At 46.5% G+C, this 60639-nt stretch overlaps 1 protein-coding gene across 5 annotated transcripts; it reads right to left on the bottom strand.

Moving 5' to 3' along the window:
• Nucleotides 1-828: 828 nt before the first annotated feature.
• On the bottom strand, nt 829-59572 carry Ctr1A (Copper transporter 1A). 5 transcript variants are annotated; one of them, XM_070529235.1, is made up of 6 exons: nt 31565-31757; nt 26971-27214; nt 26012-26075; nt 21315-21483; nt 18411-18468; nt 829-861 (listed from the first exon to the last, which is right to left on the bottom strand). In XM_070529235.1, exons 2-6 carry the CDS (start codon nt 27202-27204, stop codon nt 844-846), a joined length of 543 nt encoding a protein of 180 aa, XP_070385336.1. In that variant the 5' UTR covers nt 27205-27214; nt 31565-31757; the 3' UTR covers nt 829-843. The 5 variants fall into 5 exon arrangements, with proteins under 5 accessions (XP_070385336.1, XP_065292843.1, XP_065292842.1 ...); XM_065436771.1 differs by lacking the exon at nt 829-861 and adding an exon at nt 14993-16954; XM_065436770.1 differs by lacking the exons at nt 829-861; nt 31565-31757 and adding an exon at nt 59552-59572 and having other exon boundaries at nt 14993-18468.
• Between the last annotated feature and the right edge of the window lie 1067 nt (nt 59573-60639).

Raw genomic sequence — 60639 nt, 5'->3', positions numbered from 1 at the left:
CCAAGGGGCCTGATTTTTTTTATTAGTCATCTCATGAGAACTGAATCATGAGAAGTGTCACTTCCACCAAGGCAAACACAACTGCAGCGTATCTGTAGCCTGAGTACACTCAACTGTCATATTATGCTTCGATCAAGCAGTTCAATTGAGTGTGCAGGCATTGCTGAGCTTATTAAGCGTTAGGGGCAGGTAAAGGGAAAATCAGACATCCACCCATTCGTGCTACAAAGGAAACCTGAACGGGTTCCTCGAAAGAAAAGCCTCAAAGTTGAAGAAAAATTCGTCCTGGTCCGGTACTCGAACCCGGGGCCACCGCCTTTCCGGGGCAGCCGCTCCACCATCTGAGCTAACCAGGCGGCTAGCAGATGGAAGGGCGAAGTCGAATTTGTCGACAACACGAAGCAAAGGCAAGAGTTTGACGTAATAGTTCTGCGGAAACCCGCAAGGTGGAGATAAGTAATTAAACAAGGGTAAATCAGACATCCACCCCTTCGTTGCAATTGATGAAACCGTAGGTGTTCTTATCCAACAATTTGAGCTACCGTAGACCCGTGCCGTAGACAAAACGTGTCCTTCCATGGTGCTGTTTTGACACGCTTGCAAAGCCTCATTGGCCAGGGATGATAGGCGCCATATCTTTTAAAATTACTAAAGGGCTCTTGTAAACAACTTGCAGAAAATATTTATTAGACTGTTATTAGACAAGCAACCGCTGTACTTTGTTTACAACTGCCGAGGCACCGGCACGACCAAGCTTGGGCCGCTCCTGCCGCCAAGACTCGGGTGACCGTATCCGGCAACCTGAACCCAAGCAGAACCACACAGCGTGAAGTGCTGAGCGACTCACGCAAGCCAGAACACCTGCAGCCACCGCACAGTACGCCTCGTAAACAGCAAAATAAATAGCTCTAAAAGATATGGAGAATTTGCAAAAATATGTAAGTCAGCTGCTCGGCAAGACTCTTTCTTGACCAAAAACTTCAGTCTACTGACTACAACAATTTCTAGTGCGATCCTCCAGGAAGGAAGCGCGAGCACAAAACCACGGCCGGCCAGGAAATCTGGAGTCGGAGAGCAGGCAGCCCTGCACGGGTGTTACAGCCTTTGACGCAGCAGTAGCGCCGTCCCCACGCTATTTTTTCCTGGGCAGTTTTCGATGTCTTGCACATTTGCCATCGTAAAGCAGCGGTATGAGAACGTTTACCCGCAGGGTGGTGGCGCACGCGTTTCAGAAGTTTCAAATCACACGCGGTCATAACAACAACACGTGCGCCACTACGCCGTCGACTGAAGTTTGATCAGTACCAGAGTTGCGCTTTCGACGCTACAGGTGGCGGGGCCGTCGCCGGGAAACTCCACTGTCAGGAGCGTATATAAGCGTGTTCTTTAACAGTATCAAACAGTTGGTATATAGTTTGCGCGAAGTACGTCCGCGTCTTGTTCCTTATGTTCGTCAGTGTAACACTAAGCGCAATATAATCATGAAGAGCTTCTCATTTCTGGCACTTGACCCGCCTTAATTTTTTTTTGTTCATCGCTTTTTTTTCGGCGTTACGCACTTTCGCTGACGGCGTCGCGCGCGAGCTGTTGTTTCGTTCGCGCAGCGCACGATTTTGCGCGCTGTGCACAAGGAAACATGCATAGCGGTATAATTCAGTGCTACACGAATACTGTGGCATAACAAGCGGATCGCAGAGCGTGATCACGCGTTGGAACGCGGTAGAAAATGGCATAGTTTCGGTACTTCGGCTGTCCCTTAAATAGCTGCGTTGACTACCTGGCTGGTCATCCTTGGATCGTACATGTGCCTGCGCGGCACTGACTACCCTGCTGGTCTCGGCACGCACTCCGCTGAAACCACCCCCAAGCTGCCCTCTACGCAGTCCGGATTCCTGCCATAAAAGCCGTCCCGGCGAGTGCATCACTGTTGTAGCAGCAGCGGTTGCATTCTCAAGCACGCATCTAAGCAAACTTCCTTGGTTTCACAGGCTATCTGCATCGGCTGTCCCTTAAATAGCTGCGTTGACTACCTGGCTGGTCATCCTTGGATCGTACATGTGCCTGCGCGGCACTGACTACCCTGCTGGTCTCGGCACGCACTCCGCTGAAACCAGCCCCAAGCTGCCCTCTACGCAGTCTGGATTCCTGCCAAAAAAGCCGTCCCGGCGAGAGCATCACATTTGTAGCAGCAGCGGTTGCATTCTCAAGAACGCACCTAAGCAAACTTCCTTGGTTTCACAGGTCGGTTGCTTTTATTACTCTCGATATATTTCTAGAATTTCTCAATTCCTGCAACTGCTGCTGCTACTGTTGTTGCTGCTATCATTTTTCTCTGCCTCTGTGCTCACATTGTGTTCACTATTTAGCCATTCTCGTAATGCCGACAAATGCTGAACTTGGTAAGCGAATGGACGAGCTATAGAAGCTATATTCAAACATCGGTTGAATGAATTAGTCGACCGGCTTGTTATTAGCATACAAACTAGGCTTCAGGACACAGGCTTAGACGTCAGTGCGATGAGAACTGAAGTTGGTTGCATGGATGACAGCCTAAAGCTTTTAAACGAAGTAGTCGAGTCAACCCGATCTCAACAGCTTGAGTTATCTGCGGCAAACCGTGCTCTGAAGGCAGAAAACGAGGCCCTTCAAAGGAAAGTCGCTGACCTTGAGCAATACTCAAGATTAAATAACTTGGAAATAAAGGGGGTGCCCTGTACCCAGGGGGAGGATTGTACCGCAATCCTGACTGCCATCGGCAACAAAATCAACTGCACAGTCTCTGCCACAGATGTCGACACAGTTCATCGCGTACCAGCAAAGTCTGGTCAAAAGAATATAATCGTGCGGTTTTACTCTCGAGCAAAAAAAAGAAAAAAAACTGAATTCATGAAGAAGGCGCAGAAGGCCCGATTGAATACACGAAGTATAGGGTTTTCAGGAGAGCACTCGCACGCGATATTCGTCAATGAGCATCTGTCGCCAGAAAATAAGCGTTTGTTCTCCAGGACGCTTGCCTTAAAGAAGGAAAAAGGTTGGCAGTTCATCTGGACGGAAAATTGTCAGATCAAAGTGCGGAAATCTCCGGATAGTCGGGTATTTCGCATCGCTTCTGATCTATCTATCATTACCTAACTTTGCATAAGCCTTCCAACTTTCAATCTTTAAGTTGTGTCCAATGGCTACGTACTTTTTACCTGAAGAACTTGAGGCTTATTTTTTATCGCACTGCCGTTCACTAATCCATTTCAATGTGCGAAGTCTGCAAGAAAACATGGATGGCATCACAAATTTTTTATCATCTACCCGTCATAATTTCTCTGTTATTTGCGTTAGTGAAACCTGGCTCTCCGCATCCCACAATAACTTGTATTGCTTTCCTTCGTACTCATCCGAATACTGCAACTACTACACTACTTAATGATTATATTAGCTGCCTAAATGGTTTTGGATATGAAAACCCAATTACTCTTCCAACTCGTTGTCCCACGGATAAACAGGGCACGCTTATCGACCACATAATATCCAATCTTCTTACTAACCCTGACTGTGGTGTTGTCGAAGCTTCAGTAACCGATCATTACCCAAAATTCGTGCGTTTAACTTCTACTGCTCGCACTACCGATGCAAGCTTCACCAGAAAGAAGTTTAATTCGTCAAGTTTTATTGAATTAATTGCCTCTTCAGACTGGTCCCCAGTAATGGTATGTGATAACCCTGAAACTGCCTATAATACTTTCTCACAAATAATTTCTAAAGCTATTTCAGATTCCACTGTACTAATGAATTGTAAAAAAATGTTTTCAACTCCTCGTAACCTATGGTTATCCACGTTTGCTAAATTGCTTAAGGAAAAAAAGATAACCTTTACAGAAAAACAAAAAACAGCCATTTAACACAGCACTTCACGAAAGGTATAATAAATATTCTAACTTACTAGGAAAACTACTCAAACAGGCTAAAACGACGTATTATGAAAATGAAATTAGGTCTGCAGGTAATGATGTCAGAAAGCAATGGAAAGTATTTACCTCTTTTTTAGGTCGATCGAATCACAATTCCGAAATAACTATGATACAATCGGGGGATCTTCTCCTTGATAATCCCTTGGACATTGAAAACTCCTTCATTAATTCCTTCTGTGCAGATAATGAAGAGTGTGAAGATTCATTGACCGAGACTTACCCCCGTGTGCCCCATAGTTTTTTCCTTCATCCCGCAACACCTGAAGACAGTCACAGTCATTTCCAGTCTAAAAAATACAGGGCCTGGTCTCGATAACTTCAGCCCATCTCTCATAAAAATGATAGCATACCTAATATCTGAAATATTCTGTCACATAGTGAACCTTATCTTTAAAACAGGAATCTATCCAAGTTCTTTGAAGAAAGCCAAAGTAATCCCTGTTTTCAAGAAGGGAGATAAGCGTCTAACATCTAACTATCGCCCTATTGCTATACTTTTTTTCTTCAGTAAAATTATCGAAAAACCAATCGCAACACGCTTATCAAGCTATTTATCAAAATTTTGTGTCCTATCACCAAATCAATGTGGGTTTCGGGAAGGTTACTCAACTAATTTGGCATTAATATTTCTAAAAGAAAGAATAAAAAAAAAGCGGTAAGGTTTATATATAACACTTACGGGCGAGCATCAGTCCGTGACCTCCTCAAAAAAAGCGGTTTACCCTCTATTCCTAACAGAAATCGCATATGTCGCTTAAACTTTTTCTATCAATTAATTAATAATAATTTCAAAGTTGACACCTCCAATATCCTTACCTATTCCTCAGGGTACCAAACTAGAAATCATCATTCTCTTTCTATAACACCATTAAATCCGCGAGTTAATTGTTTTAAATATTATTTTTTTCCAAGGACCATCACTGATTGGAATAACCTCACGGATGATGTTGTCAGACAGACATCATTACATTCACTTCAACAGCATCTGAATTGATTGTTGTTAATTGACCTTGTCGCTGTATTCTCTTGTTGAATTTCTATGTGCAATTTTGTTTTCTTTGTGTCTGTAATTCTGTATCTTAACACAATGTTTCCCACCTGCTATGATCTTGTGTGCAAGATCGCAGTATTCATAAATAAATAAATAAATAAATAAAACAGACAAGATTCGGCAGGCAATTGACACTGGAAATTTTCTTGGTGCATTATTTATTTACCTTTCTAAAGCATTCGATTCACTTGCTCATAACATCCTTTTTGCTAAATTAGACTCTATTGGTGTAACCGGCCCGGCATTGCAATTACTACGTAACTATTTGAAAGATAGAGAATATACTGTATCAATCTCTAGCACTTACTCGCACCCTAAAACAACTAGCATTGGTGTATCACAAGGATCTATATTAGGACCTCTTTTGTTTTTAATAATATATTAGTGACCTCCCAAAGTACCTAAAGTCCTCCGACTGTATCCTTTACGCCGACGACACTACCATCTTCTCCTCAGACAAAACTCTTGATTCATTGATGTGTAAGCTTAATCACGACGGGGCTAATATTGTAACCTGGTGCCAACTAAACAGACTACACATTAATATTGCCAAATCAAACTTCGTCATCTTCTCAGCTAAACAAAAGCATATCTCAGTGTATCCATCGCTAACCTTTGCTTACAGTGCACTTTATCCTACTGATAGTGTACTGTTTCTTGGCGTCATATTAGATAAACACCTAAAATTTGACGAGCATGTTTTAGCCTTAACAAGGAAGGCAGCATATGGAATTACAGTAATAATTAAAGTTCGCAATTTCTTTAATATGAAGACACTCATCTCCCTCTACTACGCTTTTATTCACACAAATATTAATTATTGCATATCATCATGGGGAAACACGTGTCCCACACATTTTTCTCCACTTAAGCATACCCAAAATCAAGCCATTCGCATCATCACACGTAACAGCTACACATCGGAAGCATCTCCATTGCTCAGATCTAACAGCATTTTATCGTTACAGAAACAAAATAAATACTCACTTGGAATACTTGTTTATAAATCTGTTAACGGAAAGCTCCCATTCCCTATAATTACTAACAGCCAGTATTCATATCTCACGTCTACCCATTTCGCTTCCACCAACAGCTATTTACTACCAAAACCTAGAACTAATTATGGTAAATTTACCAATAATTTTTCAGCCACACTACTTTGGAACTCATTACCGTGTCATATTAAGATATTCTCACATTTTTACATATTCAAATCAAACCTTCGTAAATTTTTGCACTCAATATAACAATTTGATCATTATCATTATATTAATAAATGCTTTGTACCGTTAAATATTTTACAGCGTAAGCTAGTGACTAACTTAATATGGTGTTTTTTGTGTTTGCATATAGCTGCTTTGTATTTACATATCCTACTCATTTGTAATGGGAGGTCCCCTGTACAGTCTGTTGACTATGGGACCTCCCTCTGCATGTATGTATAAGCTCCATTTGTAACCTTATTATTATGCACAATAAAGAACTCTCAACAACCTGGGCACGTGACTGCACGACCATGGGAACAAGCACACGAAGCGGAAGTACATCTCTCTTGCTTCGGTGCAAAGTCACAAAACACGCAGACACTCCGTTTGTGTGTTTCATTATTTCTCTGAATTTCAATTCGTCAATTCAAGCAGCAGATCGCACAGACAACAGATGTCTTGAATCATTCTCGAAGTCACGTGTCACCACGAGCGACGTCACACTGCGCACACGATTACGTAGGTGCAGGGGCCTGATTACGTCACCGTCCGGCTGGAAGCGCGGCGGCCGCGAGTGAAGAGGAAAACGACGTTTGGATTGAAATTTCAGATCACTCCGTAGCGATGCAATACTTTGCAGACACGATTGATATCGCGTAATGTGTGCTCTGCACTCGTCAGCTCCAAATAGCCAGACCTGGTGAGGGGCCCTTTAAGAGGTGTGGGGTGGTGGATACAAAGACGGGGGGGGGGGGGGGGGGGGTAGTACGTGCATAAAAGGCTTGAAGAACGAAATTGACGGATAATTACGGACATAGGGAGAGCATCTCATCACTGCCTGCTGATCGCTCAACACCAGACAGCCGTGGCCAGTCGCCTTACCAAGGCTCACTTACCCCGTCATAACATATGCTGCTTGCTGCGGAGAGCCCATCCTAACCAAATGTCTTGGCAATTTTCAGAATAGATGGGTGTCAGGAGACACGACACTATCAAATTTCTCGGAGCTACTGGCCCTTATTGTTCTGCGAACTGCAGATGCCGCAATTTTCACACGAGGTTTCTAAACAGGAAGTAGCCCTGCTTTGGACTTTGCCTCATCAATTCCCGAGTGTGACCAAATAACAGTATGCGTCGTGTGATGACTGCAATACCATGATCGCAAGTTACTTCCAAACATCTCTTCAAACACAAGTCGAACAGCAGCTCACCAAAAGTGAGTGAAACTTGCATCATATGATACTATCGAAGTTCTAGTGCAAAGTTTCGTTCCTTTATATTTAAAGCTAGAATAACATAGCATTCCCACAATGACGAAAGCTTGATTGAGTGATAGGCGAATTCCAAAATAGTACCTGTCCTCTTCTGTACGTAGCCATATGGCTGTACCACTCGCTAGATCATCTGGCTGTAAAACAACGGTTACCTCCAGTTACCTGGGCTGCAACAAATATCGCCTGCAAACAAGACATGATAGTGCACTGTCTTGTTTTTGTTTGGCCCCATTTTTAGCGCTGTTTGTTTTTCCAAGTGATCTACCAGCTAGGTCATCGACATACAAAATTTGTTTTATTTTAATATCATTTTTAAATATAGCATAAGCATGATAGCATAATTTGATGCGAAGTGGCTGAGCGCCTTAGCACTGAAAGACTTTTGCCAGAAATCGAGCAAAGTGTTGTTTCGGCAACGCAAAAACGGTCTTGTCCGGGGAGTGCCAAGAGTTTCTCTTTGCGTTGTGTACAGCCTCCCCACACACACGTATATATATAGTTGTGGCTGAGGAAATCGTGCTGGCCCCAGTAGTAAAATGAAGAAAAAGAGTATGCCATACTCATGTGTGTTGAATTAGCGCATACTCAGGTGTTGAATTAGCACATTATATTTCATTGACGTTTCGGCTGGCAGCCTTTGTCAAAGGGCTGATTTGATGACAAAGGCTAGTCCACCAGCTGAAACGTCAGTGAAATATACTGTGATAATTCAACATACGCCAAACTCTTTTTCTTCATTATATATATATATATATATATATATATATATATATATATATATATATATATAGAGAGAGAGAGAGAGAGAGAGAGAGAGAGAGAGAGAGAGAGGGAGGTGAAGGGGGAGTGGTAGTTGTCGGTGGCGAGTCCCCCGACCCCCAAAATAAATTTTTTGCTACGCCACTGGTGTGTACCTATGTCGAGGCATTCCTGCCTTTTTCATCTGGCATACATTGAGATGATCCTTCTTCGGCGTTCTGCCTTCCTCTGCCTGAAGGCCTACCTGTGGCGTGGCTGCCCTCCTCATCTGAGACTATCTATACAAGGTGCAGCTTCACGGCAAATGTATGTACTAGCACAGCTGCAAACCTCAAAGTTTCTCTGTTAGTATAGACAGACAGACAAATTACTTTATTTGCAACGTCCTGAGAAGCTCTGCCCTAGGGCAGAGCTGCGGGCCCCTCCCACGTGGGGAGTGGTAGGCTGAGCTTAACCGCCGCATCGTGGGCTCTCTGCAGAGCTCAAGTTTGCCGTGAAAGTTCTGAGCTCTGGATGGCACAGCTCCATTCTTCTTCCGTGATGCGACTGGGTCCCTGTAACGAGGGGCATCGCCAGAGCGTGCGTTCGAGATTGCGTACAGCCCCACAGTCGGTGCAAGTAGAGCTGAAAGCCTCTGGAGTGATCGTATGAAAAAAGGCCAGGTTGGGATAGGACGTAGTCTGAAGCATGCGTAAAGTGGATGCCAGAGGTCTAGCCAGTTTGCTATGGGGGGGGGGGGGGGGAGGATAAGCCCTCCTACCCAGGTGACAGTGCTTAGTGATAAGTAGTGAGTGTCCTGAAACTTGAGAACCCTGGAGTCTGAGCTCGCCCCTGCTCCCGTGCAGTGGGTTAGTGCGCGGGCTTGGGAGGGGGCGATGTCATTGAGATTGGGCAAGGAGTCAAGCTGGGGGTCGAGGTGCGCCAGAAACCACGCGATGCTATCTGGAGAGATTATGTTGTTCTTGAGAATCTTGTGAGCCTCCTTGGCGATGGAACCTGAAACGAAAGCCCTGACCGTCCATCTCGAATCAGTGAAGATTTGTGATCTGCTGTTATCTTGGAATGCTTTGCAACTGCGACCTGCTCCACTGTGGATGCTGTTGAGCTCTTCAGGGTAGCCACATTCCCTACCTGTCCGTTGTGATCAATGAGGGCAATGGCAAAATTAGACTACTGTCCATGTTGGGCTGCATCAACAAAACATGCCGAGTAGGGATCGTCTTTGGTACTCTTGAGGAGGGCGAGGGCTCTTGCCCTGCATCTGCCTACGTTGTGCTGAGGACGAACATTACGGGGAAATGGTGCGACTCGTATGTTGTTCCTTTGATCTTCTAAAATTTTATATTTCCGTTTTCCAAGAACTGACAAGATCTTCTTTCCAGCCAGGGTACAGGGTAGACGGGCCAGTTGGGCCGACTCCTGGCCGTCATTATCTCGTCCAATGTGTTGTGCACTCCTGGTTGCATAAGGAGTCCGTGCTTGCCCGTAATGGAATGCCTAATACTCTTTTGATACTCTTTCTGATGAGCATGTTTAATTTTTTTTCTTTTCGGAGTTATACAATATTGTTCTTGGCTGCCGCGTAATCTATATGACTCATAGGGTAGGAGTGGAATAACCTCGCGAGGTTGGCTTTCTGAAGGCCTCCAAGCCTATTCGAGACTGTTGACGAGCCTGATCATGTTATCGGTCTTGGCTGTGAGTTTGTTGAGCGTCGATTGTTGCTGCCATTGAATTTGATGAACATGCCGAGGACCCGAATGGTGTCTACTCTGGGGATGGTACAGCCGCTTTTAGTGTAGAGTTTGATGTCTATTTTAGACAACGGTTTCCAGCCTCTAGGTTTGGGACCTCTCCTCACTGGCCTGTAGAGGAGGAGCTCAGACTTGTTCGGGGAGCATCTAAGCCCCATATTTTCCAGGTACATCTCTATCTACAGCCTCCTGTAAGCCTAATTCAACATCTCCTTCGCTTCCTCCAGTGCACCAGATTGTGATGTCATCAGCGTAGAGTGTATGGTCGATTCCTTCTATGTTGGAGAGCCTTTGCGATAGTTTCTTCATGGCATTATTAAAAAGCAGTGGTGAAACTACCGCTGTGGTGTGCCTCTGGGGTCCAAACAAATTGTCGGACTTGAGGTCTGCTTTTCTTTATTGTTTTCATCCCATCTTATACACTGACCCTCTGTGAACTTACTTGTGGTAGACGACTAGCTTAAAAGACCACTGAAGAGAAACACTAAATCAGTTTAGAGAGATACTGATGAAGTATGCTGTCAAAACTATTCTTCGTTGATTTCCCCACAGTGGTATTGTCTCGACACTACAGCATCTGACTGCAAAATTAGCATACTGAGTGTCAAATTTAATTATGAATATAACGGCACAGAAAATTTAAATTCTGGGGTTTTACGGTGCCAAAACCATGACCTTGGGGCACGCCGTAGCGGGAGACTGAATTAATTTTTATCGCGTGGGATTTCTTTAATGTGCACTTAAACCTGAGCACATGAGCATTTTTTTCATTTCTCCTCCATCGAAAATGCGGCCACCGTGGCCAGGATTGAACCTGCGACCTGGAGCTCAGCTAGCTGTGCAACAGTTGAAACAGAAGCGATCGAGAAAAATCAAACAAGATGAAGTTGCCTTGGAGTACAATTGTCTTCAATTAAGTTTCAGACATAACTAAACATATTCCCCATTTGCAAAATTTAAAATGTTAACAAATATTCATTTGTTGGCTCCATGTGTTCGTCAAAATTTGGTCCGCCAAAGTGCATAAACCTGTGGAAGGGGCATTTACGTACAGCTAGCATAGCGTGTTTATTAATGTTATAAGCTTATACAGTTGAACCCGGCTATATCGAACTCACGAAAAAACGCCTATCAGTTCGGTTTAGAGCATAATTCGATATGTCTGCTAAATAATTGGGTGTCATAAAAGCACATACCATTTATAAAATCACTTAATTAGCTTAGTTTTGCATGAAATAGTCCTGCATTTTCTTCTGCTTGGGCAATTTCGCTGCCTGTGACGCACGCACTTCTCCACATTGTCAAAGGAGTCGGAGCAGCTGAGGCCGCAACCTTCTGCATTCGCGCAGAAGCACCAGACTACTGCGAGCGCACCAATCATTTCGGAGGACGTGGGCAAAGGACCGTCGTTGCTTTCCTCATTGTGCCCAATTTCACTTCTGCTCGGTACGATGTCGGCAATGTAGTCTTCGTTTTCGGGCTCTCCCATGGTTGCGACACCATCATTTGCACTCACAAACTCGTCCACCATTGATTCGTCAACAGCTTCCAGAAATTCTGACAGCTCGCTCCGAACTTTGGCAACACCGGCAACGGCTTCGTTGCATTAATCATAGTTTACAGTCATCACCGAGCACGCGGAAGCCGGCACGGCTGAAGCAATTTCGGATGAACCACTCGTACACGGCCGTGCGTATGCGTCGGGCGCCACGGGCACCGGGTCGCGAGTTTGGCCGCTTTAGCCCCAATCTCCCACTTATTCTTCAAGATCGTGCTGAGAGTGCTCCTCGGAATCTTGCACGCTGCGGGGACATCTGACTTGTCACCGCGTTCGACCCGATTTATGATTTCGAGCTTCATGACGAAAGGCAAATTCTGCCATTTCATCATGGCAACAATGCGGGAGAAGGCCCGCAAGACGCACACACAATGAACCAGAAAAGCAGCGAGACAACTCGCTCTTTCGCCATCTTGCACGACGAGGGCACAAAAGCCTCTGCTTGGCTGTCTGAGCAAGCGTTGTGGGTGGGCCAGGATAATTTTTTGCAAGGGGGTGTCAACGGCTCGCTCAACGCAGCGCGGTCACGGTAGGGAGAGCGGTAAGATGGAGCCGCGTCGCCGGGTTTCCCTTCCACCGCGAGGGAAAGCCAACTTCTGGGGGCATTTTTTTGCCACCTGACGTTCGATATATCGGGAATCGCTGCTATTTTTGTTCGATGTAAGTGGAATTTTTGCTATATATACTCATTGTAACTATACCTTGTCCAGAAATTGTTCGATATATGGAATAATTCGATGTAAACGGGTTCGATATAGTCGGGTTCGACTGTACCTGAACATTGAAGACGCTGTATCTAGACTTGCTCTGCAGTATGTGTTGGTGGAAAATACATGTATAACGCCGAAGTCGTCGGAAAGCAAAGGACATGAGCGTACGCAATACTCCCATGAGTCATAAAGCTCTATGCATCCCTCTGCACGTGCATCGCATAGATTGCTGCATCAAAAACAGAAATGGAAAAATGACCAGCATCTTGTGCACTGCGTGGTTAAATAGATGACCACAGCCGGGGAAGAATGTAAGAAAAAAATCACCGACGATTAAGATAGTTCCTAATGTGAAATATGAGTGCAGCTCTATACGCGTTTTCATTTCACAATATATTGAGGCAATGAACTAGAGAGACATGTAGCAGATTCGGCAATCGGCGAAAATTTAATCTCATTGGTCTCCGCCATTCGCGGCTCGCGTCTTTCATCTACCGCTTCGTGTTTACCCTTTCATCTTTCGCTGTCGTGCTAGTACTACTGTCGTGCTACTAGAAAAACGCGCGCCACGAAAGCTGCCTCGCGGTAGCTTTTTCGTGCCGCCACTGCTCACGGCAGGATCGGGCCATTAGGCCATTAGTGGCCACTGCCGATTCCCTGGTCTCTCGTCACACAAGACATCGGTGGCATGCGGCATTAGCACCTGAAGATGCTGCTGCTTGGCTGGCTCGGGCAGCACGTACTGCTATGGTACATTACTCGCTGCACAAAATTAAAAGGACCGCTCAGCAGCATTCAATTGGACATTAATGCTTTCGCATTCACAACTCGTAAAAAGTGCTTAGGTGTCCTCAGATTTTTTCAATTCATCCAAATTTTTAAACGATTGCCTTCAGCAGTGCAATCTTGCCTCTTCCGACTTAATTACTTGAAGAAGTTGGTGTTACACTTGCCTGACAAGTAACAATGTCAATTACCAAATTCACACTAACTTTATAATTGATTACGTCCATGTAATTTTCATTCCAAAAAAACACTATGTGCACGACTGTTCACAACTTAGTGAAAAGCCTGCTGTGCAGACACATCTGAACACGATGTGTACGATGGGCTATATTGGCTATATCCCACAGCAAATGGTAGTACCTAGCACACCGTGGCAATACTGTTATCATGCAAACGGCTCAAGTGCATTACACAGCAAGTTTTACAGCTCAACAATTTGCAAGACTACGTACACAATGCATGACGTCGAGGACCTATCTGTGCAGCATTAATAGCAGATTGCAGCATCAGATTGTTCAACATGATATGCTACATTACGCAAACTGAACAGAGGTTTTAATTATAATTTTATATATCAAAATGTTTTGCGATTTCCTGTGAATGTGACACAGTTGCACTTTCACCTCTTTATGTTTCAGCAGAACAGACCTGTCTGCTGGTTCTGCTGCCCTTGTATTGCAATGTCGCTGGTATATCTTCAATTGGAAAACCAAATCTAGAAAGCAATTAAACTTCCTTATCTGCCTCAACGACTAAGCCCCAAAAATTGCCCAAAGCTGAACTTAGGGATGTTGGGGCTGTTGAACACAGCCCAGTACAAAGAAGGAAGTCCTTTGACAAGCACTAAAAAAGTTTGTCTGGTGGCAAGAGTGACTGAAAAATGAAAAAAAAAAAGAAGCTGTATTCTCAGAAGAGAACAGAGAGAGACCAGTTATCGATCTGAATGAACATCGCTGTACAATTAAAAGGGTAGCAAAGCATATCTGGTCAACATGGTGTTTGAGCACTCAAAGCTGTGCAAGGTACAACTTCATGTAAAGAAAGGCTAAAGCTATAGAAGGTAGGATGGTGCTAAAAGGTGTAACATATACACAGTTCCTCATTGTTGCCTTCAACTATATTTCAGTTCATAGGTGCTGGCATTTTGGGATGTAATATGAACATTTTCGCACCTTTGCAAGCAGTAGAGTCAAGTGAACCAATTTTTAAAAATCCCATGGTACCCCCCCCCCCTAGCTTTTCAGATACAAATCATCCACGAGTTGGTAAAGACCTTTAATTTCAAACTCGAAAAGTGATTCAGTGACCTTATGTGATAAAGAATGTGTATCCTTTGACGATAACCAAGGGTGCATTGACTTGACAACGTACTGTTCATTCCTACATGACTGAATTCTTGTAGTCTTGCTATTTATTAAATAACTGCAATAAAATGATTATGCAAAGTGCAAAGTGTGGATATCCTTGAGTTTCTACCAAATAAGAATTGCGTACTGTCATCATCAATTTATCTCTTCTTATTTTATTGCCCACTAGACACCCAGCTGACTTCTCAACAGTGTTTGTGCTCTGCAGATTGGTTGACTGAGTGATGTGGCTTGACATCCCAAAGCAACACACTGACTATCAGAGATGCTCAAGTGGTAGGCTGAAAATTAATTTTGTTTGCCTTGGTACTCTTTTGTGCAAACTATAGCTTGGTACACTATCACTTTTGAAGTGCAACTTTGAACTAGCACCCCAAATCAATGTTACTTGGCACATATCAGACTCTGGTACATGTTATTTCGTTTTGAGTGTGTGTGTGTGTGTGTAAGGGAAGGTGAGGGCATCCCACCGATTGATGCCAATTTCACAAACGACTGTGGTGCGAGTTCAATGAAAATATTTCATTTTGTCAGGGTGAAATCTGTTCAATAAAAAGAACAGAGCAGCCAACAAAACATGTTTTAATTCATCCCATCCACCAATTAATTCAATATCTTATCACTCTAGGAGGAACCCTGGTTCTGTCAAAATCTGATAATATAGTTTACAAATAAACAATGAGTAGCAGATTCACAGTACACATTGCATGTCAGTGGAATAGTACTCACATTCTAAACATACCAAGGAAAAGCAGGTACTAAAAGAAATCTTTGCTCACCAAACAAGCAATACTTGTCATGATACCTTGGACTTACTGATGACTTTGTACTCTCACAGCGGTGTGCCTTGAGTGCATTTGGAAACTGCCTGTGTGTGCAAACATGCATGCATGCGCATACACATGCACAAATTTCATGGCCTGAAAACCAATACTGCACAATGTCCCCACTACAGTGAAAAATGAGCCAATCAATGTCATACCAATTTTACCCACTGTTTCTTCCATCAATGCTGCTGGCAGAAACCAAACTTTGAATGTCTGAATGGCTACATTTGATGCTATTTGCACTACAAAAATATATCTTTTAAAATAAATCATGCAGGTTTTAGGAGCCAAAACCACAATCTGGTTATGAGGCATGCTGTAGAGAAGACTGGATTATTTTGACCGCCTAGGTAGAGTGTACTAGAAGCTTTTTTGAGTGGTGCAACCACACTTCTCTGCCTCACTTGTTTTGTGTTGCCAGTAGCGACGGTGCTGCAGCTGCGAACTATTGACGGTGCATAGCGGTAAAGCATGTTGTGCGCTGAAACACGATCGGTCTGGAACGCATCTCGCATCAGACTAGAGGCATGCTCCTGACTGGCCGTGGGCAGAGCTCCAGTTTGCTAGGTGCAGTCAATAGCTGGCAACAACGACAATGCTGTTGCTATGAGCAGCACTTTGTGCGACAGGCGCAATAAGGTGAGGCATGCGTCAGTTGGTGCACTGCCCATTATTCTAGTTCCCTGTAACTTGAAGTTCTTTAACACTGCACTCAATGCATGGCCCACAGGTGTATTTGCATTTTGCCCCATTGAAATGCGGCCGCTGCAGCTATAAAAATATAAATGTAAATGATCGGCATCATGTTAAAGAACACACTTAATATACTCAAACTGGCAGTGCTTGTAAATGTTTGAATACCTTACACACTCAATGAAAGGTAACAAGTGAGACAGCAATGATACAATGCAAAGAGCTTTCCAGTTTTGACGTCAAAATAATTGACAATATCATGTTTAAATTCTTGTTTGTACTTTATAAAGCAGTAAGATTTATTTGCCTTTTTCTTACTACTAGCAATTGTGAAGCCCATTTTTGCAAGATAATTCTACTCACAATCTAAGACAGCCTACATATTCATAGTGAGTACTTGCTAAACATATCCCCTTCAAATTATAATGCACACTTTTTTGAAAGCCATAAACTTGAATAAAATAAAAGTTCCACACCTAGTATATGCTCAAAGACACACAGCTGCTGGCCAAGGCCACCAAGTAAGGACCCTCTATGATAACTCAGCACACTCCCTCTGCTGCCAAGCTAAATAATGAGGTGCAACACACAGAAAAATCAACACCTAATTGAAAAAGGATGGGGAACCAATGTTATACACGAGCAAAAACAGTGGTCCTTGCAGGTGATATCACAGTTTCATATGTACAAACATTTAGTTCAAAGTGTACCAGCACTTGAAATTAGGCAGGTTGGTCACTAAAGACAACACACATTTTTGCTCATCACTGGAGCAATTGCAGCTGCCCTATCAGGCTAAGAGCTAAGTGCTTTGGCTACACCTCTGAGCAGTTCCTGAATACATGATCACAACATAAGAAAACATGGTTGCAAACAGCATGGCATGAACACATCAACTCTAGCCTTATGTCTTTCGTGAACATGCCTTCGCTATGCCACCAGTAATTGTCAAAAAACAATGATGTGAATTCACCTCTTGCTCTGCGGCAGTTGGATGTGAAACAAGCCCTGTGAAAAGTGAGCAAACTTCATGCACTCTGCCTACACATGTAAATGAAAATATGCAAAGGAACATGCCTTTACACTATGCCTTTACACTCACATTGAAGCTAGATAAAAGCCCCAGAGTGCTCCTAAAACTTCAAGCTATTCTCCCGTAGCAACAATTATAAAAGTGAGGGAATTTGGTCTGGTTAAAGCACACAATATAAGCTCAGCTATAACGTCTGGCAGTTTCAAGATATAAACAAAGGAGCTAAATAAGAGCACTAGCTTTATATGAATCTCAACAGAGGCAAACAAACAATCACACAATAACCACTTAACATTAAAAAGGTCATCGTATATTTGGTCAACATTCACATGATGACAGGTTAGGCATCATCTAACTTTATCCCGATTCACTATATGCAACAGAAAACAGTCGCGATGTTGAAGCTTAACCTAAAATCTTGTACAGTAACAGCATTATGTAGAAAAGCAAGGTTTCGAATTGACATAACAATGATATGGGGCTACCAAAACCTTCATGCTTAATGTCTAGTTCACTAGAACAAGTGTTTAGCAAGAAGGTGGGGACAGTCCCAACGTCACAGAATAGTGCTGAGACGAGAGAATGTTCACCCAGCGTGATATAAATCTCAAGTGGCATTGATGAAAGTACAACCTACCCATACCTAAAAGAACGACCAAAAATAGAATCAACAAAGAACATGATGCTTTAGAAAGTTGTACGTGCCAAGCTTATTAGAAAAAACGCATCCTAAACACAGTAATCAGAGCAGCCATATTAAAGTTCAATGGCAGTTTATAAGAAAACAAGCTAAATGCTAAATGATGATACACAATTAACTGAACTGTCTTTATCATGAGTTACTGCCTACAGCCTTGCTGGTCTATGGAACGTAACAAGCCAACTGGCTTGCAAATACTGTGTAATGGCATTGCTGCAGCCAATTGCTTTAGTACCTTTTCTGCAGCTATAGCCGTTAAGCACATGTGATAACAAAAGGATTGAACCATAAAACAACCCTGCACACTGTAGTGAAGTAAGTGTAAGGCTAGTAGCCCCCTTCCATATGTATTCTGTGCCCACCATAGGAGTAATCATAAGCTGTAAGATGATGTGGCCTGCCACCCTGGTTAACATACTGCAATGCTCATAGTTCATTAGAATCACGGGAAAACAAAGGATTACACAAACAATGGCCTCTAAAAAGTTTCCCAAACAGTTGACTACATAAAGTAATACGTGCATACAAGGCTGCATCACATATGCATTACATTGGGCTTACTGTCAGTCAGGAGTAGAACATAACGGTTAGTGACAATGGTCTGTCACATCCACAACAGTGGCTTTTTTCCAGCCGAAGATGAAGTAGCCAAATCCAGCACCAAGTACAACACCTAAACATAGCCAGACATTGTACGTCATGAAAATCAGCATAAGAAAGTAGCTAATCACCATCTGAACCATATGCAGGAATGTCTGTAGCAAGTGTGGCCAGCTCACTATCCGGTTCCTGTAAAAACAAATTTCGGAAAACAGAAACAATTAGAACTTTCACACACACTTTGCATAATGCTAACTTATAGCCTAACAGCTCTGCATTTTGGGTCATCAGAATCCTTTATTTAAAAAACAAAAACACCATGAAAGGGAAACATAGTTTAATGATTACAATAGCATACAATGTATTTTTTCTAACCTTTCAGATGTAGCAGTAAGAAAGAAGTGAAATCACTCACAATTAAGTTCTAAACTGCTTTATAACAGTTCTAAGCAGATAAATATAGAAAAACAACACTTTACAGTCATAGTCAACATGTGTTTCCAATTCTACAACCATAAGACTAACACAATGAAAGGGTAAAAAAAGTGTGTTGCTCAAAAAATGTTTACATGTAACTACACTATACAAAATGCACCACTAGTGAGCTTTACTTGATGTACTAGGAAGTGTTGGATCTGGAGGACAATCTCACCGCTGTCTCTCAGATATTGGACCTTGCCGTTGAGTGTGGGAGTTGGCCAAGGTTGAGGAGGACTTTGAGATGAAAACCGGAGGTTTATTTACATTATTTACAGTAAAGATACAATGAAATTAACAGTCATACAGTCATTGCTGGCCGGCAGCAACTCGGACACTGCGGCCCATGGCAAGAAGCCCGAAAGAGATGAATGAAGGAATGCTTGCTTGCTGCTCCCGGTCTCTGGCTTTTAACAACCCTTCGGTGTCTCGAGGTCACGTCCTGTTCGGCCAATCGTCGAGCCCGCACAGGTGTTGTCATTTTCGGCCAATGGTAGGCGCCCGTGCGAGTGTAAGTCACATTCGGCTCAGAGGGTCGCTCCATGGGCTTCACTTGTACGAGGGATTACTTGTCTCCAGTATTGCCTTCCTGGTCTGCAACTGCCGTCACAAAGGCGGATAGGAAGGTTGCTCTCAGGGCTTCACGGTGCATTACAGCCGTCGTTGCCTCCGGGTTTCCAAGCGCTCAGCGGGGGGAGGCGGTTTGTTCTCAAGCGACCTTTCAGAGCCGCAAAGCATCTTTGCTCGGCACCTAGGTTACCTGGAACCGTGCCAGGCTCCCGTTTCATTTTCAGGAAGAGTCAAGCAGTGGGACAAGAGCTCCACATAAAGGCACACGAGGTGGGGGACGCCAACTTGTTTGGACGTGCTGCGCCTTGGGAACGTGGTAGATGTGCTTCTGCGCTCCTTAATTAGGTGTAGATGTGACGGCGATTCGAAGTGGTCCGGTGAACTTGAAGGAGGCTCAGGAAAAGGTCCCGTATCTAACAGAAGTCACTGGCAGCAAAACGACTGCCAAGGCATGAGTTGACTGCCAAGGAAGAAGTAGATTGTTAAGGGCACAACAAGACAACGTACCTTTTCAGTGCTGTGCTTTTAAGTGCCATGTAGAGTGGGACAAAAAAGTTTTCATGACAATTGATAGAAAACGAACCCTGCTGGCAGCAACAGCAACGAATTGAGGATGAGTGGGGCAGACCAAGACAATGAAGAACAGCAAACAGATAAATGTAGGTTAACAGCACACACTGCTAGGCTAGTCTGTTCTTGTGCTTCACCTGTCGTCCTTGTGAAAAAGAAAGATGGTGCCTGGCATTTTTGCGTCGATTATCGCCACTTAAACAAGATCACGTGAAAAGACGACTACAAGTCTGCAAGCAGTCTGAGGCATCGATGATGCCTCAGACTGCTTGCACAGAGCTAAATACTTCTCGTCCATCAATCTTTGATCCAGCTACTGGCAGATTTCAGTTGATGAAATGGACCGCAAGAAGACAGCCTTCATCACGTCGGATGGCTTATATCAGTTCAAAGTCATGCCTTTTGGCCTATGCAATGCTCCTGCGATATTTGAACGTATGCTGGACTATCTTATATTTTTGTCACTTCACTGGATATTTGTCCAGTGAAGCACAATAAGAACAACAGTTTTACTTACTGTCGTATGGGTGTGGTTTATAAAGTTCCATAAAGTTCCCCTTAGATGTGGCCGGTTCTACGTAGGGCAAACGAGGCGCGGTGTATCAATCAGAGGATAATGGAACATAAAAGGTCGTTAACTGGTGGATCGCCGTCTAATTTTTCTCTTCATTGCCAAGATTGTAACTGCACGCCAGAGTTAGATGAATGCACAATATTGTACAGGTACAAGAATGAAGATACGCGTCTTATGGTAGAGGCATGGCATATCTATAATAGTGGAAGTGCGTGTGTGTCAACCTTCGATTACTTTACATAAGGAAGAGATTAAGTGCCTTAATAGCTATCTTTCACGTAGACCGGCAAATGTACCCGACTGACACGTGCTTATACCATTCCAGAGCTTGCGCAGATTAGTTTTGCGTTTTCTTTCTTTTTGCGCCTCGGTGCTCCATTCAGTTCATAGTCGGCGTTCATGTTGTCCACTTCTCTTGTGTCCTGTCTGCACGCCTCAACTTTTTTGCATAATGAATCCTTACCAACTAGCTCAGCTTTCTGTCGTTCTAAACTGGTTAGCTCAAATGGTAGAACAGCTGCCCCGGAAAGATGATCCCGGGTTCGAGTCCCGGACCAGGACAAATTTTTCTTCAACTGCAAGGCTTTTAGAGGAACCTGTACAAGTTTCTTTTGTAGGAATTGCTACGATTGGGTGGATGTCTCATTTCCCCTTTATTAATTACTTCACTCCACCTTGCAGGTTTCTGCAAAACTATTATGTTGAGCAGGCTTTTTTTCTTTTCACAAGGAATGATTCCTAAATTTGGGACAATGCTAACCTCCTAGGATAATGCAACTCTATTATACATTCTACCAATCTTGTAAGCACACCTGCCATGCTTAAAATGTATTGGTCTACATACTTGACTATTTGATGAACCTCTGTCAGAGTGTGGCCATCCCGGCCTGTCACAGCCACAGATGAATAGCTCATGCTGGAGAAATGCAGCCTGAAGAGATGCTCCCGGAAATACTTGAGAGCTTCATACAAGGCAGCCATAAAAAACACTCCCACTACAGAGCCAACCATTCCTGAAAATGTTATACAAGGACTATTATACTTTGCTCCTGCTTCAAACTGCATAGAATACACAATTTAAACGAGATAATCAAAACACCTTCTAAATCTTCGACATTTCAGAAGTGTTCTCATTCGTAATGAATTTAAAAATGAAAGGTAATGAGTACAACCATACCATTACAAGTTTTAAATAATCAGAAGTGTTTTCATTCATAATGGATTTAAATACAGAAGGTAATGTAGTACAACCATACCATTGAATTTTTTCAACTAAAGGTGCCTGGTGATTTAAATGCTATCCCTCTACCATTTACCAACACTATTTTTGCTGCAAAGTATTTAAAAGCAGAAAGAAAGAAAGGCTAACCTTATGAATAAGTGCTGCAGACTGTAGAAACAGCAAGTTAGAAATTATTCGTTTCATGGAACACAAAGTTTAAAATAGTTTTAGTTATGCCCAAAGGTGTTTTGCTCTGCAGAAAGGCACAGAAATTAATATGTCAATGCTTGATATTAAGGTACAACACTGAGTGAATCAGCAAACGAAACCACTAAATCACTAACTGCATTTCATTAGCCAAACAGCTGTTCTAATCACAATCAGGGTGTCTACCAAGTTGACATTTCCAAATTCCCTGAGTTTTCCAGGTTTTCCCTGAGTGATGCAGAACTATGTTTTATGTCAAGACGGGCTGAAAACATATCGCCTGATTCTGTCACTCTCGAGTAAGCACATGAAAAAAATAAAAAAAGCGACTTCATCCAATTTGAATACTAAGGAGTGGTGTTTATTCAAAAAGAGAATAGAAGGCAGGGGGTTAGTAAAATGCACAGCAAATAAAGTGCCTTCGAAAAAAATTGCAAATGAAGTCAGACATTCACAAATACGAATAAAAAGGAGATACACATAGAGGCAAATATATTCCAATATGAGCTATTTCTATCAACTGATAGCAAGCTCAGTGGTATGAGGCCCGAACTCTGTCACAATTGATATTCTCTCTAAGTCAACCTCAACTGTCCTGACGTACTCTCAGCCCAAGCACGACGCCTGAGTGTTGTGTTTCACTGCTTTAACGAGTTTATTTTGGTTTGGATGAGGGACGCCTGCATCTCGGTATCAGCCAAAACTTTGTTTTTTGAGCTCAAGCTCCTTAAAAATGGCGACAGCAAGCTTCCATTCCCGTTTATTTCTCAATGCGTACATCATTTCTGTTCTTGCCCTCCTTCTGCCACTCGTTCGCCTCAAGGACCATTTGAAGCATCTTGGTCAGTTGCACAGTCCACGGCCGATTTTTAGAACTCCCTAGGGTTTGCGAAAATGTTCGAAAAATCGGCCAGTTGGAAAAAAAAATAAATTCGTGCCATTTACTGCCCTTAGGGGCTCAAACCGCCACAGGCACGTTCGAAAACGCTCTGAAGGCATGTCGGTACACATATTAGGCATATCGGCGCACGTACTGTGACAGGAAATACCGGGTGCACGTGTGTATATTTAAGGAATACATACTGTTTTCAGTGGCAATAGCCCCTTCCCACGCTTGTTATGCTTCACTGCAATACTTTTGCGTATACTTCACCATGTAACATTTCTGTACAGAGGCGAAGCTAACTTTCGGGAACCGGCATTATGCAACGCGCCGTGTTTTATAAGTTTCTAAGCCAATAGCGAGGAACCCAAAGGCGGAGTCTGTGCCATTGCTGACAGCAGCTAATTCTTTCAATAAATAACTCGGCACCCAACGGCAAGAAGCTTCATAGCGAACGTCGAATCAGCTAAGCCTAGCGTTGCCGCAGTGATGGCCAACGTTTATAGATATATCTATAAACGTTGGTGGTGGCAACGGCTGCCAGCTTACTGCCAGCGGATCCGTGTGCGAGAGTGCCGGTTCGAGGTGGCGGAGTAATCAAAACGGCGGCGGTGGTGCCTTTGATTATTGCCGTTTCGGACCTGCGGTCAGGGCAAAACGTCCGGAAAATCGGACGGCGAAGAGTTCTTGCGTCCGAAATTTCACACGTTCTGATACGTTGAATCTATGGGGTCCGTGGCGGTGCCGCGAAGCCGTCCAAATTATCGGGAATCCGGAAAGTCGGTCGTTGAGTGCACACTGGCAACTCCTCCAGCCGACGACAGGGCATCAAAGACGATTCATTCATTACGATTCCGGTCTGTTGCTCGAGCCAGCATTACCGCGACTTTCGACCTTTTCAATAAAATGGCCGCTAATTTTCCCTGATGAGGCCTAAATTCCCTGAGTTCTCCCTGACTTTTTTCCAGACTACTCAAAATCACTGAGAATTCCCGGTTTTCCCGGTTGGTTGACACCCTGCACAATGATGCTTGCAAGCTACCAATGATCAAGAATAGTACTTTAACAACTAATGCTGCACTGCATAAGGCATAACCAAGGGCAGATTAATGAAAACAAACAAGCATCAACAGACCAACAACAAACCATGAAAAGAAAAGTTGTGAAAAATCACACAAGCTTGTCAGTTTTCGCGGAATTCTTTACATAAAAACTAAGGGCTGCACTTTCATAAAAATTTCCCACAATTATTTCACAGAGCCTTTACAGCATGAACCATACTGCTATTTGAATTTGTAGCATGACTTTACTGCATTCGAGGCATTTTCGCTAAACAGGATTAGTCTATCGATGCCAATGATGAAGTATTTGTGCTAGACAAACGAGACACCTTGATGCGAAACAATCTTTTTTTTTTGCCTGAATCAAAATACATTATGTACCTTAATTCGTAAATATGCATAATCATAACAATTTGGGGCACACAAATAGTGATTTTTGAGATCAAATGAAATATGAATCATATATGAATTGAATAGAGCCAGGAGTGAATCGAATCATTTTAAAAATCGAATAGGTTTTGAAGAGTTTTCAAAATAACGAACAGCCGTTATCAGAATTAATATAAGATGATGTTCACATCCTAGTATCCTTTAAGTTAGCAAGCTCCTGTTGTTACATGGTATGTTATGGTGCGTTATTAAAATTACAAATGGAGCATTATGTGCAAACAAGTAGTTTCTTCATGCGTAGGACTCTACAGAGAGTATGAATGATCACAGTATAGCCTATAAAATACGGCTACCTAAGCGACATAGCCTACTCCACTACTCCAAGTTTTCATGTTTAATTTCTTTACTATGCTTGCGGGGATGAAAATGTATCATACATTTTGCTCCAATGTTATGTTTAATTGGGTGCAGTTGACTTTTTGAAATATTGAAAAAGTACTAGAGAAAAATATTCACATTTACAAATGGTGACCATCTGATACAAAGCCTGATTCGAATAGTACACTATTCGATTCATTATTCGCAAGTTTCGAATATTCGCACATCCCTAATAACAATATTTTTAAAGGATGAAAATCGAGTTATAACAGGATATTTTTGTACCTTGGCTGATGTCATACTTCAATATACAATTCTGTAAAGGTTTCCCATTGCTAAAGCGGTCTTGTCATTGTAAGCAGTATCATTATAGGTGGACAGCACTGTATTCAATAAACACAGCATGTTCTGAAGCAACACTATTTTACACCTACGGTTGTAAGTGTGTGAAGATTAATTCACCTGAGTATTAAGAGAAAAAGTTATACAGGGAATTGCTGCCACTTACATGCAATAAAGGTTGGCCTGCCAAATGTGTTCTCACACTACATGCCTCAGCCAGTCTCACCGAGGCATTTTTACCAAAATACACCAACAACAAGTCTCACTCGTTTGAGGATTTTATTTCATCTTATAAATGCCACAGACGAGTGGCAGCCATTTTCTAATGTTGGTTTGAGTGTTCCACTACAAGATGGCACAATCTTCACAGAAAATTTATGTTTCTGGCTCGCAACAATGCAGTAGAAGTCAGACATTTCTGGGTTTTAAGAATGGTCTTACGCAGTACCGGTGGCTGTGGCGACGTCGGGCATCTTTTTCTGCCCTGCAAGTGTGATTTTTTAAATCGATCTTCCATCTCGTGTTCAGTGTTGCAAGTTAGTTCTGACAAGAGTGAGGAGGAATTTGAGCCGCTGTCAGCCTCTTGCACATGGATGTGGTTCAACAGAAGCACTTTGCTCCTTGCACTGCCATGAATTCCTTTTATCACCTCACCAGGAATGATGCATCACATGGAGAACAACGAAAACATGCTTGAATTCTTCTAGCTGTTCTTAAGCGAAGAAACCACTAAGACTTTCGATGGTAAAACAGTGGAAGAAATGAGGATGGATTAGCAACAATTTATACTAAGCAAATTTCTGAAATCATAGTGTTTTCCAGGTACACTGCACGCCCACGAATTTGCTCCCATACCACAAGTACATTTCTGCTTATTTTTAGAAACAGGGAAATTCACTGAATATTTCGAGGTTTGTAATGTTTTAATCATGCTGAATATGCAAGCAATGTGTTAGAACTAAGAACTCAACCGATAGAATTGACTGTCACCTGAAAGGAATAACAGTGTAATAGCACTGTGCTTATTGCCCAGCATTACTTTCATTAATAATAAGTACCTGCAACAGAAGAGACAGCCCAGTCTTTGAAGAGTATGGTCTCAGTGAATCCCGTGTGGAAGTACTGAATACATGGAAAGAAAAGGTATGTACAAAAGACAAATGATAGAAATTCAATTTGGAGATCAACCTTAAGCAAAGAAGAATTCATAGCATCATCCACAAATGGCCCTTCAAATGGTGTCAACCCCAACTACCCCGAACGAAACAAACAGCTTTTGCTAAGATATTGCAGGCGACATTTTAACATTTTTGCTCTTTCTCTTCATTCACATAACGCAGGATATTGACTATACAGCAGTGTGAGAATTGCAGGTGAATTGCAATAACGTAACAATTTAACCAAATATGTACTGTAATAAAAGTTTCGGATTGCTCTACCTTGTTTCAAGTGAAAGCTGTGTGGGAGTTCAATGCTAAGGGCCTCGCTCAGGTTCAGCCACCATGTCACAAATCTTAGGCCGGTCCCAGTTGCGCTGGTGGGCCATTCTCTCAATGAAGGATTAGAGCATAATAAAGTAGTTTGCAGAATCTCTGCTAAAATTTGCAAAAAAAATTTTTATTTCAAAGGTGGCAGCCAAGAGCATTGGTTGGGAATAATGAAATATGTATGCATTCCTAAAACATAAGAGCTTAATTGGGAAGGAGCTCATCAAAATGGATCCCTTCAGCCTGAATGTCTTGTTATATCAGCTGCTTTACGCCGCCAGAAATCATTATCTTAAAAAGTAAACACACCATGACCATGACACAAGACATAAGACTGTATGTTTAGGCGAGTTTACGGCCCTGTTCACACATTCTTTAGCAAGTAGCCTAAAGTGCTTGCACTAACTCAGTCAAAGAACTGTACATAACCATATAAAGAATTCTATCACATACACTACTTAAGCAATGACAAAAGAAACTACGAGTGCTAAAAATTTATAGACAGTGCATACCTAGTCTCTTGAACTCACCATTGCCATATGCATGTCCATACTTCCATGTGAGGAACCGTGCCCATGGTTATGTGAGGAACCATCATGTGGTGCATGGTCTGTAGGAGTGCTCATTGTGACTGCAGCCAAAGCAGCTGTTAAGACTGTTTGCAGAGGCCCCGATGTGTGGGGGCTTGGAGTAGTGAAGTTTGATTGTAAGGCACCATGACTATGGTGGCTTGAGTGCACATGATGGTCACCACTGTGGCTCATTGTTCTGCCTCTGCGGAATCCATGGTTACGTGGAAGAAACAAAATTGACATTTTAATTGACATACATGCTGCCATAAAAAACACAAGGTGCTTAATGCCCCACCTCTCCTTTGAGCAACCAAAATCATTCTAAAAAATTTTTACTTGACTATGCCGATTGCAGCACCCAAAGCAACACAACTTTGGCAAAGCAACAGCAAAAAAGTGCCTTCATAGTGTAATGAGCCACATATTTACAGCTGAATTATTAATGCAATGGAATCACTTTTAAAATAGCTGCATTTGTATAATTACCATGAAAGAAACATACAGTGTACATTGTTTTACGTGTCTACTTCTTTCTTCACTTCCAATGCAACAGTACAATAATTCACAATGATACAATGCTAAAGCCTAAATTTTCCACACTTAATGTGCTTACAAATTATATGGCTGATTACCACTTCTTTTATTATGCAAGTTAACGCTCATTGCAAGTGACCATAAGGACAGGTACGTTGGCTAGTCATCCCATTCGGAAAGATAGAAGGAGTACAAAACATAGACAAGGGATAGGACAATCCAGCACTGACTTGTGAGAAAAGAAACGCAAATAAAGGACTGGTATCAAGGCTCCTCTAACAAATATCAAATAAAGGTCATTAATTGAAAGCAGCAAGAGGCTGATCAGAGAAGCATGTTAGTGTGTAGGCAAATGCAGCAATGGTCACACAAGAGCACACCCCAATCGTACTAAAAGTTTGAACTTCTTGCTGTTGGTTTCAGTAAGTGAAGGCACAATTCAATTTTTTGTGATCTGTGAGTACCACAAAAAATCAAAACAGACTTGGCATAAAAAAAAAAGGCCACTGACGCTAAGGTCAGTGAATCATTAAAGCATACAGTGCATCAGTTTGGCATCAATGCCCCTGCTAACAAAGGTATTAGGATTATTGATATGAAATAAAGAATTCGAAGCCATATTGAAATTATAAGCTTGGGCTTTTTTAAATCTGCATTACTGAATTAACCTTTTCACTAATGAAAAAAATGTAGGCAAGCAAATCAGTAACTGTTTTTAAATATTTCAGGAGCTCGCAGAAAAAAAATTGGTGACACAAAAAGCATCTTGAAGCCAAAAAGTCATGTCCACAAATATGGACACAAGTTGCTGAAACATCTCATTTTCTTGTTTTTTTTTAACAGTCACCTCAGCCAAACCATGGCACTCTCCTTTTGAAGCAGAGTGAACCATGATGCAGGCTGATAAATCATGTGATTTGAATGTCTTGTAGTGTTTCGCTGACACATACTTGGCATTAGAGAAAGTATCCATAAATGTGGACACTGGTAGTGAACAGGAATATTTGACAGAACATTTGTGGCCACATATTCTTTTAATGGCTGCCTCTGCCGAAATATGGTGCCCTACTTTGGAAGCTAAGCAAACAAATGCCCAGGCTGAGAAAGGTATGCGATTTTAACGCCTCACAACTTTTCGTTCAGGTAACTTGGCTTTAGAAGAAGTGTCCAGGGCCGCTATTTTGTAGCGAAGCCTTATGCCTTATTCTATGCTATTCTTATCATCCACCACACACGGGCGCCTGATCCCATTGATAATGTGAGCAGACCGTCGCTCTGACCACTGGCCTAGCGCGAAAAGCCTGTAAAAGCATAGAATCGGAAATGGCATCGCTACAAAATACCGGCCCAGAACTGTGGACACTGGTAGCAAGGAGGTTAAGTAGACTGTGAAGTATCCTGGCAGCATTTTGTGTAATGCTTTCTGTATTCTTTACTACTGTTGAGCTGAAATTCAGTGTAGTGCTGTTTTCTACTCTGTCTCTCATGTCTGGAGTGCCAACACTTACATCTGGTTTATCATTACACTAATTCTTGTCACCTTGCTTCCATACTGCACTTATAGTGTCAGGCACAGGATAACCATTAGAGAACCACAAATGCATATTAGTGTAACATTATGCCTTTGTGTAATTTACAATATGCAGCCTTAAAGTAGCATACAAATAATTAGACATTCAATCGCTGCTTTCAGGGCTGGGTGCCTGGAAGAAGATACTACATACACGATAGGGTTTTAGCTCTGCTTTCCACTGCCTACCGAATTATTCATCCCATTGTGGCATGAATCAACGTTTGACACTGGTATAGACAACATCAAATGGCTTGCTTTTCACCAATTATTCCACCCCATCCATTGAAACCAATTGTTTACCTGTTTCAAGTTCAGGACAGACAGAACAAAACAAAACAAAAAAACAAGTAAATGTAATGAAGTCACAGCTGCAAGGACTAAAATTAAGTTAAGTTCTAGAGTTTTACATGCCAAAACCATGATACGATTATGAGGCACACTGTAGTAGGGGATTCAGGTTTAATTTGGACCACCTAGGGTTCTTTAACATGCACCTAATGCGCAATACATGGGTGTTCTTGTTTTTCACCCGCATCAGTATGCAAGGAATGTGACATGGATCTTGCTGCTCAAGCTTTCTGTATCACTGTTGATTTTGCTGTGTTTGAAGGGGCCATAACGTCAGAGTCGGAGTAATATATATCTTATTCATTTTGCAAACACCTGAATTTATTATTAATACATGCTTTAGTTTATACTATTTTCACCGACAAAACGATTGCATGTTCAATCATATCTAGAACAATTGTTGAATATGAGCAAACTACATTTTAACTTAAAGATATATAGTCAGATAAAAAGTATTACATTAGGTTAATGCTGGAAATGATCAGTTCAAAGCAAAAAACCTGCAACCGAACTTTTTACTTTTTGCATGAATGCAGAAACTTCTGCATGTTCCACATGCAACTAACTTCAGCTGCTATATTTGGATGTATATAGCACTCCTTTTTGAAGTGTTCCAGCTGAAAATTGTGATATTGTGAAATCAACGTGTTGAAAGCCCATCTACTGCATTCGTTAAACAGCTTGGGGAAAACTTTTTTTCCTTTAATTCAGCGAAATCTGTCCAGCCATTTGCACAAGGGCAGAAATAACAAGGATTGCACAAAAAATGCAACATCACTTTTGAAGTATGACACGTACTGGGCTTTACCCATCAAAAGAGGAAATAGGACTTTCATGATATGTGCAAATGTGTTGCATTGATTACAACTCTTCAGAGCTCTATTACACATGGGGCCTGCAAGGAAAAGTACTTATTTGGCTCATCTGGTGTGCGTCTTGTTTACAGTAAAATGAACAAGTCAAAGGAACAATTAACAAAACGTAATGTGCATAAATAAACAAGGTGATGTTGTTAGCTGACATTGCGACACCGGTATGCAAGTTGCAACTTTCACAACTTGGAGTTGCAACTAGTTTTATTTAAAAAGTGGCAATGCAAACTACTCAACTAGTGAACAACCGCCTAAGTTTCGGCGCGGGACAAATTTGTAAAAGCTCGCGCGCTGAATTAGGTTGGGGTCAAGTATCTATTCGTATTGCAGCCATTTCATGTCTCAAGCTTGTAACGGCAATTCAATACAAATGAAAAAAACGGAATTCTCGGTACCGGATGAAAACGTAAATTGACTAGCGACATACGTCCGAGAGAATCTAATTTGAGAACGTTTCCTACAGAACGTTAGTACGCGTCGCCAGAAGAGTTGGAGAGTATTTGGTTTGACAAACTTGGTCGAACAAACTAAAGCCGCCCCTCCCGATATGCGCACCTGCAACCATTTTTTTTCTTTTTCTGCCATGTCAACAACCGATTTCCCCACAACGCACATACAATGATATAAGCGCCACGAAGGTCACAAGTTGGTCAGAATTGTAATTAAAGGAATTTATCATCCTAACGCCTACTGCTGGCCACAGAAATATATCGAAGCTTAATTATCCATGGAGCACACGTTCAGAGCTTCATGATCTTGAATAGTAGCGCGAAGTGACACAGACGGAGACTAGAAGCAGACAGGACGAGACAGCATCTGTCTGTGTCACTTCATGCTGCAAGATCATGTTACCGTACCAACTCGCCCAACTTTCTATCCTTTAGCGTTCACAGTTTCACATGAACGTACATTGATCGAATGTTGAGCCCGTTGCCCGTTACGCCGGTCAGCCCGCACACGCAAATGGGGATGACAATCGGACCTGTTGAGTCTTTTCTTTTTTAATATAATTCCCGTTTAAGATCCAATCTGAAATACAGCGGCTTTTTGGAAAGGCAGCATTGCACAAAACAATAGGCGCACCTGTACATTTGTAAAAGATACTGCGGAAGTAACTGAGTAACAACTCAGTTACTCACAGTTGATGCACTTATGACGGCATGTGTGTGCGCAAACAGGGAAATACAAAACGGGGCACGAAACCAAAGGTCGCCGAAGGACTCACCTTAATGCACTTTCTGTAGATTAGCAGTGCCTGGCTTGAAACAACTTACGTAGCGAGCGAAAAGTGCAGCCAAAGTAAACACGAGGAAGCGCAATAAGCAACACTAAGCACAATACGGTATCATACACATTTACAGCGCTCACAGACAATTATACGTGTCCAACAACAGCGACATCTTTAGACGGCCAAGGTCATTAAAATAGTATCACAAACTCAATCGTTCTTCAATCTGACTGCAGATGGCGCAAAAGTAGTTTGCGACAGCTACGACACCGCATACTATAGCGCGAAACGTGATCCAAACTAGAATGTACTAGAATATAGTAGTGTACTTTAATCTAAACACATGCATAGCGCTCGGAAGCAGCTTTGGCGGATAAATTCGTGCATGGAGGAAAGAAAATCTAGCACTCGTGGTATAGAAGCGCTGCGTGCTTGAGTGGTGTAGCAGGGTGTAGAATGACGGTAGTGGTGCGTTTTGACTGGCGCCTAATTCGAAATGCTCACGTTTCGCTTTTCGGACGGACGGAAAAAACGTTAATGGGAAAAGGACCTGCGAGGTTGCCAGCCCGGGCTCAGGGCACCCGGGCATTATGTGCGGTGAGGCATAGCCTTTCCACCGCTGCCCGGGCCCGCTGGATAGCCCAAAGTTGGTCGTGTAGTTCCGAGCTAGTCAGAGCGCTTAGCCATCGCTCCTCGAGAAGGTCCGGTTCTATGTTGTCCTCTACATATATTGATCTGATCTCTGCGTATTTCCATAAGATGTGTGCCATGCCTACATGTTCGTGCTTGCAGAGCTTGCAGCTCGCGTCTGGGTATTGTATTGAATTTACTGCTTAAGTGTACTGGGTTTCGGAACGTTCTGGTTTGCAACCTTCTCCAATCTGTTTCTTGAGACCTGTCGAGTTGTTTGTGGGGTTGTGGGTATGCTTCTTTTTGTTTCGTGTAGTGTGTCAGTATGTCGTGGTACGTGACCAGTCTGTCTCCGTCATCTTTTATCGCTTCTTTGTCGTCCTCGCCTCCGCCGCAATCCTTCCCCCTTCCCCGGGGGTTGCGGGGTGTTGGGCCTTCACTATGTTGTGCCGCGGTGGGTTAGTTTTCGCGCGGCTCGGTGGGTCTTCTCGTTGAGGTTAGGAGGGGCATTCGTGGTTACTTCTCCCATATGTGCTGGGATCCCTTCGAGGTATTTGGGTGTTATTTCGAAAGCACTACTGGCGTAGCTGTTACGGGTATGGAAGGGACTAGTCATTTGGTGATTTGTTAGAGCACACGAACATATGATAGCACAATGTTCCCATTTCCCGAAGCGAGGGCATAGAGATTAAACCTTCGTGCAGAATTTGGCGTAGCCTGTAAACTCCTAATCTTTCCGTGTAATTATGCATGACGTCTTGTCGTTGTCTGTGTGCGGTACAAGCGTGCCCATCATGCTAACCTGCTGCTACATTTATGCATAAGCATGTCAGCTCGCAAGGTTCCACACAACACAGCCATGCAAAACTGCCTATATATGATAAGCTACCCGCCGTGGTTGCTTAGTGGCCTGGATGCGCTGCCACCTCACGTACACGATTTCTATGCACAACTGGCTCAGAGCGGAGCGAGACAAGCTCAACGTTCTCATCCACAAAGTAGTCAAGAGGGCTCTTGAGCTACCCATCAGGACCCATACCGAGGATCTCTTGAAGCTGGGGGTACATAACACCGCCGAGGAGATTGCCGAAGCCCAAGAACGCGCGCAACTCAGTCGCCTGACCACCACAGCGGCAGGTAAACGCATCCTCGAAGAGCTTGGTCACCACCCTGCGGAATTCCCGATGGTCAGTACCCCGATACCTAGGTGCATTCGAGACCAGTTCGTAGTGGCCCCTGTGCCCCGAAACGTCCATCCCGTCCACAACGAGGGCAGACGAAAGGCCAGAGCAGCAGCCATCCTCAAACAGATCAAGAAACACGACATTAGAGCAAGCTTCGTCGACGCCGCGGAGTACAATGACGGGAATACCTTTGCCGTCGTTGTGGTCGACTCGAGCGCAAAAATTTCCAATAGCGCCTCGATTCGCACTTCAGACCCCGGAGTCGCCGAGCAAGTCGCTATCGCCCTCGCCCTGCTTGACGGTCGTGGGTCCGAAATCTATAGTGATTCGAAAACGGCAGTTAGGGCTTTTCAGAAGGGTTTCATCGCCAAGGAAGCTGTTCGTCTTCTTAGCGGCTCGAGTCCACATGCTCTCACAAACCATTCAATTCACTGGTTTCCCGCTCACGTAGGATCGGTCGAGGGTGTTCCCCGAACCTCAATGAGTCTGCTCACGAGGCTGCGCGTGACCTCACCGATCGCGCTTCCTCTATAAGGAACACTGACTCCTCTCTACGGTCACAGGGACACTCCCGCTACTCACAACGAGATTATTAAATATTTCTACATGTCCAGAAGGATTCCCCCCTCCCCTCACCCCAAGCTGAACAGGGCGCAAGCCGTTTCGCTTAGGCTTCTACAGACCAGCACATATCCGTGTCTGTCCGCTCTCCACGAGGCTTACCCCGACGTGTATCGCGACGATGCCTGCCCGTCCTGCGGCCAGACTTCCACTCTACCTCACATGCTCTGGCAGTGCGGGTCGACATACCCCAAGTTCATCAAGGAGGAGTGGGACTCGCTTCTGCGTAGCCCCGCTCTAGAAAAGCAAATCCTGGCCGTCCGGCGTGCCCGCGATCGGGCCGGTGGGCTAGACCTGCCGGTCCCGACATGGGAGCTAGCCGGGTGCGCGACGAGTTCGCGTCCTCGCCGGACCACTCACCGGACCTCGCCGGACTCACTCACTCACTCACTCACTCACTCACTCACTCACTCACTCACTCACTCACTCACTCACTCACTCACTCACTCACTCACTCACTCACTCACTCACTCACTCACTCACTCACTCACTCACTCACTCACTCACTCACTCACTCACTCACTCACTCACGAGGTCACGGGATCGAATCTCGGCTGCGGTGGCCGCATTCCGATGGGGCAAAATGCAACAAAGCCCGTGCACCGTGCATTGGGTACACATTAAAAAACCCCAGGTGATCAAAATAATCCGGAAGGTCTACAGCGTGCCTCATAATCAGGTTGTGGTTTTCGCACGTAAAGCCCCAGAATAATTTTTTTTGTCGGTAAGCTCAAAATAAATATCTTACATCAGCAGATATTGAAATCAGCCTGCCAGCACAACTTCGTTACCCCGAAACTACCAAAAAAAAGGAAAGAAAGAAAATCGGTCATTTCAATCAGCCTTGCGTACAAGCCCGTGGTATAAGCACGAGGATGTATTAGCTGCAGTGTTGGAAGAGCTAAAATACAAGCAGTCATTTGCTGTGTTAGAGAAAATATATGGGGCTAACTAAATGCCAATGGTAACGCGCCAAAAATAAAAGGGAAGTGAAGTGCGTCATGAACAGTGAATGCATGTGGCAATATATTGCTATACCTGGAAGAATGAGTTGTTAGTCAGCCCTGTTATTCGCTACTCTCTGTTTTATGACATTGGCACTTGTAATTTTTTTCTTGCAAATAATTATCTCGTGCCCACGCCAATCCACCTTTTTTCATTTCCCTGTGCTGCCCTCTGCCGCACAGACTTTTGGGTTAGTTGGTTTCATACATGTTACTTTGGCTATATGGCCACAATAATTCATCCGCACGCTGTTGGAAATGTCTTGGAAGGACTGATTATTTGTATGCGCGTGCCAGTGTTGAGTGTGCATCGGTTTCGCGTTTCTTGGATCGCGATGAATTATTGTGGCTTCTACAGGGCACAATGTCGTTTCTGGAAGCTATGTAGCACTCACTGACTATACTGGGTGAAAAGCCCTGAGCGCGCTCAATCGTGCTAACAGAGCGGTCGATAAAGGCATGGTCACAAGCTGCCGCGACTTCTGTCTGAATGCCGACGCGGCAGCCGTGGAATTTGTTGCAGCTAATTTCTGCACGTGCATCTTACTTCTTCATTACTTGTGCATCTTAATTTTCTATACATTTCGCATGTTCGCTTCAAGAAACATTATAGCGCAGCTTTCCGCGTCTGCGTGATTACCAGTTTACAAGAGCGCGCTGCATAAATTGTTTACATCGACATGCACGGCCGCCACTCGTCGTCGGTTTCAAATGTGGTAGAAACAGCGAATCGCTGATATATAATAAGGTCAAAACGTTGTAAAGCGTACATATTTGCGCACATAAGTATATATATATATAAGACGAGTCGATATGAGAGGCCGGGTCCCTTCAACCTGAACCTGGCACGCCAACCAGAATGGGTAACAGCGTAAGCAGGGATATCCTGCCCTGGCCAAACAATGGTCAAGGGGTTGACTCACTTATTGCTCCAGGAACAACCTATGGAGAATCTGGGCAGTACGTGACCACAGCATTCTAGCCACAGAAGTCCAACTGGTGGCCATATATACTTCCCGAGAACGTGCAATTAAAATAACGAACTGGGACGCTTTCCGGCGCAACAGAACCAAACTTCAACAACACGACGCGCCATCTCTACACGAGTGGACACAAGAGCTACAAGCAGATTTTAAAGCGGCCACTAAGCAACTTACTGCAACAACGGAGACACCGGATGTGGACAGACATCTGCTCCATCTCTGGAAAGCTCGAAGAGGCCTAACCAAACGATGGAAGAGGTAGCGGCACAACCGTAGGCTGAAACAAAGAATCGCCCGGATCACAGCAGTAGCTGAAGAATACGCCACCAGCCTCACTAATAACAATTGGCACAACCTCTGCGACCGCCTTAATGGCACACAAAGTACTTCCAAAACGTGGTCCCTCCTCAGAGCAATACTCAAAACGCACACAACCAACACCATCCGCACTATCATCCACAAAGAACAAATGGATGATGACGCTCTCCTCCAAACACTGTAACAGAGATACATTGATACAGGTCACCGACCGGAGTACAAAGACTATCCACACGAGGAAGAAACCCAATTCGACGGCGATATTGCAGAGGCAGAAGTAAGGGCAGCCCTACACGGCATAAGACGTAACACGGCGCCCGGAGCAGACAGCATTCACTATGCACTACTACGCAACCTCGACGATCAGGCCGTACGGCAACTCACTGCACACTACAACGACAATTGGAAAAACGGAACGCTTCCACAGGAATGGTGACACACCGATATTACCTTATTCCGAAACCCGGGAAACCATTGTCGCTTCAAAATCTCAAACCCATTGCCCTGACTTCGTGTATCGGCAAACTCTTCGAGCACGTAGTTCTAACGTGTCTCCAGCCTCACGTCGAAGCGAACCAATTCTTCCCCATTACCTTATTCGGCTATCGACCAGGTCTGTCTGCGCAGGACATACTCCTAAAACTTAAGGAGGATGTTGTGGATGGTCCGAGTGAAGCTCAAACAAGAGCCATTCTGGCGTTGGACCTCAAGGGGGCCTTCGACAATGTCTCACACGACCTCATTCTAAACAATCTTGCATCCTCCCGATGCGGAAAACGCATCTATGATTATGTCCGAGCCTTTCTTTCTGACCGCACAGCCACCATCGGCCTAGGTGATATTCGGTCAGATATCATAAAACTTTCGGGCGGAGGGACTCCCCAGAGTTTGGTTCTCTCCCCCACCCTGTTCAACGTGGCGATGGCAAAGCTACCACCGCTCCTCGACAAATTTCCGATCGTGCAGCACGCCCTGTACGCCGATGATGTAACAATCTGGGTGACCACAAGGTCGGACGGCGCAATTCAAGACGCACTACAGGAAGCAGTAAATATAGTACAACAGTATGCAGCAGCAGGAGGACTCACCTGCGCAGCTGAGAAGTCGGAGCTTCTGCTGGTATTCAAAAAACGCAATAAGGCCGATATTCCACCAGTCATCACATTGCATCTCAATGGCAACGTTATTCCAAGGGTAGACAGACTACGTGTACTAGGCCTTCACATACAACATAACGGGAAGGCCACACATACCCTACACATACTCCGCGAACAAATCACCCAAGTAACGCACGTGATAGAGCGAATTACAAACCGCCGACAAGGACTCCAAGAAAAAGATGTACTCCGGATCGTGCAAGCCCTCAAAATTAGCAGATTAACCTACCACCTCCCCTATCATAACCTGACGACTCAGACCCACGATGCACCAGGTGGACACGTACCCTCCTCCGTGCAGTACTGAAGGCAGCGTTGGGACTACCTCAACATGCGTCCATGCAGCTCCGACTACGACTTGGAGTGCACAACACCATCCACGAACTTGTCGAGTGTCATCTTAACAGCCAATTGCAACGTCTCCAACGAACAATGCAAGGGTGCATCATTCTATCCCGGCTAGGATACCAAACAACAAGAAAACCACAACAGGAAGACCGCACACTTCTTGCGTTTAGCATTCGCAACAATATTCACGTGGCCCCGATTCCCCGGAACATGCACCCTGACCGTCATAAAGGCCGAAGAAAGGCAAGAGCACAAGCCCTGGCTCGACTTATTGGCGATGACACATCGAACACACCGGTCCTATATACACCGACGTTGGGCCGCTGCACACAGAGGCGTGCCCTATGTCTAGTAATAGATAGTACAGACATTCTGAGGGCTTCGGCCACGCTCAACACTGCGGACAGTGGCACGGCGGAAGAGGCTGCTATCGCCCTAGCCATCGAACACGCTTCAACCATACCGGCACCGGATGGACCCATCACAGTGGTCACTGATTCACAGACACCTGCAGGACTTTGGCACAAGGGAGGGTGACCCCCTACACACACCGCATCCTTACATAATTAGACCCCACAGCGTTACAAAGGGTGCGTATCGTCTGGACACCATGGACATACCTCTCTCCATGGTAATGAACACGCTATATATAGTGCGGTAGCCCGAGAGCTCGCTAACCGGGCGCCATTGGAAGAGCTGTGCAACCCAGACGCCGCACCGATAGAACCACTGAACTACACTGAAGCTCTACAACATTACAAAGGTAGCAGGAGACACTCCCCCCACCACTACATAATTCCTTTAACCGAGAAGACGCCCTCGCGTGGCGACAGCTTCAAACTAATAATTTCCCTACCTCTTTTATCATCTCCTCTTCCATCCCACACAATATCCCTCACACTGTCCCTACTGTGGAGCAAAGCCCACAGTATATCATTGCACATAGGAGTGCCCACACCCTCCGGGTTACTCCCCTATTCCTTCACCTTCGCCTTCCTCCTGGGAGACTGCGCTGACCAGCTTAAACACGCAAGAGCAGCGATGGCTGATCCGGCGGGCACGCAGAGTGGAGGGCTCCACCCTACGAGGAAGTCACCCCATCTCATTACAAATAAATGCCCTCTCTCTCTCTCTTCGGCTAGGCTAAATTTGAGACCTTGAGATACCGCAACAATCACCGCTAGAATACTGATGCTCGCTAAAGCGCCTTAATTTCTTCCCTTTGCTGCTTTTCACGAATTGATAAACAGCAGTAGTGAGCGAAACAGCGAAAACCTGTGAAGCAAAACTTGCTATCGTGGCAGCTCATGAACGAGTATATTCACTTAAAATGCTTTGAAGACGATATCCCTTTGCAATTTCCTATTGAATGAACATATCGGCTTGCATGTGGGATGAGTCATCTATAGTCCAAAACTGTTTCAAAATCGAACGCATTTTCGTAACCTATGAAAGCCATTGACAAAGATAGGTCCTCCTACACAAACGTTGGCCAGCCTTTCTGAAGCACCTTATCCTTGTTTATAAACTTTTACCACATATAGAGAAGATGGTGATACTGAGCGACACAATGCTGAATATATATGCCTAAATCCAGCCTGTTCTATATGGGTTGATTGAACTCAAGCGTTGCCTTAATTCTATTGAGCAATGCTTTGAGATTCCTGTGGAAAGACTGTTGAGTCATTTGCCCTTGAAGTGGTTTACGTGAATTATGCTCGTCGCTATGGTGCAGAGAATGCCGATTTTAAGAATGAAGCGGAATCGCAGAAGAATTGAGAAGATGAAGAAGAAAAGATTTATTTGGTGGAGAGAACAGGCGTCGCCGAGTTCAATGACAGTCCGAGAACCTCGAGCACCACGCCAGACCTTGCTGTCGCTAGCAATGCTGAATTCGCCTTTCAGGCGAAAACTGCGCATTTTAGAGCGCAGCTGTAGTCGAGATACATGTGCGGAAACCTGACCGGCGCGCCGCACCGGTCTCCCCTAGAGTTACTGTATATGCTACTGGTAGCATATACAGTAACTCTAGTCTCCCCTTGCGAACTGCCGCCGAGCTGCCGGAGGGGACACACGGGAGCACGGAGGAAGGAAAATACTAGGGGGGAGCGTCACGTGACAATTTTGAAACCTAGCCATAAAAAAATTTAGAGGAATGGGATGATGGCAAATAGGCCCTCACGTCGCTTTGGTTGCGTCTGCTGCGGGGGTTTTGGAATATGCGCACATAGTCGGCGAGGAAAGCACACGCCGAGGTTGAATGGAGGAATTCAAGTGAGTGAAGCAGTCAAGTCTGTGTTATGTCAGTCAGGTAAAGCACCGAACCACCACGCGGCTCACAGCTTATAAGCAAGCAGCAGACAGGCGAGCGAACGAAGGCGTCGGCATTATGATCAACCCGCGACGACCACCTCAAGGAGGACTGGTCGCATTTCGGGGCGGTTTCAGGGAAACGAGGAAACTTTCACCCTGCAAACGTACGAAGGCAACCAAGCCGCCCTTCCGATGGCGATTCGTCGCGTTTGGGGCCATCTTCCATGGGTAAAAATATGATTTATTTCGCCCCTGAAAACATGTGCAGGCGCTCAAACGAGCGTCCAGGGTGCGCAGCGACTGCTTTCCCGTGTGACAAAAATTCGTCCCATCTTGTGCCCAACGATCGACTGGCGAGCAGGGCGCCACGACCATACTTGAGGCTGTGCCGGCCCACTGTTATGGAAGACGGTCCCAGTCGACGCTGTCGTTCTGCTCAATGCCCTGTGCCTCTCAACATTCCGGTGAGAACTCAATAGCCGCGTCTCAACAGCAGGCCGACACACTTTTAAGGATGGCTTTGAAGACCGCTCTCCGCCTGCCGATGAGCACATCGACTGAAAAATTATTGGCGCTAGGGTTGCACAACACCCTCAGCGAACTGGCAGAAGCCCATTACGTCTCGCAACAACAGAGACTTGCGCGGACTCGCACGGGCCGGCAGGTCCTACAAACCTTGGGGTTCCCAGAAATAACAACACGAACCCAAGAAACCTGTTCCATACCTCGTCACGTCCAGGACAGGTTTCACGTTGCCCCGATACCGCGCAACATGGACCCTAACCTACACTCCGGCAGGAGGAGAGCAAGGGCCCAGTACATGGAGAAAGCGTTCAGATTCAATACCACGTCCCGTTTTACGGACGCTGCCATGTATGGCGCGAACAAGAAGGGCGCAGTTGCAGTGGCATGCGACTACCGAGGCCACGTAACCTCCGCTGCATCGACCCGCCCCTGCACGATTACGGAAGCCGAGGAGCTGGACATCGCGTTAGCCATCCGCGAGGGCCTACACGCAAACCAACCACGGACGATCCTCATGGATTCCCAGCAGGCCTGCCGCAACTTCCTACAGGGAAGAATTGGAATACCTGCTGCACAAGTACTAGCCGGAATACTCAAGGAGGACCCTGAGGACTTCACCATCCAAACCATCATCTGGATACCGGGCCACACAGGCATCACGGGCAACCTGCATGCCGACAGAGCAGCTCATAGGATTCGTACATAACCGAGCACTCAACACGCCGGCTGCGGAAGACCTGGACCCTGTCGACCTCGAGTATTCAGCAATCGTGAACTACCACAGAGGGCGTCGTTTGCTATATCCACCACCTCATCGAAATCTAAACACAGAAGATGCCGCTGTCTGGCGTAGGCTCCAGACAGGCACTTACACGAACTTACACATATTACATAGGATACACCCCACAGCCTACAGGGACGAATGCCCATGGTGTGGGGCCACACCAACCCTATACCACATTACGTGGTAGTGCGCACTACACAACATAGAACACCCAGACACGAACACCACGCGGGAGCAATGGGAGGCACTGCTGTCCAGCTCGGCCCTCGACGACCAGCTCAAGCTGATAAAGAGAGCTGAGAAGATGGCAAGAGCCAGCGGAGCCGTGGACTAAGGGCCCCGACCATTAGCTGTTTTTTTTATTATTATTTTAATAAAGTTTATCTATCTATCTATCTATCTATCTATCTATCTATCTATCTATCTATCTATCTATCTATCTATCTATCTATCTATCTATCTATCTATCTATCTATCTATCTATCTATCTATCTATCTATCTATCTATCTATCTATCTATCTATCTATCTATCTATCTATCTATCTATCTATCTATCTATCTATCTATCTATCTATCTATCTATCTATCTATCTATCTATCTATCTATCTATCTATCTATCTATCTATCTATCTATCTATCTATCTATCTATCTATCTATCTATCTATCTATCTATCTATCTATCTATCTATCTATCTATCTATCTATCTATCTATCTATCTATCTATCTATCTATCTATCTATCTATCTATCTATCTATCTATCTATCTATCTATCTATAGCGTAAGCACGTCGCACCACACAATCTTCCAAAGTAGTGCACGTAAATCTCAAGGAAAGGCGACGACTTTGGTGTTTGTAGTGCAGGGTAATCTTATTTATTTCTTTCACGACGAAAGACGCACAGCTGAATCTTTTACTAAGCAAAAACGCGACAAATAACTATCCCGCGAAAGATCTTGCCTCATCCTTATAGGTGCTAGAAAGCGGAACAAAAATCAGCAAGAAGATACGCACCGGGGTTTCAGGTACACAACAGCTGATTTGACGAAACAATAGACCACGCTCGGGCCTGCATACTATGGACGGGTTTCGAGGTGAGAGCGCCGACTAATTGCGGTGGTAAGCGCAAGTGATGCTTCTTGATCTCACCCGTCTCTGTGCTTTTCTGGACTTCTCACTGCACTTGTGGGGTGTATACCGCCCCCTACATCGCGGTAATGGATGTACGTACGACCCGCCGTGGTTGCTCAGTGGCTATGGTGTTAGGCTGCTGAGCACGAGGTCGCGGGATCGAATCCCGGCCACGGCGGCCGCATTTCGGTGGGGGCGAAATGCGAAAACACCCGTGTACTTAGATTTAGGTGCACGTTAAAGAACCCCAGGTGGTCAAAATTTCCGGAGTCCCCCACTACGGCGTGCCTCATAATCAGAAAGTGGTTTTGGCACGTAAAACCCCATATATTATTATTATTATTATTATTGGATGTACGTACATCACCCCGAAGACCCTCAGGGTGCCCGTTCACCCGCGGACATCGGTTCTAGGAAGCGAGGAAATACATCGAGTGATAGCGAGGACACGGAGCTGTACTCCGCATCAGGTGACGAGTCCTCGGAAGACAGCTTTCGACTTGTTCAGTACCGCAAGGCCAAACGAAGAACTCTCAACGGATCTTCGGCATCCAGCTCGAACACCGTGAAAACTGCACCTCAACGATGGCCTCACTCCATCCTGTTTGTGCCACAGAATGCTACTGACAACCTGTGCGTTCTCAACAGACAAGCACTCTCCGTATATCTCGAGAACATCATGCCGAACGAGATCAAGGGTGTCAAGATAAACGCTAGGCGAAACATCTTGGCAATCGATGTGATGAATCCGAGCGCGCTAAACATACTACAGCATGTAACGCAGTATCAAGATCCGCTCCATCGTGCCAGCGAATGGTGCCACAATAAAAGGAGTCATCTATTACATTGACAATGAAATACCTAAGGCATACCTCCCAGTTTTTATAAAACCAGCAAGTGAACACAACGTCATTGTGCACGTTGGTCGCCTCGGTAACACACGTTGTGTGAGCATAACATTCAAAGGTGACTGCCTTCCCTCCTACGTGCAGGTTGGCCAATTTCGCCACCAGGTTCGACCATTTATTCCAAGACCAATGCAATGCTTCAATTGTCAGAAGGTTGGCCATGTGAAGGGTGCTTGCAGAAATTGCGCCATATGCCTTCGATGCGCCGAACCCCACTCAGAAGACAACTGCAGCATAACCACGTTGAAATGTCCTAACTGTCAGGGTGATCGCTGCGCCTCTTCCAAAGACTGTCCCCAGACCAAGAAAGAGATCACCATTCTTAAACAAATGGTGAGAGACAACTCTACCCACAAAGAGGCCGCGATGAAAGTGCGGCGAAGACGACGTCACCGTCGTAGGACTTCACGACGGAGAACATCAACTTTTCAAGAAAAGTCAACTCGTCAAGCAGCACCATCAGCGGAAGTTTCCAGCCCCCCAAACGCCGATGTTGGAAGGGAGAAAACTGCCAGATCTCTCTTTACAAAAGAATGGCCGCCACTTCCGCGTACACGACCGGCAGAAGAGCCGCAGAAGAAGCCGCCCTCAGTACAGCAAGGTGCTGTATCCGAGGAGTCGCGGAAAACTGATGAGCAAGTGATAGCTCTTATTAGGCCTTTAATGAATGCCATTCGCGTGTTGCTAAACAACATGCACACACCGTCTGCCAGAAGTTAGATTCAAGTACTGGAGACGCTCTGAGTCCGGTGCTGGCAACCCTTGAACAGATCATGACTCCCCATCCACTGTCTTTCAGGGATGAGGTACGACAAGCAGGTATTTTCCAGTGGAATGCCCGCGGACTGGGAGCGCGCATTTCAGATTTCCGTCGCTTCGTGTATGCCAATATGTTTCCCATTATCGTCATTTGCGAGCCGAACTTATCGAACCCGATCAGGCTTTCTGGATATGAATCGTTTATGCCGTCAACTGTTGGTGAAAACAGTAAGGTTTTGGTGTTTATTCGCCGTGACCTCACTTACATTCCTCAGCCTGTGCCAGCTAACAACGATAATCAATATGTATGCCTAACAGTAAGAAAACATAATTTTACGTTTACTTTTGTGGGCACCTACCTATCTCCGTCAAGTCGATTTGGTCACAAAAGACTACGAGACATCCTATCCTCAACTCCCGGTCCCTGGGTCATTATTGGGGATTTCAACGCCCATCATGCACTAGTTCTGGGGAAGTTCGAAGGTCAAAGCGAGAGGCAGAGCTCTGGTATCTTTCACCTCCAGTAATGAACTTTGGCTGCTGAATGATGGAAGCCGTACGTTTCTACGTGGCTGCACATACAGCAGCTGTCTTGACTTGGCTTTTGTCTCACGAAGCCTTGTCAGACGTGCTGGGTGGTTTGCAGACATAGAGACGCACGGGAGCGACCATATCCCCACGTACGTCAAGATCAGAGGATTGTCCCCTTCCAAATACGAGGTACAATCCAAAGAGTGGACTGGTCTAAATTTCAGTCTGTCATGGAAGAACACTGCGACGCCAATCCATCTTTCGACTTGGAAGAGGCAATCAAGAGCGCGGAGCAAGACACTATGCGCACTCTCACATGCTCTTCGAAACTGACGGAATTTGATGTGGAACTAGGACAACTTCGAGCAATCCGACGACGTGCTGAACGAAGATACCGACGTACGAAGACAATGAACGATTTACGGACCGCCAGGCGCAAGCAAAAGAAGATCCAGCGCCGGTTAGAGAAGCTCGAATCGCAACCTTGGACTGCCTTCTGTGAGTCCCTAGATTCCCGCAAGCCTTTATTGCAACTATGGAGAACGGTGCGCGGTCTCCGGACACTCCTCGTACAGCGGTTCCCATTCGAGGCTCTTGCCCTCTCTCAAAAGAGACCGGAGATTGACGTGGCAGAGGATTTCTGCGCCAGATTATCCGACCAACTCACAGCTCCCAACATTCCAACGCCTTCGAGTAGTTGTTCGCCACCACGTGATCACCGCGTGGATCTACCATTCTCTATCCACGAACTTAAGGCAGAGCTTTGTGTGGCCGTGCATCAGCGCCAGGACCTGATGGAATTTCCTACCAAGCTCTGTGTCATCTGGATGAGCGAGCGAGAGGTGCTCTCCTTGAGTAGTACAATGAATCTTGGAGAGATGGTGCGCTACCAACAAGCTGGAAGACAAGTCGTCCTGTTCCACTGCTGAAGCCTGGCAAGTCGCCGTTGGAACTCGCGTCATATCTCCCGATCGCTTTGGCAAGATGTGTGGCCAAAGTAATAAAGAGGATGGTCCTACGATGCCTGGAGTGGTACTTGGAGTACCACAACACCTACCCAGATGCGATGGCGGGCTTTCGACGTGGTCGATAATCGATCGATAACGTCGTCGACCTGGTCACCTACATTCAGCATGTGAAATGCCGTAAGCGTCTCTGCGCTTCTTTGTTCATCGACGTCAAAGGGGCACATGACAACGTTACGCATGAAGCCATCCTCTCTGCTCTCGCAGACGTAGGAGCGGGTGGTCGGATGTTTCAATGGATACGGAGCTATTTCTCCATGCGATCCTTTTTTGTAATCACCGAGGAAGGCCATACTTCTCTACATTATAACTGCCGCGGCGTTCCCCAGGACAGTGTACTTAGCCCTGTGTTATTTATTCTAACTCTAATTGCTCTCCTTGAGCCCGTGCCAATCACGGTCACGTTATCAATGTACGCAGATGACATCTGAGTATGGACGTCTGCAGTAACAGGCCTACAGTTGCGAGCGAGAATTCAGCGAGCCGCCACCCAAACTGCTATCTACCTCCGTAATCGAGGCCTGGAAATTTCCTCCGAGAAATGTGCACTAGTGCCATTTACGCGCAAACCCATGACAAACTACAGTGTAATATGATAAATGGCCAAATAATACCACATGTTCAATCGCACAAGTTTCTAGGCGTCATAATCAACAGGGACTTATCATGGAGCCCTCACGTATCATATGTGAAAAAATGATTGACAGGCATCTGCCACCTGTTCAAGCTTTTCACTGGCAAGACTTGGGGAATATCAACAAGTGCCATGTTACAACTGTACAGGGTGCTTTTTTTAGGCTTTCTGCGATACAGCTTGCCAGCAATAACCAACACAGGTAAAACGAATCTACGTACAATACAAAGTGTTCAGGCTCAAGCGCTCCGGATCTGTCTAGGCCTGCCTCGGAGTGCATCAACAGTGGCTACGATAGCAATGGCTAGAGACCACTTTGTGAAGACCCACATTGAAATTGAAGTGCTCAGGACCCATATAAGGCATCTAACCAGGATTCCTCGTCAACACTTAGCCTCTCTACCAGCGGACAGACCTCGCACATCTTTCAACCAAACAATATGATGAATCGTTGCCAACTTGTTTCCCTCCGGCTGCGAGACCTTCGGTTCGTCCATGGTGCCTCGCTCAGCCAAAAATCAACCTCACAATACCTGGCATCGCGAAAAGAAGCTGATCTATCATCACCAGCCCTTAAACAACTCACGCTACTAGGTACGAGAACTACCGTGGCTCTACACATATCTACACTGATGGATCTGTCTTGCCAAACAGCTCCGCGGCGGCAATCGTGATACCAGCGACAGTCACAACAATCAAATTTAAGACGACTCACGCGACAACGTCGACGGTAGCAGAGCTCGCAGCGCTCTTTACTGCCCTTATTACACTGGTAATGAACAGCCACACAAGTGGACAATATTCTGCGATTCTAAGGCGGCATTGCAGTCTCTACTGTCACCTTTACGACGCGGACCGCACGAACAGCTAATATTTCACATTATAGAAACGTTACACCATGTAAGTGATGCAGGCCGTAAAATAACTTTCCAATGGCTTTCAAGCCACTGCGGGATTATCGGCAATGAACGGGCCGATAAAGCTGCCCGTTCAGCCAATACTGAGGAGCACCACGTACAAATTCCACTTTCTAGAACTGACGCAGCACGGAAGCTTCGCCTGCTTGCTCGGCAGTACACCATGTCACAATGGAATGACCCCCTTTTAAGAAATACGCGACTGTACTCACTTGATCCAACATTAAGTCATCGAGCGCCATCACGGCTTCGCCGTGGAGCCGCCACGCTTTTGCATCGACTGCGGTTGGGCGTTGCGTTTACCAAAGCCTATGCGTTCCGCATAGGGATGACCGACACCCCAACCTGTGACCACTGCGGCCATGATGAATCAAGTGACCATATTTTGTGCGCCTGCCCGCAGTACAGTCCACAGAGGCAATGCCTTCGCCACGAACTTGACTAACTAGACGACCAACCGCTATCGGAAAAAAGAATTCTACACCACCAAAGGGACCTAACGTCACAGAAGAAGGCCGTGCAAGCTCTATAGCGCTTTTTGCGATATACCGGCCTTTGCGAACGTTTTTAACTGGAACGCCTTTTGTGTGTGTGTGTGTCTCCATGTGTGCGTGTTTCTTTTGTTTTTTAGCGTATTCCTCTCTGTCGTCTTTCTAACCCCTATCTCCCATCCCCAGTGTAGGGTAGCAAACCGGAGACTGATATCTGGTTAACCTCTCTGCCTTTCCTCTTCGTTCTCTCTCTCCAAAATTATGTCGTCATGGGTCTGGCTCCTCAGTCTTTCTCCACGTTTCAAGGCAACGCATTTGAAGCGAAGAACGACGCTCGTCGTATAGCAGAACCCCACGCGTTGTACTTTCTACGTGCCTATACAGTGTACTAGTTATTCTAGCACACTGTAGTGCCTACGTGCCTTTGACGGCAGGCGCCACTAAGCCACTAATTGTTACCACGTGCCAAACAAATACGAATGGTCCGGCAACAATGTGGGCCTATTCCTACCCAAAAGGCACCGCGCACAAGGCCCCGACGATACAGTGCCGACGAGCATAGTAATTTTTGTAGGAAATCTATTGTCACGTGGTGGTGACGTTAAGAACACAGTAGCAAGACTGTGATAGACAAAACTAACTTTTATTGGGCGAACCTGTGCCCACAAAACAGGCTACACTTATAGCACAACGATAGCGGCGAACACGGTCGGCGATCGTCGAAAATCTGATCAGCGAGTCAAGCGCGCGGCTTTTATAGATCAGTCGTCGAATGTTCCAGATTAACTGATGGGACCCGCGTGTCTTCCACAAAGTTCTACACCATTCGTGTCACGCGATGAAATCTGATAGCACAAGGTTCGGCGACAACAGACACGCGGATAGAAGCATCGATAACTTTCCAGAAACGTCGGATACATGCAGGCGCGTCCCTCGCTCTGCAATTACAGTTGCTAAGCGGCGAAACGTGGTTGCCCGATAAACATAAGTACACGTGTCATTACCCCCCTCTTAAAAAGCATCGACCCGATGCTTCAAACAAACGAAAGTAACAAAAAAAAGCACTCGTAGCAAAGAAAACAATAAACTAAGGAAGTTCATCAGCGTCCGTAAAATGGTTTAAGGCGCACCACGTGGGCCACTTCAGATCGTGCGCGGCGCCGCTGTGAGTGCGAAATACCGTCTGGCACGACCTCATAGTCTAGTGCGCCAATACGTCGGATGACCTTGTAGGGTCCGAAATAGCGTCGCAGCAGCTTCTCACTGAGTCCTCGCCGGCGTATCGGGGTCCATACCCAAACACGGTCGCCGGGCTGGTACTCAACAAAGCGTCGTCGGAGGTTGTAGTGTCGGCTGTCGGTCCTCTGTTGGTTCTTGATCCGTAGGCGGGCGAGCTGTCGGGCTTCTTCGGCGCGCTGGAGATAGCTAGCGACGTCAACATTCTCTTCGGCAGTGACGTGGGGCAGCATGGCGTCGAGCGTCGTCGTCGGGTTCCTGCCGTAAACCAGCTTAAACGGCGTGATCTGTGTTGTTTCTTGCACCGCCGTGTTGTAAGCAAATGTTACGTATGGCAGGACGGCATCCCAGGTCTTGTGTTCGACGTCGACGTACATCGCTAGCATGTCGGCGAGGGTCTTATTCAGCCGCTCCGTAAGGCCATTCGTCTGCGGGTGGTAGGCCGTGGTCCTCCTGTGCCTTGTCTGACTGTATCTCAGAATGGCTTGGGTGAGCTCCGCTGTAAAGGCCGTTCCTCTGTCGGTGATGAGGACTTCTGGGGCGCCATGTCGAAGCAGGATGTTTTCGACAAAAAATTTCGCCACTTCGGCCGCGCTACCTTTCGGCAGTGCTTTAGTTTCAGCGAAGCGGGTGAGGTAGTCTGTCGCCACGACGACCCACTTATTTCCGGTTGTTGACGTCGGAAAGGGTCCCAGCAAGTCCATCCCGATCTGCTGGAATGGTCGGCAAGGAGGTTCGATTGGCTGTAGTAATCCGGCTGGCCTTGTCGGCGGTGTCTTACGTCGCTGACAGTCTCGGCATGTTCTGACATAATGGGCGACGTCGGCGGTCAGGCGCGGCCAATAATACTTTGGTTGTATCCTCGAGAGTGTCCGGGAAAAACCGAGGTGTCCAGCGGTCGGATCGTCATGTAGGGCGTGCAATACTTCTGGACGAAGTCCTGTCGGGACAACAAGAAGGTAGTTGGCGCGGACTGGTGAAAAGTTCTTCTTCACGAGGAGATTGTTTTGAAGCGTGAAGGAAGATAGTCCGCGCTTAAATGCCCTGGGGACAACGTCGGTGTGCCCTTCCAAATATTCCACCAGGCCTTTTAGCTCCGGGTCTGCCCGTTGCTGCTCAGCGAAGTCTTCTGCGCTTATCATGCCAAGGAAGGCGTCGTCATCTTCGTCATCTTGCGGCGGCGGGTCAATGGGGGCACGTGATAGGCAATCGGCATCGGAGTGTTTTCGTCCGGACTTGTAGGTTACAGTGATGTCGTATTCTTGTAGTCTGAGGCTCCACCGCGCCAGTCGTCCTGAAGGATCCTTTATACTCGCTAGCCAACACAAAGCGTGATGGTCACTGACGACTTTGAATGGCCTGCCATAAAGATAAGGGCGAAATTTAGCTGTAGCCCAAACGATGGCGAGGCATTCCTTTTCGGTCGTCGAATAGTTGCCTTCCGCTTTTGACAGCGACCGGCTAGCGTAAGATATCACCTGTTCGACTCCGTTTTTCCTCTGGACTAGAACGGCACCGAGGCCTAGGCTACTGGCGTCAGTATGGATTTCTGTATCGGCGTACTCGTCGAAGTGCGCAAGTACCGGCGGCGACTGCATGCGTCGTTTGAGTTCTTCAAATGCGTCGGCCTGCGGCGTTTCCCACTTGAACTCAACATCACATTTAGTTAGACGTGTCAACGGCTCGGCGATGCGTGAAAAGTCCTTGACAAAGCGCCTGTAGTAGGCACACATGCCAAGGAATCTACGCACTGTCTTCTTGTCGGTGGGCTGCGGGAACTTTGCGATGGCAGCTGTTTTCTGCGGGTCGGGGCGTACTCCGGATTTACTGATGACGTGGCCTAGGAACAGAAGCTCGTCGTAAGCGAAGCGGCATTTTTCTGACTTCAGAGTGAGCCCTGATGACTTGATGGCCTCGAGTACTGTGGCAAGCCGCTTAAGGTGATCGTCGAAATTTCCGGCGAATACAACGACGTCATCCAAGTAAACGAGACAGGTCTGCCATTTCAATTCCGCTAAAACCGTGTCCATCACGCGCTGGAACGTTGCAGGCGCCGAGCACAGTCCAAATGGCATAACCTTGAACTCGTAGAGGCTGTCTGGGGTGATGAAGGCGGTCTTTTCGCGATCTCTTTCGTCGACTTCTATTTGCCAATAGCCAGACTTGAGGTCCATCGAGGAGAAGTACTTAGCGTTGCAGAGCCGATCCAATGCGTCGTCTATCCGTGGAAGGGGGTATACGTCCTTCTTCGTGATCTTGTTCAGACGACGATAATCGACGCAGAAACGTAGGGTTCCGTCCTTTTTCTTCACCAGGACAACAGGGGATGCCCACGGGCTTTTCGACGGCTGGATGATGTCGTCGCGCAGCATTTCGTCGACTTGTTCTCTTATAGCTTCGCGTTCTCGCGGCGAAACTCGGTAAGGGCTTTGGCGGAGTGGTCGAGCGTACTCCTCGGTGATTATGCGATGCTTGGCGACTGGTGTTTGTCGAATCCTCGATGTCGTCGAAAAGCAGTCTTTGTATCGTCGGAGCAGACTTCTGAGCTGCTGTTGCTTAATCACTGGGAGACTTGGATTAATGTCGTAGTCTGGTTCGGGAACCGTGGTCGTCGGGGTAGATGTGGCGGAATCCGAGAGGGCAAACGCATTACTGGTTTCCACAATTTCCTCGATGTACGCGATCGTCGTGCCCTTGTTGATGTGCTTGAACTCCGGGCTGAAGTTTGTCAGCAACACTTCAGTTTTCCCTCCATGCAGTCGAGCGATCCCTCTTGCGACGCAAATTTCACGGTCTAGCAGGAGGCGTTGGTCGCCTTCGATGACACCTTCTACGTCAGCGGGTATTTCGGTGCCGACCGAAATAACAATGCTGGAGCGGGGCGGTATGCTCACTTGGTCTTCGAGCACACTCAAGGCGTGGTGACTACGAGGGCTCTCCGGCGGTATCGCTTTATCTTCCGACAGCGTTATTGACTTCGACTTCAGGTCGATGACTGCGCCGTGTTGGTTCAGGAAGTCCATACCGAGAATGACGTCTCGAGAACACTGTTGGAGGATAACGAAGGTGGCAGGGCAAGTCCGGTCATTAATGGTTATCCTTGCCGTGCAGATTCCAGTCGGCGTAATCAGGTGTCCTCCAGCGGTGCGAATTTGAGGGCCTTCCCATGCAGTCTTAACCTTCTTCAACTGGGCGGCGATGTGTCCACTCATGACGGAGTAATCAGCACCGGTGTCCACTAAGGCAGTAACTGCGTGGCCGTCGAGAAGCACGTCGAGGTCGGTGGTTCTTTGTCTGGCGTTGCAGTTAGGTCTTGGCGTCGGATCACGGCTGCGTCGTGTTGAACTGAAACTGGAACGTCGCGTCGTCAAGTCCTCTTTCTTTGGTGTAGTCTTGGCTTGCTGACTTCGTCGGGACGGCGGCGTGTCGTCATTAGGTCGTCGAGATGGTTTCTTCATCGACTTCGTCGGCGGCGGAGGATCTTCGTCAGTTCGACGAACAGCAACCGCACCTCCATCGGTTGCTGCTTTTAGTTTTCCGGGTATGGGCTCGCAGAGCGGCCCCGGGCTGGGCCGGTGTATGGTCGGCGCTGCGGCGACAGGTAGCGGCCTGGTGACGGCGAACGGGACGGCCGTCGAGGGCTCCACTGAGTAGCGGCGAGGTAATCGGCGATGTCACGTGGGCGCTCGCCAAGCTGTGGACGCGGCGCGTTGACGGCGAAACCTCGCAGTCCCATCTCCCGGTACGGACATCGTCGGTAGACGTGACCCGCTTCTCCGCAGTGGTAGCAGAGCGGGCGGTGGTCAGGAGCACGCCAGATGTCCGTCTTCCTCGCGTAGGTGCGCTGGGGGACGGGTGGTCGTGCTGGCGGCGGTGGCGGCGGACGACGAAACTGCGGCGTGACAGGGCCCTGGCGCGGTCGCGGAGGGGGTCCTTGACGGCGTGCGACGGCGGCGTAGGTCATCGCTTGCGGCTCACGCTGCGGCGATTCAGGGGCTACTCCAAGTTGTTGTTGGAGTTCCTCACGCACGGCGTCGGCAATCGAAGCCACTTGAGGCTGTGATGATGGGAACAGCTTTTGTAGCTCCTCCCGCACGACAGCTCGGATGGTCTCGCGTAGGTCGTCGGCGGCCAGTGACTGAACTCCGGCGTAGTTTGTCGAGGTCGTGCGGCGGTCGAATTGCCGGTTTCGCATCTCGAGTGTCTTCTCGATGCTGGTGGCCTCGAGAAGAAACTCGTCGACGGTCTTCGGTGGGCTTCGTACCATTCCGGCAAAAAGTTCCTCCTTCACACCACGCATCAGCAGGCGGACTTTCTTCTCCTCAGGCATTTCAGGGTCGGCGTGGCGGAAGAGACGCCTCATTTCTTCCGTGTAGATCGCAGTCGTCTTATTAGGTAGCTGCACCCGGGTTTCCAATAGCGCTTGGGCTCGTTCTCGGCGTACGACGCTTGCGAATGTCTGCAGGAAGCCGCTTCGGAAAAGTTCCCAGGTCGTTAGGGTGGCTTCTCGGCTCTCGAACCACGTCCTGGCCGCGTCTTCCATTGCGAAGAAGACATAGCGCAGTTTGTCGTCGCTGTTCCAGTTGTTAAACGTAGCGACTCTCTCGTAGGTCTCAAGCCAGCCTTCCGGGTCCTCGAAAGTTGAACCACGGAACGTCGGAGGCTCCCTGGGCTGCTGTAGCACGATGGGCGATGCCGGGGCTGCCATTGGTGTGGACTTGGTGGCGATCTTTCTGGTCGTCTCAGGCAAAAGTCCGTGCTCCGGGGGCAGTTGTTGAAGACGGCGGCTTGCTCGATGGTCCGGGACTGCGTTGGTGTTGTCTTTGCGTTTCGGGCTTGGATCACGGCTTGTCGGGGGCGTCCGGTACATGGACCAAAAGCACCTCCACCAGATGTCACGTGGTGGTGACGTTAAGAACACAGTAGCAAGACTGTGATAGACAAAATTAACTTTTATTGGGCGAACCTGTGCCCACAAAACAGGCTACACTTATAGCACAACGATAGCGGCGAACACGGTCGGCGATCGTCGAAAATCTGATCAGCGAGTCAAGCGCGCGGCTTTTATAGATCAGTCGTCGAATGTTCCAGATTAACTGATGGGACCCGCGTGTCTTCCACAAAGTTCTACACCATTCGTGTCACGCGATGAAATCTGATAGCACAAGGTTCGGCGACAACAGACACGCGGATAGAAGCATCGATAACTTTCCAGAAACGTCGGATACATGCAGGCGCGTCCCTCGCTCTGCAATTACAGTTGCTAAGCGGCGAAACGTGGTTGCCCGATAAACATAAGTACACGTGTCACTATGCCGACGAGCGATAGGGCGGCTTTGTATTTGGCTAGCAGAATCAAGTGACGCTCCCTCCTAGTATTTTTCCTTGCATGGGAGCGACGGCAGCAGCGGCGCGCCGGCGGCGCCGGTTTGGCGAAGCTCCGCCTATTTTCAATCCGCGTGAAGAAATCGAAAACATACGGGCAATTCACGTTCTTTTAACGTGTGGTATCATCGTCTTTCAATATATATAAACTCCCCTGTACATTCTGGTGTGGCATAATTGTTGTAATAAAAGAGGAACAAACGATGTTTAACTTTAGCGCAAGCTTTGGTATGACGCTGGCAACATGTTTCTGCAGGGGATTTTGCTTTTCTTTTTGTTTTATTGAGGCGCGCCGCTGACTTAGCTAAACGTCATCGTAACGTTGCGCTCTCCCCGCTCTCATTCGCTGCTGCCGCCAAGGAGGCTGCCGCTCGCCGGTACGGGGTTTCGCATGCGGCATGCCGGTCATATCTGGACAAAGGCGGCGGCCGCCGGTCGGCCGTCGCGACTGGTCCCACACCGGCGCGCCGTTGGCGCCGTTGCGAAGTTCGCATAACTCTCCGCTCATGTGTCCCTACCTTTAGGCGCCCGTTCCTTTGGAGAGCGTCGGCCTCGGCACCGGCGTAACCGAGCGAACGAGCACAGCGAAAGGTGAAAGCGAATGCGGAGAGCAACAACATAAAAACTACAGCGGCGGCTGGGGAGAACCGCATCACCAATAAAATACTACGGAACCTAGACGATCAGTCGGTTACTGAAATCAGCAACTTTTTCAACATCCACTGGAAAGAGGGAACTATACCCACCAGCTGGAAACATGCAAACGTGATTTTCGTACCCAAACCAGGCGAGAGGCTGGAGCTGGAGAATTTCCGCCCCATCTCCTTAACCTCTTGCCTGGGGAAGGTTATGGAACACGTCATTCTGAACAGGCTAAACGAGTACACTGAAAGCAATGGGCTACTGCCTCATACGGTGACAGGCTTCAGACCAAATCTGTACACTCAAGACATTATGTGGCAAATTCAGCAAGATCTCCTACATTCATAATGGTAACAGCGCAAACAAGACGACGACGGCGTGATATAGCACACAGGACGAGCGCTGTCCTGTCACTCCGTCGTCGTCTTGTTCGCGCTGTTACCATTAGTATACCAACTCGTCCAACTTTCCATTTTAATACAGATATCCCACACCCGGGCCCTATAAGAGCCACCCGTACAATTCTAGGGCTGGACGTGAGTAAAGCGTTTGACAATGTGTCACATGCATAAATAGTCACGAATCTATGGCCCAAATGAATGTCCGGAAGCGCACTTATAGCTATATTACAAGCTTTCTCAAGGATCGCACTGCAGAAATACATTTTGGGGACATTAAAAGCGGACAAGTTGAATTAGGTACAAGGGGCACCCCTCAGGGTGCGGTCCTCTCCCCCTTCCTTTTCAATGTGACCATGCGTTTAAACCTGCCCCCGTTACTGGAAAGGATCCCGCATATCAAGCACTCCATCTATGCTGATGACATCCCCATCTGGACCAATAGCGGTTGTGATGGAGAAATAACGGAGCATTACAAGCGGCCGCGGATACTGTACGCAATTTCGTGCGACAAAATGGCCTCGCCTGCTGCCCGACAAAATACGAGCTTCTCGTCATCCGAGATAAATCGACCAGACCTGCCACTGAAAGGAACGCCACTTCGCCTATACGAGTCAATATGGAAGACGGCCCAGTTCCGCCCGTACTGACAGTAAGAGTCCTGGGCATGCTAATTCAGCATAACACCTATAATTCTGAGGCAATTGTCCGATTACAGACGACAACCCGCCATAGATGTGGCCTGCTCAGACGAGTAGCCACACGACACTGCGGTATGAAGGAGGCCGATCTCTGTCATCAGACGCAGGCTTTCCTGGTCAGTCGCGTTGTGCATTCGTTCCCATACTACCACCTGCGCCTTTCTGACAAGGAAAAGGTTAACAGCACAGCTCATAAAGCAGCCCTTGGTCTCCCGAGGCATGCCAACACTCAAGGTTTCTTGAGCTAGGTATATACAATACCCTAGACGAACTCATGGAGGCCCATAAAACAGCCCAACGTGAACGACTCTCCAGCACCGCAACTGGAACGGTCTTAATGAGAGCAGCATTCTGGGCAAGTTGGCAATCCATTACTCAAGTATCATTGAACACACACACACACACACACAAAAAACACGGACGTAAGAGAACAAGAACACGCACCAAGCGCAAACTGGCAGGGTCATTCTGAGTAAACTCGGTCTGAATCCCGTTATGAATTCAGCAAGACGAACCACACTACTCGGTGCGATCAAACACCGTTTGGTCATAGAACCGTTACCCAAGAACATGCTTCCTGGGAGACACGACAAGAGGTGGTCTGCCAGAGCCAAGGCCATTCAAGAAAGTACCAAAGCAACCAAAGCGTATGTGGATGCAGCAAAGCAAAATCACCAAAGTTACGTATAAAGTTACGTACAGTGAGCGCCGTGACCGGAGAGGGAAGTATCCTCAACGCCACGACCAAAAACAGCGTCCACCGTGGAAACTTAGGAGACTGCCATTGCTTTGGTCATCCCGAATCCTTCTGTGCAAACCGTCATAAGCGACTTCAAAAAGGCAATCGTCCACTTTTCTAGAGGCAGCATAGGCGTCTGCGCGGCACGAGTCCTACGGGACTTCACAAATGAAAATACTATTGAAGTCGTATGGGTCCCTGCCTATTCGGGGAATCAAGGGAATGAGGAGGCGCACTGGGTAGCCCGAGGTCTAATCAACCGGAAGGTGTGCACCTCAGACTTGGATCCCATGGATGAGGCACCGACGACATACCAGGAAATAACAAACTACTACAAGCACAAAATGTGAATCTATCCGCCTCCAAACGCAAGCCTCACGCGAACACAAGCCTCGATCCTGCGTCGAATCCAAACTAATTCGTTCCCCAGCCCACATTGGCTGGCCATAATTACCAACGGGTAATGAAACCCAATATGTCAAAACTGCACAAATCAAACATTGGCTAACCAAAATCACATTATTTGGGGTGCGAGCGCTTACCCCCTCCCAGGTCGCTCCTGCCAGCCCCCTCACAACCGACCGTGGGAGGGGCTGCTGAGAACGCCGGATGAAAAACTACAAAAAGCCCTCGTTGCATGCCTGGGCCGAAAGGGTCGCTCCTCGTGAGTGGCCATCCTAGGACTCGGGCCTGCCAGATCTTACTTGAGCAGAATTTTAATAACTTTTTACCACCACCACCAGCAGCAGTGGGGGGGGGGGTGAAAGAGGCGAGGAGGAAAGCGGAGGAGGGTAAAGGGAAAAAGGTGAGGTGGAAAGCGGAGTGCCGGCACGACCAGGCATGCGGCCGAAACAAAGCGCTGGCGTGAGCTTCGGACCACTGCGCATGCGCTACTTCGCCTGCGCAGGGCTTAAAGTCTCCCTTCAGTTACATTGGCTACACTGTACTTCAGCCTCTTAAATAATCGAGTGGGGGCCGGGTCCCCGTGCGTTCCCTTTGACTTTAAGCCCAGTGCTTGCGGCGCCGCCGCCGCTAGAGATCATACGTTCCGCGCGAGCCACGGGTTCCCGTGTTCGCGCTTTCCGTGCAATGAGCGACGCAACCGGTGGCAGTGCTTCGCCTGCCGCTGCTACTAAACGAGCTGCCCGAACAGAGGCTCAGCGCCGCCGCCGAGAGCACCTTGTCCTTCAGGATCAAATTATTTTCCATAATATATCGCGTATTCAAAACACCTAAACAGCTGCGCTCGAAATTCGCATTAGGATTTATCGTAATCGTCTGTAAAATTTTTCATTTTCTTTCCTTAATCGCCCAAGTCGGGACATATGACGCCGACGCTGCGAGTGCACGGCCTGCATAACCGTATAATTGCTATCGCTACAGTAATCGAAAACAACAACGGTTGGCAGAAATACTGCAACATACCGTCACACGGCGTAACTGATCGCGGGTGAGGCAGGCTGTTCATTTTTTGTGCTAAAAGTGCACAGAAAGGTATAATGATTGTCTGTTGGCTCTCGGAGTCTCGGGCTACCGAGGGTTCTGCGTGTTCGGAGTTCATTTTGGTGAAAAATCAAAGGGTGTTCCTCGGAGTCTTCCCGCAAAAATCGGAGCTTTCGTTTACGGCGCAATGAAATTCGGAGTTTCCCGGTGTTTTTAGTGGTATTAATCTTTTAGTTTCGCCCATATATACCTTAAACACAACCATTATTGCAAAAAAAGAGAAAAAAAAGAGGCAGTATGTATAGCCACAGGAGAGTTCATCTTCAGTCAGCATTTACAAAAACAGTATAGGGTTATTGCGATCATAATTTACCACAATATATACACGCAATTTACCACGTGGGAATCTGTCACTGCAGCACGCTCTTCCCGATTTACCGAACGAAATTTCGAGAACCCCCTTGGAATGTTCGCACGATACACATACAGGAAAAGCCAGCATATATAGGTCCAGCGCAGTATGTCAAAACACGGGTCGGTCTCGGGGTCGCATGATCTCTAGAAAACTAATGCTTCAACGATTTCTTGACGTCTGATATTCTGAGATATTACTTGCCAGCAAGGTAGAGTCCTACCCCACGTGCGCGGTAAGACGGCACAAAACACCTCCTCATGCGTGTCGAATTTTTCCTGGTGTTCCGCATTCATGTTCGAGTTCACGATCTCAGCACAGTACACCAGAATGACTCGCTGGTGCATAGAGCAACTCGTGAAAAATGTACCGGCGCACGGCATGGCTCAACTTTTCTGCAACGGCAGCGTAGTGTATACCTCGGAATGACTTAACAGCTCTTGTCCTCGTCTACAATGTCATGCACCCAGTCGACGTCCGCGCATATGCTGCCGCAGGCGCGTCATTCCATCCGCTTAGCGGCACTCGATAGGCGCACGGCAAGGACACGGTATACAACAGGATGGACAAACAGGCTAGTTGGTGGAAGTTTATATTAGGAACTTCTTAAAGAGGCAGCAAAAGGACGTGACGTTTTTCGTGACCCATCTTTTTGTTGCGCTTTAAAAGGTTCTTAAGATGGACTGTATACGTCATGCAAAAGAGTAAACTCAGCTTCTAGTTCCTTAATTATTGAGAGCAGTTCATTTGAATGCTTCTTACCTCAGCCTGATGAGCCGGTTCCGCGAGGAGTTCTTTGGCCCGACGAACGCCTTCAATTTCTCGCACTTTTTTCCGCGAATGTAGCCACGCGGCGCGGTCACGTAATCACAAATACGGTCCCTAAATTCGAAGTTTGGATAAATTCGAATCGTCTTTTTTTTTACTACAGATGACTGTTTTCTTTTTCAATGAATCGAAATAATCCGAATACGGCGCAACTCTAAAGATGGTGTAAGGGCGGAAGCGTTATAGTGAAGGCATGCAGGTGCTCTTAAACGATTCCAAATAGTATCTGGCTGCTTTCCTCTTTCTGTGCCGCGCAAGTACAGAACCTTGTGCCGAAGGCAGTCGAAGGGACGAGGTTCCGCCTCCGTGTATTTTGCAAAACTCGCTGATGGGTCGCTGTCCAAGCCGCACGACAACACCGCTGCTGTATTGACACGTTTGGTGCCAACAAGCAAGCTACCTATGGTAATCGAAGATTGCTCCTAGCTAGTGCAATATGCGTGGCAGAAAGTTCCGGGCTGATAAAGGGACGGCTGAATCGCGCGTTTTCCGAAGAGGCGCAGCGCGTGGCGGAAACAAGGAGATATAGTAGAGGGGAAATCTCAGCCGATGGACGCGAAAATACGCCGCCCCGTGTGGCTGATAACGCAGATGAAGCGTGACTACGCCGATAATACAATTTAGGTCGGTATGCAAACAGAACAATAGCCGTACACAAATGCGTTTGGAGCTATAGGCGTCACAGGGTCACATTTTAATGTGGTGTGGTCCGGGGATAATGTAGTAGCCCGCACTTTCACTTCTCGCTTGTCCAGCTATGTTAACCAACTGATGTACTGTTGCAGTTTCCTTACATCATTCCCGCCCAGCATGGGCCAGTTTACGAACACTGTCGAACGCGGGAGTGCTAGTATATAAGAGTCCTGTCTGTCCTTGTGGTTTCACGCTGGCTCGTGTTGACTCTTCGGGCGCTTCTGGGCCCGCGTGTATAGTTGCGCCATCGGTAGACTCTGTCGATCGTTGGGAGGTGGCGTAGCAAAACCCCTCACAGCTCCTGCCTTCGTCCACAACAAGGCCGTGTT

The sequence above is a fragment of the Dermacentor albipictus genome, chromosome 1 (assembly GCF_038994185.2).
Source record: "Dermacentor albipictus isolate Rhodes 1998 colony chromosome 1, USDA_Dalb.pri_finalv2, whole genome shotgun sequence".
NCBI lineage: Eukaryota > Metazoa > Arthropoda > Arachnida > Ixodida > Ixodidae > Dermacentor > Dermacentor albipictus.
This window is presented reverse-complemented; position numbering and strand designations above follow the sequence as displayed.

Excerpts from the sequence above, each read along its gene's own strand:
- Ctr1A (XM_065436770.1), bottom strand. The coding sequence starts at position 27,204 with ATGAGCCACAGTGGTGACCATCATGTGCACTCAAGCCACCATAGTCAT. Across the intron at positions 21,484-26,011 it reads GGCTGTCTCTTCTGTTGCAG|GAATGGTTGGCTCTGTAGTG; the intron begins GTACTTATTATT and ends TAACATTTTCAG. Across the intron at positions 18,469-21,314 it reads GAGGTTCATCAAATAGTCAA|GAACCGGATAGTGAGCTGGC; the intron begins GTATGTAGACCA and ends TTGTTTTTACAG.